At 43.2% G+C, this 60,948-nt stretch overlaps 1 protein-coding gene and 1 pseudogene across 2 annotated transcripts; one reads left to right on the top strand and one right to left on the bottom strand.

The window, feature by feature from the left end:
* Positions 1-32,022: 32,022 nt before the first annotated feature.
* LOC112911359 (succinate dehydrogenase assembly factor 1, mitochondrial-like) lies at positions 32,023-32,383 on the bottom strand (annotated as a pseudogene).
* A 1,077-nt stretch (positions 32,384-33,460) lies between these two features.
* CD40LG (CD40 ligand) lies at positions 33,461-57,227 on the top strand. Of its 2 annotated transcripts, XM_072743354.1 has the most exons (7): positions 33,461-33,624; positions 35,154-35,356; positions 42,834-42,884; positions 45,046-45,177; positions 48,604-48,658; positions 50,555-50,617; positions 53,483-57,227. In XM_072743354.1, exons 3-7 carry the CDS (start codon positions 42,834-42,836, stop codon positions 53,857-53,859), a joined length of 678 nt encoding a protein of 225 aa, XP_072599455.1. In that variant the 5' UTR covers positions 33,461-33,624; positions 35,154-35,356; the 3' UTR covers positions 53,860-57,227. The 2 variants fall into 2 exon arrangements, with proteins under 2 accessions (XP_072599455.1, XP_025843636.1); XM_025987851.2 differs by lacking the exons at positions 33,461-33,624; positions 35,154-35,356 and having other exon boundaries at positions 42,592-42,884; positions 53,483-54,656.
* Positions 57,228-60,948: the final 3,721 nt, after the last annotated feature.

A 60,948-nucleotide genomic window follows, 5' to 3' on the forward strand; every position in this document is an offset into this window, starting at 1 on the left:
CTAAAAGTCACATCTCTCAAAAACCTCAAAATGGCAGAACTTCAGAAATCCTTTCTCATACTAGTGAGAAATTGTTCAAGTGAAGGAAAAATATTAGACACTCTACCTTCCGATGAATTTTGCCTCCTCGGGAGATGAGTCATGACATACATGGAGGCGCAAATCCCAACAAAGGTAGTCAAGTGTGGTGGTGAGATTCCATCCCAGAGTGTCAGCCATCCTCTGCTAGTTTTAAGATTAAAAGCATAAGGGGTAGATGTGTGGGTGATAGCATTAGAGTTTTCCAAGGAATTGTTACAGTGAACAGAGCAATTGTTTATGCTTGTGGGAGGTGTTGCATTTAGATGTGGGACAGGTGGCGGCCAGGAGGGCAGAATTTCTTTTGGAAAGTGGAAAATGGCCCAACTCGTTTGACCAACAAGTGATTTTCCATGTCACAGCTGCACTTGTAGCGCTTCAGGATATTATCTCCAAGTATTTTTAAAGGTAAGCAGAGCAGTGCCATGTTTCCAAGACTAACAGCAGAAAGGAAATATAGGGGAAAGAGCAGTGCAGACGGGGTACGTCATGTAGGACAGAACCAACTGTGAGGCAAACTTTCCCATGCCTGACCTTCAGAAAGGCAAGTTTATATTACTTAGCTCTAAGTTTAGAAGTTCGATGCCCCCGTTAGAAATTTTTATTTATTTAATTTATTTTTTATTTATTTATTCATGAGAGACACAGAGAGAGGCAGAGACACAGGCAAAGGGAGAAGCAGGCTCCCCGTGGGGGGCCCGATGTGGGACTCGATTCCAAGACCCCGGGATCATGACTTGAGCCGAAGTCAGATGCTCAACTGCTGAGCCACCTAGGTGCCCAGAAGTTTTTAAATGAAAAAAAAAAGTTTTAAAATGTATCTATTAAATATCTTTAAAATTAGAGCCTATTGCCAGCACACCAACCTGGGCTCACAGAGAGCTCATGGAAATAGCAAAGAGCAAAACTTGGATTCTACAATTAGTTGGTGCTAAACAAAGCAAAACAAAACAAAAAATCCCAAAAAATCCTACAACAACAACACCAAGATGAGATTCATATGCTTATTTAGCCTTTATCACGGTATTTTAAAATACAGAAACTAAATTACTTTAATCTACACTGAAAAGTACAACATGGAATAAGGTAAAGCAATTCATATTTATGTTTTTGCATAAAATATGATAAATATCATAAAACATGTAAAAATGAGAACCATGAGGTACTCTTTTTAAAAAACTTCCCCACGACATACACTTTATAATGAGGAATGAAGGTTCCTGATCTCCATGTCAGGTGTAGAATTAAGTTTCTTCCTTCCTTCCTTCCTTCCTTCCTTCCTTCCTTCCTTCCTTCCTTCCTTCCTTCTTTCTTTCTTTCTTCCTTTCTTTCTTTCTTCTTGCTTTCTTGTTTTCTACTTTCTTTTGTATTAAATTTATTTCTTAACTAGATGTTGCTTACCTAGTGAGATGAAAATCCTCTTTTACAAAGGTCAGTGTTGCAGAAGGAAGAACACACACGGCGCAGTTGGCAGCATTGGAAGACCCTTAGAATAGACTACTCTAAAACTCATTAATTATTTGATATTCTACAGCTGTTTTCCTCCAATTTTTAGAAATGGAACAGGGCTAGGCCATCCTCACTTTGAAGTATTCTGGCTTCTTGCTTGCTTGTTGCAGACACAGTTTGAAGACATAAATCTCTGTTTCTGCTGTCAAACTTCTTCCTTTCTGTCACAAGCTCATGAGAAATCAGTGGCCAAAATATACACATTGAATAGACAAGATATGATAAATAATAATATCATAAATCTGTGGAACTAGAGAGACAACCACTGCCCATTTCTTCACCTCTTCATTACCGAGATGGTGTTAGCACAGAATTAGTAAATCCTCACCCAGCCCTCCTTTGCAGAGATTGCAGGAGGTAGCGTTGCCCTAGAAGTTGACCTAGCCTCCAAAATAAAGCAAGAAATTTTCCACTTCAAAGCTTCTGCCAACTTTTGGGGTAGGTGGCTCTGTGGCCCATTTACTTCTTTGCCTCTGGAGCACAGTCTGAAAGCAGGAGAAACAAAACCCTGGCACTTGCTTTGCGTAACAATATAACTTGGCAGGGCCAGCCTGGCAGGTTTTTTTTTTTAAATTTATTTTTAAATTTTTTATTGGTGTTCAATTTGCCAACATATAGAATAACACCCAGTGCTCATCCCATCAAGTGCCCCCCTCAGTGCCCGTCACCCAGTCACCCCCACCCCCTGCCCACCTCCCTTTCTACCACCCCATTTTCGTTTCCCAGAGTTAGGAGTCTCTCATGTTCTGTCTCCCTTTCTGATATTTCCCACTCATTTTTTCTCCTTTCCCCTGTATTCCCTTTCACTATTTTTTATGTTCCCCAAATGAATGAGACCATATAATGTTTGTTTGTGACCCTTTGGAAATTGTTTCCATTTCTCACTTTGAGTTGGACTGGACCATCCTTAATAATTAATGGGCCCAATAGGAGACATGTTGATCCCAGAGGATCAGATCATCTGATATATATAAGGGTATATATAGGCTCTCGAGTAAGTCAGCCTATGTTCGCATTTACCATGTAACCTCTCTGAGCCTCAAATACATCATCTGTCAAATGTTGATAAAAATAGTCTCTCCATGGGCAGACACTAAGCTTGCTGAGTGGGTGGATCATGCTGCTCTTGATCTCAGGGTTGTAAGTTCAAGCCCCACTTTGACTGGAGAGATTACTTAAAAATAAGATCTTCAATAGGGTACCTGGGTGACTCAGTAGGTCAAGCTGACTCCTGATCTCAGCTCAGGTTTTTTTTCTTTTTTTTTTTAAAAAGATTTATTCATTTATTTATTCATGAGAGATACAGAGAGTGAGAGACAGAGGCACAGACAGAGGGAGAAGCAGGCTCCACACAGGGAGCCCGATGTGGGACTCGATCCTGGGACCCCAGGACCACATCCCGAGTTGAAGGCAGATGCCCAACTGCTGAGCCACCCAGGCGTCCCTCAGCTCAGGTCTTGATTTCAGAGTTATGAGTTCTAGCCCCACATTGGGCTCTACACTGGGGGTGGAGCCTAGTTTAAAAGGATTAAAAATTAAATCTTAAAAAACAATAGTCCCTCCATGATGGAGTCATAAGGATTAAATTGTCATATGTCATTGAATCTAAGACATCATCGATTGTAGGATAGACCATTATTTTATGGACCACTCAAAAGGAAAAGACAGGTTACCCTTTAAACTGTATACACCTTGAACACCTTGATTTTGAGACACCCTGGTTTCAGAAATGTTAAAATATGAAATGTGCACATTTCCTGATCAATGAAATACAGTAGTTAATATTGATAAGGCACTTGCAGCAATGCCTGCATATAGTGAGTGCTTAACTTTTGCTATTTGGGAGTGACATTTCCCAAAAGCAAAGTAGTCATTCCCAGCTTGAATATGGAAGCCTTATTGAGAAGAGAAGTGCACAACCTACAACAAGAAAGAGTAAGGCTAGGAACTCAATGTGTTCACAAAGGACTCTTGTGTGGGAGTTATGTTATGTTGTTGCACAACACCAAGGCAAAAGCCACATTTAATGTATGGTTCACAATTCACTGTCCCTTGGTGAAATTCTCTCCAGTTACCCTTACCCCCAACCCTCCACTAAAGTCCCACAGAACTCTGTGTGGTGGAGTTTTGAGAGGACTACAAGGGGAGAAGAGCCGATTTCATGTTCAGCTTGGAGCTGATGGCCAGACAGAGGAGCAGCAGCACCCCAGGAAGGGCCATTGTCCAGGATCTCTGCATGGTGACAAGTTTGGGGGTGAGCCGTGGCCTATATGGAAGAATTGCTGAGTGGCTTGGAGGGATCCACCTCCACAAAAGTGGCTCCCCAATGAATGTTTAACTGAGAAGTAAATGTGAGGCTGTAAAGCTTTCTTTCCCAAGATTTTAGAAAAAGAGAGACCTATTGGGTGGCAGAAGTGGCTAAGGCTTAGGTCACATTGATGATGATATTGTATGTAAGAAAATCCATGTAATCCATGCCAGCAGTCATTGAATTGAATCGGTATCTTTACTGTATTTTTTCACTTTTAAAAAGCACATTTTCCACGTTTGATTATTTCTGAAATCAGGATGTATAATTATGATGATGGTGATGAGGATGAATATGATAATAATATAATAACAGTTAATGCTTATATACAACTCAATGTGCGCCAGGTGTTCTTCTAAGTACCTTATCTGCATGAACTTATTTATGACCCTGTGAGTTAGCTACGTTATCATCCCCTCTTTGACAGTTGAGGAGACTGAAACATAAAAAGGAGAGGTACATTTTCCAAGGTGTCACACGCGTGCATCTATTAAGAGGCAGAGGTGTGCAGAGCCGTTACCCTAACCATGACATTGGCATCCAATTTACCAAAATAGTGGCACTTGTGTTCTTTACCAAGGCTATCTCCAAACCAATGGTGCCTGCCTCTTAGACACCCGGTATCTTAGAATTGAGGAAATCCAAGTGGTGGTTAAACAGTCCCTAGAGTTCAATTTCAGTCCCATATTCATGTACTGGGCCCTGTGAGGGACAGGATAGGGCAGTGGCAAAATGCATAGGCAGTGGCCTCTCACTACATGACTTGTTGAGTCCCAGCTGTACCACTTACAAGCTGGGTGAACTCAGGAGAGGTTTTTAAAAAATATTTTATTTATTTATTCATGAGAGAGAGAGAGAGAGAGAGAGAGGCAAAGGCACAGGCAGAGGGAGAAGCAGACTCCATGCAGGAAGCCTGATGTGGGACTCGATCCCAGGTCTCCAGGATCAGGCCCTGGGATGAAGGCGGTGCTAAACCGCTGAGCTACCCGCGCTGCCCAGGAGAGTTTTTAAATTCTTCTGATCCTCCGGTTCCTATGAAATGAGGATGATCACAACATTTTCTCTTTCTTATTTTTTATTTTTAAAAATATCTTATTTATTTATTTGACAGAGGGAGAGCACAAGTAGGCAGAGCAGCAGGCAGAGGGAGAGGGAAAAGCAGACTCCCTGCTGAGCAGGGAGCCTGATGCTGACGCGGGGCTTGATCCCAAGACACCAAGATCATGACTGGAGGGGGAAATGAAGAGTTGGACACTTAATCGACTGAGCCACCCAGGCACCCCGGTTATAACATTTTCTACCTCACAGAGCTGCTGTGGCAATAAAAGGAGATGATGCATGTGAACTTCCTTGAACACAGCAAGTGCTCAATAAATGGAGACCATTTTCATCTCTCATTTGACTTCCTGGAGTGCTCAGATGAAGGGCCTTCCCCTCCAGTGTTCAGTGAAGGGGGTGGTTCTTATGCAGTGAACACTAGCATCTTTAAATAGTCGGCTCAAGCTTTCTAGACTCTTCTCAGTGCTTCAGAGCACACAGTAGTATAAAGGGCTCATTACAAGGCTGCCATGTGCCTGGGGAACCACCACTACCACAAGCCAGGCACGACTGTCCCACAGGAGAACGTGTAACATTTGCTCATTTAAACTGGAAAACAATGCCTCTAGGTTTTTGCTTCATGTCATTCAACATTTTTGAGTATTTCAAACTTGACCTAGGTTTGCAAGAAGCTCCTAAAGATATTGTCAGGACAGCAAACATTCTAGCAAACAAAAATCAGACACTGCCATCATGAAGCAATGAATGGTCACATGCCAAGTAATAAACTGGAAATTAATGATTCAAGTGCTGAAGTGATACCTAATTGATGAGTGGAGAGGATGTTGGGTGTGAGTCTGTGGTAATCAGACAAATCCCCTTTTCTAACTATAAGCTTCTGCCGCCTTATTCTCCCAGTGGAAAAGAAGTCAAGTTTTTAATCCTCCCCTAGGTAAAAACCCTTTTAATGGGTTATTAGCATGGAATCAGTGAATTTTAAGAAGGGGTTTGAGAAGAAAAGTGGTTGAGAAGGGAGAGAAAACTGCCAGATCACCTGAGGGTGGGAGAATCCTGTTTATCGTCTTTTCTAGGAGACACCTTGAAATTGACCCGTGGATCATGGTCAGTGAGTACAAGTTTGGCACTTAGCTTCCTGAGACCATTTTGTCCCATTCCTCTGGGAATGTACATGTATCTTTGGTTTGAAGATTTCAGATTTTCCTCCTCAGAATGTGTCCTGAGGGGCAAGACACAAACCACAACCAACCATCATAGCGAACTCATGGTCCTCTCATTATAAACACACTGCTTGGGCCAGCTAACCAGGTACAACTAAGCCAACCAAGTCTTCAGTACAACTGCTCTCCCCAAGGGCCCCCAACAGGATTTCTTGCTGTATATAGTAACCAAACTCTGGTCTCTTATCTGAGTATTCAGCCAAATTTTGCCTTGGCTTAGTGTCTGAAAATGAAATCAGTCATTTCTGAAAGTAGAATATCTGCCAGGGCCATCTCTGGGCATGGGGCCCCCCAACTCATAGTTTCCAGATAATGCTATGGTGCTCATTTGGGCTTCAGAAGTTCACAGCCCTGATTCTCTGAGGAAGGAGCAAGTATGAAAAACACTTGGAGGGAAATGTGTGGGTGTGTAACAAATAATTATAAGCCAGCTGGTAAACATTTGGTGAACTATTCTAAGTGGATTGAATCTTGAGGAGCTAAGTCACCACCTCTGATCTTTTCTGGAAGTAGTTGGGGAGGAGATAGTACATGGAATGAGCAGCAGAGACAGAGTTTACACAAACACACAGAACAGCCAGGAACACTGGGAGAGCTGGGTACCACTTGTTGCAGATAGTGGAAGAAACAGGAATAGCATAACAATCAAGAGACAAGCAGAGGAAGTGGGCTGCCTAGACTTAGATCCTGCCATGCCATTCCACAGCTGGGCAAGTTCATTAATCTCCTCAGGCCTCAGTCTCCTAATCTGTAAAAAGGATATAATAACAGGACAACCTCATGGCGTTACTGCAAGAGTGAGTGTTATTACATAGAAAATTATAGGGGCATCTGGATGGCTTAATCGGTTAAGCGGCCGACTCCTGATTTCAACTCAGGTCATGATCTCAGTGTCCTGGGATCAAGCCCCAAGGTCTCCATACTTAGCAGGGAATCTGCTCAAGGATTCTCCCTGTTCCCCTCCACCTACTCATGCTCTTGCATGCTCACTCTCTCTCTCTCTCTAAAATAAATCTTTTTTTAAAAAGAAAATTATAATAACACAACTAAGCACCTGCTAAATACAATATATCATTGTTTCTAAAAAAGAAAATTATAACAGTACAGCTAAGCATGTGGTAAGTGCTATATATTATTGTTTCTGAGTTCTAAATGTTTCTAGAATGTTCTACTGACCTCAGTTGCTATGCCAGTTTAGTGAGCGGCCATTAAGGGCAATTCATGGGTAGGTGCGAGGAGAGCTGCTATGAGGAAGACTTCCAAATTCAGGCTGTTGATTACCACTCACAAAATCTAACTTTTCTACACATTTGGGGGACAGGGGAAAGTGGGAGTGTTTCCACATGGAAATGAAAGATTAAAATTTCTTATTTCGGGAAAAGCCAAAACAAACAACATGGAGATTCAATTGGGGCCGTCCCCACCTACTTCCTAGGCAGCTTCATGGGAAGTTGGCATTGGTTCTTTGAGCAGTGTGGGGTCATCTGGGTCTGGTTCTGTCACACACCTACTCTTTTCTATTCCACCATGTAACAAAGAACCAAGTCACCGTTCTTTGGTTACCAATCACTTTGATGAGTGCAACTCTTCATTTCCTAGTAACCGTTTCCTTCCTCATTACTAAGCCCTACCAACCGAAGGCCCCTGAGCCCTTCCACTCTGACTCAGAACAAGAAGCCTGCATGGCAAGCCCGACGCCATGAATCAGAGCTTTTCCAGTGTTTGTTGATAGGAAGGGAAGAATGCAGGTATGGCAACAGTGATCACAAGATCTACAGCTTTGGAAACCTCTCAAACCAATTTATAGTCACTCGTCATCTAAAGATTTTTCCTGAGGGGTAAAGCACCTTGATGAGAAGGCGGAAATGATGACACAGAAACTGCAAAGGGCTCCCCCTCTACCCTGCCTCATCCTATGCTCTGCTCCATTCCACAGCCCACAGGGCTTCCTTGCTCAGGATGGGGAGGAAAGGGTTTGACACCAAATTCACATCAAGGTGTTAGCAGTCGTGAGTGTGACCCCTTTAGTAGGATCTACAATTTGAAGGGAATCCCAGGTAGGTTCTGAAATCTCTAGCAGAGGACACCCAAGCCCTGGGACTTCTAGTACCCAAGCCCCCAAATAACATGAGCTGGTTTGGATGAGACTTTTCTCAAGTATCCCAATTAAACCATTTCTCCCATCTTGGTCAATCTCTAACCAATTAACCCCTTTGGTTTTCTTCATAACCATTATCACCATCTGAAAACATCCTGTTAATTGATCTATTTATTTGATTATTGTCTATCTACCCTCTTAAGAACATACTATACATTAGGACAGGGACTTCGTCTAGTTCGTTCACCCCTATATCCTTTAGGACCCAGAACAGGGTCTACCATATAATAGGTGCTCAATAAATGAAGTGAAGTGAATGAAGGAATAATGAACTGAAGTGATTTTTTAAGCAAGTTTTCCTAAAAGTAAATTGTTCATCTCCACATAGCCTTTGACAATTCAGACTCCATAAATTTTTTTATGGAACAAATAAGACTGTCCTTTCTGTACATTAAATAGCATAGGGCTGTGGTGGTATTAAGAAGCTATTTTAGGGATCCTTGGGTGGCGCAGCGGTTTAGCACTTGCCTTTGGCGCAGGGCGCGATCCTGGAGACCCGGGATCAAATCCCATGTCGGGCTCCCGGTGCATGGAGCCTGCTTCTCCCTCTGCCTATGTCTCTGCCTCTCTCTCTCTCTCTCTCTCTCTCTCTCTCTGTGTGTGACTATCATAAATAAATAAAAATTTTTAAAAAGAAGCTATTTTATCACTCAAAGGACTTTTGGCAGGAAGTAAGCTGGAATTTGGGCTTTCAGGGGCCAGAATGCTCTCCTGGATATGTACACATCAGCTTGGGGCCAGATGGGAGTACTTCACTTCTAACATAATTGAAATGCTGAAGAGGAGTTTGAAAGATGAAGAGAGCAGGTCTCCACATGACAACCCCATAGCTCTGAAGGTTCAAAGGTTTCTACTTTGTTAGATGTACATCTTCTAATGACTCCCCGCTCTCCATGGCATTTGCCTACGATAACCCTCACAACACTGAGGGGGTTTGGGACAGCGTCCCCCCTCCCCCGGACCGAATGTGCCACTCTGGCATGTGGATTATTTTGAGCCAATGGCAATCGAGACCCTGCGGGCTCAAGAGAAACTTTTGCCCTTCCCTTAACTACATAGAAGAATCTAAATTGGAAGGTCTTTCCAGAATAAGGGTTATTAGCAGAGATCCATTTTATCTGAGTGACCCATCTGGATGGCAGAGCAAACATCTAATTATCTGCTCTTCTTATCACCCTGTGAAGTATTTTCCTTTCCTCTGAAGTCCCAGACCCCTATCCTCTTCTCTTTAGTTCAGGATGACATATAGACCTCAGTTTGCTTGACTGTTTTTGGAATTTACATGTCTGTGTGGATTCCCTGTAGGTATAGTATTAAATTAGATTTTCTCCTGTCAACCTGTCTCAAGTCTGTGGCTTCTTAGTCCAACTAGAAGGACCCTTAAAGGGGCTAAGACTTTTTGCTCCCCGACGACAATAGTAAGGCGTGTAGGTGGCAGGTATTATTAGGCCTATGTGCAGATGGAGAGAGTGAGACATAGCCAAGGTAGGTGAGGTGAGCTAACGAGGTGGCCTACTGTGTATTCCATTCAAGTTGCCACTCACTGAGTGCCTACTTTGTATGGGCACAACTCTCAAGCTGTATCAACAAATAGCCCATGTTATTTTTCTCATTCAGATAGGCCTGGGTGTGCTTCGCTCAGGACTGGGAAAGGCTTCTCTGATAGCCTGGAGGTTGCACTTGAGCACACAGCCACAAATAAACAGAGTTGGGAAGGCCAGAGCCCCTGTGATGACACCCAGGGCTGAAGAGTGGTGGGTTTCCTGTACAGAATCAAAGGGACCCTCTGATTGGTTTGTGATCACAAGGCTCATTCTGGGGCCAGGCACTGCGCCTCCCTTGTGTTATCTCACTGGGTTCTCATAACCTTTGAGGTAGGAAGTCTCTTTAACCTCCTTTTACAGATGACGAAACTAAAGGTCACTGACTTGCCCAAGGTCACAAACCTAATAAGAGGCAGAGCCACTTAAATGTGAATCACCTGGGTCTACCTCATTCTGGAGGGAACCTTAAGGCATTTGTTTCCAGCTGAAGACATACCCACCAGCATACTATAGCATCTGGGGAGAGCACTGGGGATCTGTCGTCTTACACAGAGTTAAAAGCTCATTCAGCCAGAGAGAACCCCACACAATCACCACTGGTATCAACAGCGCAACCACTCAGTAAGTGTGCAATGAATGTGTGAATAATGTTGGTAATGAAGCCTTTAATCTTTCAGAATGGGTGACCACATGTTTAGAATCTTCTGTTGGGAAGTAATATTTTAGAATGATCTCTATCCAACAACACTGTAATTTGTAAGTTCCCACACATAAAGGGTGGGCCTTCAGTTATATGGAAAATGAGCTTCTCTAGAAGAGTGGCTCTCTACCCCCACCGTGCCCTGTCAATTCTGGACAGCTGGGCTTGCTTACCTCCACTGTCCTCCCTTCGTAGGCAGGGATGAGGCAGTAGTCAGTTGCAGGGATTCGTGAGCATAGGGTTTGAAGTCAGACTGCTGGGGGTTGTAATATTGGCTCTACCCCTTGTTAGCACTATAATCTTAGGCACATTCCTTCATCTTTGTGGCATCTTTGTTTCCTCACCTGTCACATAGATTAAATGAGTTATTCTTCATAAACCACTTAACACAGAACCTATCATGTAGTAAACACTGTATAAGTTATCACGCGGCTTCCAGTACGAAATGACCCTGTGATGACAAACTGGCTCATAGATAGGCCACCCAATAGGCAAAGTAAAAGCAGCAGGATGAAGAGCAAGCTTGGAAGGTAAAACTTCCGGCACCAACTATTTCTCTTTCCTCTTTCCATCGTTTGTTGGTGAGCTCCAGTGTAGTCAGATTGTGGCCCACCGAAAGCCACACTCTGTGACCACCAAAACTCAGAAGTGCCCACCTCTGTCTTCTAGCAACTCGGCTGGGTGACTCAGCACTCACTTTAATTCCCCCTTAGTGCTTAAGTCCCAGATGAGCCCAAACCACAGCAGCGGGTGACATCGGCAGTTTGTGACATTGGCAGTGTGTATCAGGCAGCTCCTCTCACTCCTTCCTTCAGAGTCTCCCTTCTCCAATCTCACAGGCACTCAGGGCCCTCAGTAGGAGCCTGGTTGGGCAGGGCTCCTGGCAGAGACATTACTTAGACTATGGGCCTTCCCCGTCTGGGATTCTGATGGAGCAAAACCTACCTCTCCAGTAGCTAGCTGGATTCAAAACGCCTAAGCCTTCATTCACAAAACAAATCAACTCTGCCTATAATAGTTTCCCAATCTTTATTAGTGATTTGCAGGACTGATCCAAGATTGTTTTGTTTTGTTCTCAGGATCTCCTCCCTCCTCTTGCCAGGCCACCCTTGAGAACTATGATCTCTCTTTTTTTTTTCAAAGTTAGCCATACTAGACCACATCTTCGGAGCATCTGAATAGGTCTATAACATCCCCACTTATGTTCGCAGTGGGGAAGTGTTGGATGCCTTTATATTTTTTAAAAAAATTTCTGAGATAATCTGTTAACTATTTTTCTCTTAAAGTTAAGAGATTTGGGAAAGGGGTGCCTGGCTGGCTTAGTAGGTGAAGCATGCGACTCTTGATCTTGGGGTTGTGAGTTCAAGCCCCACACTGGTTAAGAGATGACTTTAAAATCTTTAAAAAAAGAGATATTGGGGAAATTCATATGTATAGAAAGCTCCAAAAGATTAAAGGCATGGTTGTCATTTTTTTTTATTCAGTAAAGCACATTTTATCAGTAAAATATAAAATCAATTCATGCATGTGGAGCATTTTCATGAAAAATTCATCTGTCCTTATGAAATGCTGCATTTTGTGCAAGTAGTAGTGTATGGTGCATGATTTTAGTATTGAGTTGATGGCATTGCTTCCCCAATATCTGACTTCTCTTACTCAACAAACACATTCCCCTTCACTAGGCACCCATAGGTTTCTGTTTACCCTTCTGCTCTTCTTTTTTTTTTAAGATTTTATTTATTTATTCATGAGAGACAGAGAGAGAAACAGGTTCCATGCAGGAAGCCCAATGTAGGACTCGATCCCGGGACTCCAGGATCACACCCTGGACTGAAGGCGGTGCTAAACCACTGAGCCACCGGGGCTGCCCACCCTTCTGCTCTTCTCCACTCCCTCCTCCCTACCTATCCCACCTCCACCATCAGTTGCTCAACCCTATTTATTGTAGAAACAAAGACAACATGCTATGAGTTGAATTGTGTCCTTCAAAATTCAAGTGTTGAAATCCTAACCCCCAGTGCCTCAGAATATGACTATATTTGGACATAGGATCTTTAAAGAAGTGATTATGGTCAAATAAGGTCATAAGGGTGGGTCCTAATTCAATATGGCTGGTGTCCTTGTCAGACGAGGAGATTAGGACACAGATGCACATGGAGGGAAGACCATGTGGAGACACAGAAAGAAGATCTACAAGCCAAGAAGAGAAGCCTCAGAAGAAACAAATCCTTGGACTTCTAGCCTCCAGAACTCTTAGACATTAAATTTCTAGTGTTTAAGCCACCTGGTATGTGGTCTTTTGTTCCATCCGTCTTAGCAAACTAATACACTACATGTATGGGCAATTAATATTATCCTTCTTGGATAGGTAAGGAGATCAAGCACCCTAAAATTTTTAAAAATTTTAACTTTCTTATTTTATTTTTATTTATTTTTTACATTTTTACAAATTTAAATTCAATTTGCCAACATATAGTATGACACCCAGCACCCAAATTTTTAATAACCTATATATGCCAAGGGGCCAGGAATCCTAGGGCAAATCCTCAACAGTACAGATATATTCCAGAACTCAGGGTCACACATGTGAAATAGTTGTCTGGCTTAACCAATAGTGACTATAGATCTCAGCACTTTGTCCTTACGGTCTGGCATTCTGGCATGAGGAAAGTCTGTGTCTTGGTTCTCTCTGTTTATGGAGAACAACAAAGCTAAGGGGGCCAGATCCACTTTCTGGATGCCCCTCTCCTAAGATCACAGCCCACATAATCTGAGGCCTATAGTGAAGAAGTATCAGCCCTAACTTGAAACAATAGGCCTGACTGCCTTGGCCACTGGCATAAACTCAGGTGATGAGCACGGAAGAAGGAAAAAGAACTTGCTCTAGAACCATAGCAGAAAGAGAGAGTTACCAGATTGAGAGACCTGTCTTCTTAATCTTATTCTCAAGACCTTGAATAAATTACTTAACCTCTCAGGGCCTCTTTGCTCATATATGTAAAATGAATGAGTTGTATCCTTTTCCTGCTAAGGCAGAGGTTCTCAGGGTGGGATCAACATGAACCAGTTGTAGCACAATCAACTGGGGCATTTGTTTCCAGTAAAATCCTGGGCCCTATCCCAGACCCACTGATTCAGAATCTCCTATTTGGGGGCTTTGGAATCTGCATCTTAACAAACTGTGTTGCTCCAAAGTCTCTATCTTTTTAAAGATTTATTCATTTATTTGGGGGTGGTGCAGAAGGAGAGAATCTTCAAGCAGACTCCCCACTGAGCATGGAGCCTGGCATTGGGCTCAGTCCCATAAGTCATGAGATCACAACCTGAGCCGAAACTAAGAGTCAGTCGCTTAACTGAGCCACTCGGGTGCCCCCAAGGTCTCTTTAAACTCAATATCTCACGAGTCTATGACCTATTATCCACTCTGCCTAGCCCCTTTATCTGCTTAGAACTAAGGATCATTTTCTTGCTTGGACCCCTTGCTACTCTTAGCTGCTGGTTTGATCCTTAGTGCAGCTGATGAGGTCCTCAAGGGCTTTTAGCTATAAAAGCCATATTTGTACTTTTAAGCAAGGAGAAAAGCAAAAATAAAGAATTGGTGGGAAATAAGTTCGAAACTACTAGCTTAACATAAACTTTTGATATTGTCTGGCTTTCAATTCTCCAGAACTTGTTTGTCCCTCATGGACACAAATAATCAGTAGGTAACCTCACTAAAAATTTCCTTGAACTGGTTCCTTTGACCAAAAACAAAACAAAACAAAACAAAAAAACTTTGACCAAAAAAAAAAAAAAAAAAGAACACCCCCCCACACACACACACAATGGAGAGAAGGGTTCACTAATCATTTAAGTTCTACCAAACATCGCATAATTGTTTTGCATATCAGTATTTTGGCCTTTCCTGCTAAAGATCTTTCCTTGGGTTTGCAAACAGGAGTTTGAGAAGAGTCCTGGTACTGACTGAGCTTTCTTAGTAATGTCACAAAATTTCCAACCACAAAGTCAACCTCCATTTGAGTCAGAATGATTAGAGGAACACTAATGGCTATGGACAAAAGTAGTAAAATATTTTATTGAGGAAGCCAGATAGGTAATTGAAATGGGAAAATGTCTTTTTACAATAGTGGGGTACAATCTACCACCTTTTAGCAGGGAAATCTTAAAGAGGGAAAAATATGAATATTTAAGACTCTCACAGGCTGTAGGGAATGGCATTGAAGGATGACTTCCTGGGCCCTTCTGTAGCTTCTGTTTTCACAATCTTTCTATAACTCAATGTTTTTTTATGATTTTATTTATTTATTCATAGACACACACACACACACACACACACACACACACACACACAGAGGCACAGGCAGAGGGAGAAGCAAGCTCCATGCAGGGAGCCCGACGTGGGACTCGATCCAGGGTCCCCAGGATCAAACCCCGGGCTGCAGGCGGCGCTAAACTGCTGCGCCACCGGGGCTGCCCTCTATAACTCCATGTTTAAACCTTCATTTCCAGATGATCTTGCATGGTCTACATGCCCCAGTGTACTGGGTCGGTGCCTCAGGAAAAGGCTTATTTCAACTAGTCCCAGATACTATTAATAGTATCAATAGTAAGTTCACAACACACATGACCTTGGGCTCAGTATAAACACATACCACAGAAAAGTTAGAAAAGTCGTTTTTAGCAAAGCTGAGTGTTGGCTAAAGGAGTGATACCCTGTGTAGAAGTCAGAATAAGTAATGCCACCAAATGTTCAAATGGCTCTTTTCAGTTGAGAATATACTGGTGATGGTAGCTTTGTTATTTCTTGACCATCAGCAGCCAATGATGAAGATTTTCTTGTATCAAGATCAAACTTTTTCTTTCATAGAATCCAGGATAATAAAGAGGGTCTATGCTTATAAAAGAAGCTCACAGTGCAAATGATTTGGAATGATGATGCTTGTGCAAATCAACAAAGACAAGTTACAAATTGCAAACATTTCCAAACATTTACCAGGCTCTAAGTGAAATTAGGGTTCGAAGTTTTCAGCAATATGACAAAATGCAGTAACCCTTCTCAGGACTACAGAGTCTGGGTAACACTTCCATCAGCTGAGCCACTTAGAGTCAAAAAGATTCCACTGCTCTCATTAAGGTTTCATTTGATGCCCTCCAAGATGCTAGAATCTTCTCACTAGGTTACCACGGAGGTAAGGTGTAAACCCACCAGGGTAAACTCTCCATCAAACCAACCAACCAGATTAAAAGGGTGTGGGAGAGGCCTCCACATACACAGCCTCCACATCAAGGCCACTGAAACATCTCTTTCTTTAGCTAGGAGTAGGTGATATAGGTGCCAATACAGAATCCGAGTCTGAGGGCTGTAAACCTGAGCATTGCAAATGGCTCATCCAATTGCTCTCATATATACTCCATTGTTCATAGAGGGCTATCTGTTGAGACCATCCTGAGCTTGATGGTACTTATGCTTGGGGGCTGCAAACTAAGAGTATTTGGAGAAATAACTGCCTTTACCAGATGGAATAAAAGCTCTTTGACAGTAGCAGCCATGTCTCCAATCTCTTAATCCTGTGCCTTTTGCAAGTAAGTAGGAGAAAAACCATAATCTCACAGCGATGCGATGTTATAAAAAAAGAAAGCATTGTTATGTTGGCTTTTAAAACAGTGGTTAGGGGCACTTGGGTGGCTCAGTTGGTTAGGCATCCAGCTCTTGGTTTCAGTTCAGGTCATAAACTCAGGGTCATGAGTTCAGGGTCGTAGGATTGAGCCCTGCATCCCACTCTGCACTCTGCAGGAAGTCTGCTTGAGATTGTCTGTCTGTCTCTCTCTCTCCCTCTCTCCCTCTCTCCCTCTCTGCCCCTCCTTCCTCTAAAATAAATAAATAGATCTCTAAAAAAATAGAATGGTGGTTATTAGAATGTGGAACAACATCAGAGGCTCGGTAGAAAAGGCTAAGACAACTGTGTGAGGTGATGGGTGTGGTAAATTAACTCGACGGAGGCACCCTTCCACCATGTGTATGTACATCAAATCGTCAAAATGCACACTTTCAATATCTTATGATTTTATTTGTCAATTATACCTCAATAAGGCTGAAGAAAAGCTATGTGAAGAAAGCACCATGTAGTCATTATATAGATTCCATAATCACAATTATGAAAAATTTTATGTGAAGGAAAGACTGGAAGGAAGTATGATAACAACAGTTATGCTAGGAAGGTAGGCTTATGAGTATTTTTGTTCCTTTTCTCTCTTTTGAGAAATATCATGAAATAGTACTTTTTCAGCATTTTATTTAAAAGAGGGGCTTCTGTATAGTTATTATAAAGTTAAGTTTCCAAGTTGAAAGCATGAGTTGATTTTTTTCCCCCTTGCTTAACGCCATCTTCCAGAAACTGAGATTCTCAATGAGGTGAGTTCTTCATCCTAAAGAGGTTGCCCAGGAGAGGGGCTCAGCTAGGCTCTTGGCTTCAGTGAGTAGGCCCAGAGAAACCCTGAGTCCTCCCAGAAATAAGAGCCAGCAGCCTCATTCCCGTCTGTCCTTTTAAATCAAGGCCATGGTGCAACCTATTCTTCTGTGTGCCTGCCAGCATGGTTTCAGAAAGCTGAGTCTCAAGGAGGATAAAGAGCAGCTAGAAGCCCCTGATTTTGGCTCATCATGGCTGGGCCGGAAATAGGGAAAGGGAAATGGAGCATGTTGGGTAAAAGATGGTGTCTCCTCTTCCTGGGAAGGAAGATGACCTTTGTGGCCAAGTTTGCCATTTAGAACTTTCCCTGTCACCACAGATCATCAAGTGAATCACCAGCTTCACCAAAATCTTTATCTTTTTGGAAAGGCTGCTTACTACCTTCACACACACACACACACAAAATCTCAAAACCACATTTGAATCGATCCTGCAATTTTTTTCTTTTTGGAAAATGTGGAGAGTTAAGGGTCAGCCATACATGCTTAATACCTAGTGTTTGTTGAGGAGACAAAAAACAGGTGCCAGTGCTTGGTGCGATATAATTAAGTGCCATGTGAATGGAAGAGCACTCCGAGTCTATCAGAACAACGTCCTAAGTGCTCTGCCACCCTCTGGGCTCCAGAGCTGTTTTCATTTATTAAGATTTGGTATTTAATAGTTATGGAACGTGCTTCTGAGAGCCAGTGTTAAAATCATCTTATTCGTTTACAAAATCAGTTCCTAATAGGGACAAATTTGGAAACAAGCAGAAAAATGCTCACCCCATCCAGTGTTCAGGGAAAAGTGAGTATGAAGTTGTATGCCCAGTTGAATCCACTGATGCAAAAGCTATGTATATTTATTTTTTTATTGAGAGACAGTGCATGCAAACCAGTGAGCCTAGAAGGAAATACTCCAACATGTTATCAGTGGTTATCTTTGGGTTGTGGGTGCTTTTTGCTTCCTTCTTTATATTTTTCTGCATTTTAAAGTTTCCCACAATGAGCACTTATCAGTTTTCTCATCAGAAAACCAGAGCTCCATCAGGCACTGGTGGGTGAAGCATTCTAAAATGAAGGGCCTTATGTGAAAATAATAAAATGGGTTTAAGAACAATTTTAAAGAAATTTCTGGCTAATTGAAAAAGAATTCTTCACAGAAATTCTCTTTGAGGTAAATATTTTACTGCTGAGATCTAGTGGGGCAGCCACACACCTCTCCTCCAAATCTTGCCCTAATATTTCAGTACCTTGACCAATCACCAAGGGCCTGAGCAAGCAGGATCTGGGGACATACGGCATAGCCAGCATTGCACTGGGTGTGTTGGGCAGCAGAGATCTCTCCTCTCTGTTGAGAGTGAGCTCAGTCCCCATTAGCTATGGGAGGAATTTGGATTTTATCTGACCATGCCTCCTCCAGCATTTTCTACTATAGGGAGAGCTATCGTAACAGCAAATTAAAAAGCACAAACACAGGAATCAGATTTGGATTTTCTTCTGTTCGGTACTGCTTATTAGCTTGGCCAAGTAAATTGACCCTTCTCAGCTTCACTTCTACCTCATGAGTTGCTGTTGGGAGCCTCAGTGAGATAAAGTATATGAAATCCTTGACATGGACTGGGCATATCATAAGTACCCCAACTATGCTAGTCTCACCCTGTTTCCTTCCCATTGACACTCCCAAGTTCTAAAGTACTGCAATACCTTGCCAGGTGTCAAACAGGAAAGAATAACAGAAACAGCAATACAAGGCATTGGTGGGGAAAAGGGGGATGGTAATGTGAGATGCAGTCCAAATACTTGATACCATTCTTAGCCATCCATAAGAAGCACAGACTCTCTTTATATAAGGAAGGGCCAACTTGGGTGGTAGATTATTTAGTTATCATAGGAGCTTAGATAAAAAAGAGGAATTCTACAGGGCTTCCTGGAGGAGGTACAGCTGGGGTTGAGTCTTGGAGAGACGAGTGTGGGGAGGTGTAAAAGGAGAGGAAGAGGGATCCCTGGGTGGCGCAGCGGTTTGGCGCCTGCCTTTGGCCCAGGGCGCGATCCTGGAGACCCCGGATCGAGTCCCACATCGGGCTCCCGGTGCATGGGGCCTGCTTCTTCCTCCGCCTGTGTCTCTGCCTCTCTCTCTCTGTGACTATCATAAATAAATAAAAAAAAAATAAAAATAAAAGGAGAGGAAGATAATGCATGGGGTGAACGAAGTGAAGGCATAAAGGAGGATGGGCTGTTGGCCTAAACTCATACCTTGCTTACAGCAGTAGTTTGTGGGTAGAATATAAAAATAGTAGAGTCCCTCAGGGAACATTTTGTAATCCAATCCCCTCATTTTACATCTAAAAAAACCCTGAGACTCAAATGGGGAAGGCCACACAGTCACACAGCTGGCCAACAGCACAGCCAGGACTAGAACCTTGGTCTTCTGCCCTGCCCAGACACAAGGTACAAGATAGGGATAGCCTTGGGGGCAGGGATTCTGCCTTTGTCAAAATTGAGTGGGGATCAGAGCAGGGAATGGGGCATGACTGCAAAAGAGGATGTTCTAGAATTGGGTAGTGGCAATGGTTGTAGAACTCTGTGAATATACTAAAAAAAAACATTGAGTTCTATGCTATTTTAAAATTTTATTTATTTTAAAGATTTTATTTATTTATTCATTAGAAACACACAGAGAGAGGCAGAGACACAGGCAGAGAGAGAAGCAGGCTCCCTGTGGGGAGCCCAATGCTGGACTCTATCCCAGGAACCCGGGATCACATCCTGAACTGAAGGCAGATATTCAACTGCTGAGCCACTCAGATATCCATCTATGCTATTTTTTAAAGATTTTTTTGTAAATTTTTATTTTTTATTTAAGAGAGAAAGATTGGGAGGAGGGGCAGAGGGAGAGGGAGAGAGAATCCTCAAGCAGACTCCTCCCTGAGTGTGGAGCCCAACACGGGGCTCAATCCCAGGACCCTGAGATCATAACCTGAGCCAAAATCAAGAGTTGGCTGCCCAATTGACCAAGCCACCCAGGTGCCCCTGAACTGCACACCTTAAATGGGGGCATTATATGGTATGGGATTTATATCTTGATAAAGGTGTTATAAAAAGTATTGAAGTGGGGGACCTGGGTGGCTGATTTTGGTTCAGGTCATGATCTCAGAGTCCCGGGATTGAGCACCATGTCAGGCTCTGCACTCCGCCTGGAGTCTGCTTGAGATTCTCTGCCTCTCCCTCTGTCCCTCCCCACCACCTTTCCCTCTCTCTTAAACAAACAAACAAACAAACAAATAAAATCTTTTTAAAAAGTACTGAAGCCCCTGAGCCCATCCTGGGTCCTGGCCCAGAACAGGGCCCAGTTGCCAGGAGAGGAATGGGGCAAGTGAATAGCAGGGCAATAGAATGCTGTACAGTAAATACCATTTATCAACTGCAAAACTTCAAACACACCAAGCAAAAACACCTGGGTGCCTTTGAGGTGAGGTCTAATTCATTCTCTGAAGTGCTTCGGTTTGGCCTTAGATGCCATCTCTCCCCCTCCTTCCCTCCCTCAGAATGCCCTTGATCTCTTCATAAACAGTTGAGATAAGATGGTGCCCCTGTGTTAGGAGTGCCAGGTGTTAAGTTCTGTGTGCTGGCCAAGAGCTAGCTGGGTGTGTGGAGACCCTGTGGTTGAGGAACTGCTCAGGTCAGCAGAGGCCCCAGGTAGCACCCCCATTGCCTTTGATACCAGGACGAGCACCAAAGAGGGGTTCAGCTTTGATGCCTACCTGGTTTATACACTCTACAGTTTTCCAAAAGCTTTTGTGAAGTTGTAAAGGGTACCTCAACTTCTTGAACACGGTAGCAAGGCTTTCTATGAATCAAAACACATACATATACAACTATTTTCCCTTAGTTGTCTTGCATTCTTCTTTGATTCATTTGTTCATTCATTCTACAAAACAGAAATCGCCCCTGCCCTTGTGGACTTTATGATCTAGTGGGAGAGAGAGTGATCAAATCATCACTGTGGTAGGCAGAATTCTAAGACAGTCCTGGAGATTCCTACACCCTGTGTTACATGCTTTGTATAACCCCCTCCACTGGCATATGGGCAGGACCTAGGAGTATGATGGGTGATTACTCCTGTGATTATGTTATGTTGTATGGCAAAGGTGAAGGGATTCTGCAGATGTAATTAGGGTCTCAAATCAGTTGGCTTTGAGTTACTCGAAAGGGAGATTCTTCTGGTGGAGCTGGTTTAATCAGCAAGAGAAATTGTCAGATGACAATTGGGACAAACATTACAGAAGGGGAATGTAGGGCACTAAGAAGATCTACAATGGGGGTTACTCAACTACATATATTTATATTTAACTCTCTATATATTTATTTAACTCTCTCTATATAAAACAATAGCTAACTCTCCACATAGTATATTGCTGTTCTTGTTTAGGACTTGCAATAGCCCTAGGAGCCGAGACTATAGTCCCCGTTTTGAAGATGATGAGATGAAGACACAAAGAATTTACTAACTTGTCTGATGCCGCGTGCTTGGAAAAGGGTGGAATTGGGAAGCTAGGTGGCGTCCTTCTAGTGCTGAGGGTCAGTCCAAGCCAATAAGGCCAGGAAAAGCCTTCCCTGAGTGGGGAGGTGGGCGGAGCTTCGGGGGAGACAAGAAAGAGGAGCTTAGTTCATCTTGCATCTTTTCCCCTCTTGCGTTTCTACGGTACCACCCAGTCCTGATTCTCTTTCAACCCCCTCCTTGTTTTTTTTTCTTCTTTGACCTAAATTTGAGATTCTCCTAAGGTTTGGTTACTTCCTCTCTGCCCTCTTTTTAATGTCCTCTTCCTTTCTGCAAACACACTTACTCTAATGAATGGTCTTTTAGGATCTTATGGAGTCAGGTGGTCAATTTTGAGTAATGAATCAAAACTAATTTCAAAATCAAATAGCATATATGACAATTTGTGTAAAGATAGTAAACGCACCTGGAACTTGGAGAGGAATGACGGCTGCACCAGCTTGCAATTCTAGCTACCCAGGAGGATCGCTTGAGAAAGCTGCTCAGGTGGAGAATTTAAAGTTCCCACCAGGGCTGCGAACCATTGGCTTAATACCAGTAAAGCCAATCAGTACAACCTTCCTTTAAGGGGGTCTAGGAGTTAGCATGGAGGGGCAGATACGAAGAGTGTTACTTTGTTGTCAAGGCCATGCAGGAGCAAACACAAGCTAGAGCAGCAGTGAAAGCATCCTACATCCACTGGTGCAGATGAAAAACACCCAGACAACAGAAAAATGAGAGTATATCACTTTCCTTAGTGCATGTCACACGGCGTTAATGACTGTTACAAACAAGAGAAAAAAAGGCCATAAGAGGGTGGGAGGAATTGGTGTTGAGTGATCGGACTTTCTATATCTTGTTGAATCTTCATGGCATTAGAAACATATATTATTATCCCTGTTTAAAATATTTGGAAACTGACAATCCCTGGGTGGCTCAGGGAATCCCTGGGTGGCTCAGTGGTTTAGCGCCTGCTTCGGCCCAGGGCGTGATCCTGGAGATCTGGGATCGAGTCCCACGCCAGGCTCGCTGCATGGAGCCTGCTTCTCCCTCTGCCTGTGTCTCTGCCTCTCTATCTCTCTCATGAATAAATAAATAAATAAAATCTTTAAAAAATATTTGGAAACTGAGGCACAAACAGGATGGATATGGCCAAGGTTGTAGAGATAATAGGACTGAAAGATACATGTACCTTATGAATGTCAATACTCTTTTTCTAAAATCATTCTCAGGGATTGATGGTGAATTTTTTGCTTTTCCACCATGGATTACAATAGTGTTTTTCCTTTGTTCTGTTATTAAAATAAATTTGATTAATAGATTTTCCACTATGAAACCATTCTTGCATGACTTGAATGGGTCCCTCTTGGTGAAGGTATATTGACACACTGTTCGATTTCCTTTACTAATATTTTACTTGACATAGTTTCAATAAATATTTATGTGTGAGACTGATGATAGGCAGTTTAATTTTTTATGCTTTTTTTTCAGGTTTTAAAATTTTATTTTATTGTTGTAAGAACACCTGTGATTCAGCCTCTTAACAAATTTTATTATTATTTTTTAAGATTTTATTTATTTATTCATGAGCAACACACAGAGAGAGAGAGGCAGAGACACAGGCAGAGGGAGAAGCAGTCTCCATGTAGGGATCCCAATGTGGGACTCGATTCCGGGACTCCAGGACTCCAGGATCATGCCCTGAGCTGAAGGCAGGCACCAAACCGCTGAGGCACCCAGGGATCCCCACCTCTTAACAAATTTTTAACTGTACAATACATTATTATGAATATAGGCACAATGCTGTACAGTAGATCTCTTGAGTTTACTCATCTCAACCTGAAAATTTATGCCCGTTGATTAGTAACTCCCCATTTCCTCCAACCCAGCCCCTGGCAAACACCATTGCAGTCTTTGATTCTATGAATTATTATTTTTTTTATTTTTTAAAGGTTTTATTTTTATTAGAGATAGAGAGAGGGGGGGGGCACAAAAGAGAGCAAGAGATGCAGGCTCCTCGCTGAGCAGGGAGTCTGATATGGGGCTCAATCCCAGGACTCTGGGATCATGACCTGAGCCGAAGGCAAACACTTAACTGACTGGGCCATGCAGGTACTCTCATTATTTTTTTTAAAGATTTATTTATTTATTTATTTATTTATTTATTTTTAATTTTTATTTATTTATGATAGTCACACAGAGAGAGACACAGGCAGAGACACAGGCAGAGGGAGAAGCAGGTTCCATGCACCGGGAGCCCGACGTGGGATTCAATCCCGGATCTCCAGGATCGCACCCTGGGCCAAAGGCAGGCGCTAAACCGCTGCGCCACCCAGGGATCCCTATTTATTTATTTTTTTAGAGAGTGAGAGAGAAAGAGAGAGAGTGGGTGAGGTGGGGTGAGGTCCTCCCAAAGGACAAAGAGAAAGGAAGTCTTCAGCAGTAAGCAGTGCAGAGCCCGAAGCTGGGCTCAACCTCACCACCCTGAGATCATGACCTGAGCTGAAACCAAGAATCAGATGCTTAACTGACTGTGCCACCTGGGCGCCTCTGAATTGGACTATGTTAGGTGCCTTATATAAATGGAATCATGCTGTGTTTGTGTGTCTTTCTCCGACCGACTTATTTCATTTAGCATAATTTCCTCAGCCATCCTTCTTTTTTAAGACTGAAGAATATATTCTACTGTATGTATATACTACATTTTCTTTATCCTATCATCTGTCATCAGATATTTAACTTGTTCCCATATCTTGGCTATTGCTGCAAAGAACATTGAAGTGCTAATATTTCTCCAAGATACTGATTTAAATTATTTTGCATAAATACCCAGAAGTGGGATTGCTGGATACAAAGTGGTCCTATTTTTAATTTTTTGAGGAATTTCCATACTGTGTTCCATAGTGCTGCACCATTTTGCATCAACATGTGGAAGGGTTCCAATCTCTATGTTCTCATCAACACTTGTCACCTTTTTTAAAAATAGTAGCAATCATGACAGGTGTGAGGTGATGTCTCATTGTGGTTTTGATTTGCATTTCCCTGATGATGAGCGACATTGAGTATTTTTTTATATGCCTGTTAGCCATTTATATGTCTTCTTTGGAGAAGTGTCTATTTGAGTTCTTAGCCTATTTTTAAATTGGGTTGTTAGGTTTTTTTTTTAAATCTATGAGTTGTAAAAGTTCCTTATACATTTCAGAGACTAACCCCTTGTCAGATATATGGTTTGTAAATATTTTCCCCCTTTCTGAGGTTGCCTTTTCACTCTGTTTGATTGTTTCCTTTGCTGTGCAGCTTTTTAGTTTGATGTCATCTCGCTTAGTTTTGGCTTTGTTGCTTGTGCTTTTGGCGTCAAATCTATGAAGTCCTTACCAAGATCAATACCATGATGTGTTTCTCTGCCCCCCATGTGTTCTTCTAGGAGTTTTGTGGTTTGGGGTCTTATGTTTAAGCCTTAAATTCATTTTAAGTTGATTTTTATGTATGGTGTAAGATAAGGGTCCAATTTCATTCTTTTGCAGGTAGATATCCAGTTTTCCTAACATCATTTGTTAAAGAGACTATCCCTTGGGATCCCTGGGTAGCGCAGCGGTTTGGCGCCTGCCTTTGGCCCAGGGCGCGATCCTGGAGACCCGGGATCGAATCCCACATCAGGGTCCCGGTGCATGGAGCCTGCTTCTCCCTCCACCTGTGTCTCTGCCTCTCTCTCTCTCTCTGTGACTATCATAAAAAAAAAAAATTAAAGAGACTATCCCTTTCCTATTGTGAATTCTTGGCATCCTTGTTAAATATCAGTTGACAGTATAAATGTGGATTCACTTCTGGGATCTCTATTCACTTCCAGTGGTCTATATGACTGACTTCAGGCCAGTGTCTTGCTGTTTTGATTACTGTAGCTTTGTAATATATTTTCAAATCAGGAAGTATGAGGCTTTCAGCTTTGTTCTTCTTTCTCAAGATTGTTTTGGCTATTCAGGGTCTTTCATTGTTCTACATGATATTTAGGATTTTTTTCTATTTCTGTAAATAATTCCATCGTAATTTTGTTAGAGTAGCATTAAATCTGTAAATTGCTTTGGGTAGTATAGACATTTTCACATTATTAAGTCTTTCAATCCTTGTACATGCAATGTTGTCTTTTTATTTGTTTGTATCTGCTTAATTTTTTAAATCAATGTTTTGTAGTTTTCAGTAGACAAGTCTTATACCTCCTTACTTAAATTTATTCCTCAGCATTTTATTCTTTTTGGTACTATTTATAAATGGAATCATTTTCCTGATTTCCTTTTCAGAGAGTTCGTTGTTAGTATATAGAAATGCAACTGATTTTTGCGTATTGATTTTGTGTCCTATAACTTTACTGTATTTACTTATTAGTTCTAACAGTTTTTATTTTTATTTATTTATTTATTTATTTATTTATTTATTTATTATAAATTTATTTTTTATTGGTGTTCAATTTGCCAACCTATAGAATAACACCCAGGGCTCATCCCGTCAAGTGCCCACCTCAGTGCCCGTCACCCAGTCACCCCCACTCCCCACCCACCTCCCCTTCCACCACCCCTAGTTCATTTCCCAGAGTTAGGAGTCTCTCATGTTCTGTCTCCCTTTCTGATATTTCCCTCTCATTTTTTCTCCTCTCCCCTTTATTCCCTTTCAGTATTTTTTATATTCCCCAAATGAATGAGACCATATAATGTTTGTCCTTCTCCGATTGACTTATTTCACTCAGCATAATACCCTCTAGTTCCATCCACATCGAAGCAAATGGTGGGTATTTGTCATTTCTAATAGCTGAGGAATATTCCATTGTATACATAAACCACATCTTCTTTATCCATTCATCTTTCGATGGACACTGAGGCTTCTTCCACAGTTTGGCTATTGTGGACATTGCTGCTATAAACATCAGGGTGCAAGTGTCCCGGTGTCTAACAGTTTTTAAAAAGGAATCTTCAAAAAATAAAATGAAAGGAATCTTTAGGGTTTTCTATATATAAGATCATGTCATCTGCAAACAGAGATAATTTTATTTCTTTTCTGATTTAGATGCTTTTATTTCTTTTCCTTGCCTGATCACTCCAGCTAGAACATCCAGTTCTATGGTAAATAGAAGTGGCAAGAGTGGGCATTGCTGCCTTGTTCCTTTTTTTTTTTTTTAAAGAGTTTATTTATTCATGAGAGACACAGAGAAGGAGAGAGGTGGGAGGAGAGAGAGAGAGAGAGAGAGAGAGAGAGAGAGAGAGAGAGGCAGAGGGAGAAGCACGCTGCATGCAGGGAGCCTGACATGGGAGTTGATCCTGAGTCTCCAGGATTAGGCCCTGGGCTGAAGGCGGCGGTAAACCGCTGAGCCACCCGGGCTATCCTGCTGCCTAGTTCCTGATCTTAGAGGAAAGGCTTTCAGCTTTCCACTGTTGAGTATGATGGTAACTGTGGGCTTGTTGTATTTGGTCTTTATTATGTTGAGGTGCTTTCCTTCTATTCCTAGTTTGTTTAGAGTTTTTATCATGAAAAGGTGTTGAATTTTGTCAAATGCTTTTTCTGCATGCATTGAGATGATCATGTGATTTTTATCTTTTATTCTATTCACGTGGAATATCATGTTGGTTGATTGTGCATATTCAACCATCCTTGTAGCCTAGGGATGAATTTCACTTGCTTGTGGTATTTGAGCTTTTTAATGAGTTGTTGAATTTGCTAGTATTTTGTTGAGGATTTTTGCTTCTATAATCATTAGGGATATTGACCTATAGTTTGTTTGTGGTATCGGGTATCATTGTGCTGGCATCATAGAATGAGTTTGGAAGTGTTTCCTTCTCTTCAATTTTTTTGGAAAAGTTGGAGAATGAATGGTATTGATTCTTCTTTAATGTTTGGTAGAATTTACCTGTAAAGCCATCTGGTTCTGGGCTTTTCTGTCTTAGGAGATTTGTGATTATTGATTCAATCTCCTAACTCATATTGGTCTGTTGAGATTTTCTATTTTTTCATAACTTATTCTTAGTAGGTTGTAGGTTTCTAAGAATTTATCCATTTCTTTTGATTTATCCAATTTGTTGGTTTGTAATTCTTTGTATTAGACTCTTTTGATCCCTTTTATTTCCTTGGCATCAGTTGTAATGTCCCTTCTTTCATTTCTGGTTTTACTTATTTGAGTCTTCTCTCTCTTTTTAGTTGTTTTAACTAAGCATTCATCAATTTTGTTTATCTTTTTTAAAAACTAACTTAGTTTTGTTGATTTTTTTCTATTGATTTTCTATTTCATGTATTTCTTCTCCGATCTTTGTTATTTCCTCTTTTCTGCTAACATTTGCAGGCAACTTTTAAGCTAACAATGTTCTGGACTTCCTGAGGCTGACATTAATTTTTCTTCTCTGTTTCCTCTACTTCCTTTTCCCCATCTATTGAATCAAATCTCCTGTGCTAGAGGAGGCGGCTAAAGAAGAGCCACAGAACTAGGTGAGGGGGTGGGGAGAGAGTGGAAAACTATCAGAAACCTTCACTGGGAATTAGATTTTTCCTGCCTCCCCCCCTCCTACCCAAAAAGGTGTACATTTCTTCCGGGCCATGGTTTGAGCCTGCCATTCTAGAATGTTCCATAATGCAATTATTACTTTCCTGCAGAGGTCATGAAATGTAGATTTTTGGCTTTCCGGTCTTGCTCAAAGATCGTCTTCATTTCAGTGAAATACCAGTCCAGAAGCTACTTTGAAACGTGTCATATGCTGTCCCCAGCCTCGGTTTAGGAATAACTTGTGCAAAAGCCACAATTGCTCTTCTTTACAAAACCTCTACTGTGGTTTTCGCACATCGCTGCTACCTTGAGCACAGTCTTTCCTCTTTCTTACAGGAGTAAGAGAAAGTATTAGTACTAAGTCAGCTCTGTTCATATTTCCGGTTTCAGAGGAGCTAACTCTGAAGATGCAGTAATTTTCATTGTTCACCAACTTTGTGAAGGATACTCCCCAAACCCACCCCACTGAAAGAAATTCTGTTGAGTCCTAAAGCTGCAAATGAACATTGTGCTTTTCAGATGGGAGTAGATTTTGAGATAGGTCTTTGTTAAGAATTATGAAAATTAGAACGTTGGTAATTGATATAGTGCATTAATTCCTGGACTTTCCCACATGAGTGATATTCTGGGTTGGCATTTTGTATCTAGAGGCTCCTAATGCTGTAAACCCCAGAATGCCCAGGCAGAAGAATGCAGTGTTGGAAAAGAAGGAAAACCCTCTCACAACTCCCCTCCCATAGTGCTCAAAGACCTGGAAGGCCTCCTTTTCCAGAATACATGTGGCTCCACCTGGACACAGAAATGTGTGATCTCTCAAAACCTGCAGCTCAAAGCTGCACCTTCTCCTTGTCTAGAAAATTAGTCAGGAATGATCCTTAATTAAGATAGAAGTGTGAGCTTTCTTTTTTAAGGCAATTTCCTTTCCTACAATTAATTGGCTCATAATCCTCTTTTAGCTTCCCTTTCCTGTCCTGGAGTGTGTGAAAGAGGCCAGGAAAGAGAAGAATTGTGAAATCCTACAGGGTCCCCAGAACTCTGCTCCTGACCCCAGTGGTTGGAGGCCCCTGACCCTCCCTCCCCTTCTCCAATTTCTTGGCTGGCTTCCCAGCTTCCAGAGACCCTATTCTTGGCATTGAAACTAGCCACATTACCCCTCCTCCAAAACCCTCCCCAGGCAGAGCAGCGAGTAGCTTTAAAGCTTCCTGGGAATTTGCCCTTGAAAAGAAAACATGGGTACAAAGCCTGCCTTTGGGGAGCACCCCCCACTCCCGCAGGCCCTGGTGGGAATGATGGGAAGGTGTCACCTGTGTGGAGGATGAGGGGGATATCCTTAGAAGGCAGGAGAACTGGAGGTTGGGCTAGGGGTACAGTACAGCCAGGGATGGAGATGTCTTCTGCCTGTTCTGCCCAACTTCCTTTTTCCTATTTGTTTCAACAAATTTTCCTTTTTGACTTACTTTTGGAGAATTTCTGCATTTCTTTTGTTCTGTTCCTGAACTGAGACCCTTCTGTAACCATTTGGCTTCCATTTTCTCCCTCTGCCTCTGTTTCTTGAGGTGCTCCTTATGACAGGACCAAATGAATCATTCTGCAACTGAGAAGCCCACCCATCCTCAGAGCCTGCCCTCCCGTGGGCTCTGGGTGATGCTATTTTTGGGCAACAGGCTCTTTTTATTCTTTATCTATCTGTATGTCTGTCTATATACCTATCTATTTTAAAGGTTTTATTTTTAAGTAATCTCTAAAAATAGAGATTGGGCTTAAAGCCACAACCCTGAGATCAAGAGTTAACACACTCCACTGACTGAGCCAGCCAGGTGCCCCAAGGAGCTCTTTTTAGACTCACCTTGAATCATACCACATAAGTGCCTCCTTGTAATGATATGAGAGGTCATCCCTAGAAGTGAGCTGTTCTTTGCCTGGGGGTGGGGGGTGGGAGTGGAGGAGCAGGCTATGGAAGGACAGAGAATGAGAAGAAAGTGGGATCCCTCCAGCAACACTGCTGTCTTTGGCAGAGCACAGCAGCTTGGCTAGAACAAAACTGTTCCTAGCAGCAGAAAATGCTTCTAGAGAGGAACTTGCATTTGTCATATTCATTCAAGGAGAATGTGCTGATCACCTCCTATACGCCAAGCACCATTCTAAGTGCTGGAGAGATAAGTGCTTGGGGAACATGACAGACAAAAAGCGCTGTCCTTATGGATCTTACATTCTAGAAACTGCTACTGGACCAGGTGTCAGGACCATGAGCGCTAGTCACAGCCCCATGAGTTATTAGCTATGAGACCTGGCACAAGTTCTTTAACAACTCCCTGAACCTGAGAATTCTTATCAGAGGGGTATGAGGTTGAATGGGTTGGTGTATGATCTTTGAAGAGTATCAAATACCATGTAAATATACGGCTTTATTTTTGTCTACCCTTACCCCTGCCAAGGCTTATAGGGAGTAGTTCCTAACTGCAGACCTATAAGAAATGAAGGTACCCTGGGAATATTTCACTTAGAAAGATTCTGTGAGTACATGAGAGTACTAGCAATCAAAGATAGGTAGGTGGATAAATAGATGACAGGTAGCCAGAGACACATAATTTTTACACAGGTAATACATATTCACTGTGGGAAACTTAGAAAAGATAGACAATTTAAAGCAAGCAGATCATAACTTTCCAGAATTTATCACTCATAGATGAGTCTTGTAGTACCTTCCAGGATTGTCGCTCTATGCATGTGTAGATCAGTGTAGAGCATAATCAGAAGGGCACACAGCTCTTATGCTTGAGAGTATGTCCTCTGTTGATGAACATCTTTCTCTTCATGTTATGACCAGCACAGCATTTCACAAGATGGGGCCAACTTTTTCCATACAAGTGTTGTGTTCAGTTCCAATGCCTTCCATAACCCTACAGCAAGCTTGCACACTCCACACATAAGCTACCACAAATTAGATAGCTTAAAATAATGGAAATTTATTCTCTCACAGTCCCACAGGCCAGGATTCAAGATGAAGGTGTCAGCAGGGCCATGCACCCTCTGAAGACTCTAAGGAAGAATCCTTTCTTGCCTCTTTCGGCCTCTGGTGGTTGCCAATAATCCTTGTTGTTACTTGGCTTGTGGTAGTAATCACTTCAATCTCTACCTGTCACGTTGGCATCTTCTTTTGTTGTGTGTTGGTGACCAAATTTTCCTCTTCTTAAAAGGACACCAAACATTGGCTAAGGCCCATCCTAATTCAGTATGGCCTCATCTGAATTTATTTATTTATTTATTTATTTATTTATTTATTTATTTATTTTTGAGATCACATCCCCGATTTTATTCCTTTTGTTCAGTAGTCCTGGGAGAAGGGTGGAGGAGTCAGGGTTCCCCCCTTAGAACCATCAAGTATAGGTCTTGAGGGGTCTTTAGTTGATCAGAAGGGCTAAGATACCCCAGCCCCTTCCTCCCAAGTCCTAGTCTGCCTCAATTAATGGGAAGAAAGTTTTCCAAAGGGGGATTCAGGGCTTCTAACCATCCATCAGGGTATCTTCTCAAAGTTCTTGGCAAAAAGTCTGCTCTTTTCAGAGTTAAATACAAGAGAGGGGAGCCCAGGGTCAGGAGAAGGGCATCTCCTTTCTGTCCCATGGGGGGCGTCCTGGCTCCCCATGCTTTAGGGTAAGTAGCTCTCAGCTTGACACAGTTCAGCCAGCCAGCAACCAAGCCGCCCCAAACCCTCATGGGGAGAATTCGACCCGTTATCATGGATGAGGGAAGGTCAGGTACCTCTCAGCATCCATCATTGGGGTCTCTAGGACCTCATGTCCCGAGGAGGGCTCTCCAATTCACCCAATCTATCGAGCTGGTCTTTTCAAGACATCTCCCCTTCCATCAAGTAGGTTCCCTGGTCTCCCCACGCAGTCAGGAGGGCCCCTGCTTCCCCTGTGCTACCGGGTGAACTCCTTGGCCTATCACCGCCCATTGGGAGGGGTCTCTGGTGACCCCATGCTGTCAAGGGGGTTCCTCGGACCACCACCATCATCAGGCTGGGCTCCTGAGGCCCCCGCGCCGCTGGACTCCTTGGTTGACCCCTGCAGGCGCACGAAGGCACCCATGGCCTTGGTGTGACCTGAGCGTAGCAGCTGCAGCTGGCGCCGCCCATGGCAGTACAGGTACTCGATACGCAGCACGTCGGAGCGTGGCAATGAGGCGTGCTGCCGGAACCCGGCCCGCGCTCGCGACTTAGCACCTGGTTTCCTGCGCTCAACGGGCAGCAAGCAGCCCGCGGTACAAGCTCAAAACTTGCCTCTGCAGCCTGCTGGCCCGGCTCATGGTAGTGGCTGGGCCGCGGGCGCTCGCAGGCAATGGCCCGCGAACAGTCAGCCTCATCTGATTTTAACTAATATCTGCAAGGATTCTATTTCCAAATAAGGTCACATCCACAGATTCCAGGTAAACAAGAACTTTAGGGGGATGCAATTCAACCCAGCACAAGTGTCAACCCCATTGTTTATTTGAACATGCTTCAGATGTGGTTGGTTCTTCCATGTTGGGAAGGCAGTGTCTAGGCATCCACGACCCTGTCACAATACAGGGGGCCAGGGCTTTCTGCTCCTCCGAGTCAGAAAACCTCTTGATGTCAAAATCCTCAATTGTGGGGGTGGCACCTGGCTAGCTCAGTCGGTAGAGCATGCGACTCGACCTCAGGGCTGTGAGTTCAAGCCCCATATTGGGCATAGATATTACTTTTTAAAAATCTTTGATTGGACTGGATACTGGATGAGATGTAGATGTGCTCTGGTGGGAGCTATTCTAAGTCTACACTTAGCCAGATGGCACCATTCACTGGGGGACATTGTGAAGGAGAAAAGTTCTCAACTCTATTTGCAGGTGAGCACTTGAGCCACAACAGCTTTCAAAGGTGTGGTAATCATTTCCAACTATTAACCTGTGGGCAAAAATTGACATGGGTGTAGAGAATGGAAGGGAACATACAGCTAATTTCTAATTAGTACTCATAGGCATTTTGGGGACACTCTCAACTTACTTTTACACCATGGAAGCTATGGAAACATTCTATCTTTGCCATGATATTTGTACTGCACTGTTCCTTCTAAGCCAGTAAATATACTTCTGTACCAAAATGTATCAAACTACTAATCCTAAACCCTTTGATACAACCCTTCCACTCCTTACCTTACCCCCACTGTGGTCCCTGACATCTTATCATTTAATTGAATCTCTTCACCTCCTTTTGTACCCCCACTCTGACAGAAAAAAAAAATGCTTCCTGCCCCTGGCATTTCCTTAATTGTATGCAGACATGGTTGGATGTTCATTGCTAGGCTGCTGAGTCAGAAGCCTGGACGGGCCAGCTGCAGTCTTAATGAACTGACTCAGGAAGGAAGTACTAACAGAGATGGTGCACTGTGCACTCAGTGGGTGGGAGCCGATGCCGGCTAGAAGATCTGAGCCTTGCGAGGAGCAGTCTGATTCCCCAGGAAAGAGCATTGGCTGGAAGTTTGGTGGCCTGGGCTAGTCTCTACCACTAACTTGCTACAGACATGACTTTGGTAAGTCATCCCCTTTCCCCGAGCCTCAATTTCCCCACTTATGAAAACAGGGGGCTGGCCCCAGGAAACCCCGTGGGAGAACTAGAGATCCTCTGAGTAAGGTCTCTGCTAAGAAGACAGTCTCCTGTGAGGTTATGGAGGAACTGGTTTAGGAGCAGAAGTGCTATTCCCGAAACAGTCCCAGGAGTGAAACACAGGAAGGATAGAGAGACAAGACTGCTCAATCCTAGGGTCAGAACTAAAGAGGGCAGTCTGAACAATTATAGTTAGAAGTTGGGGAGAGACAGAGTGAAAGAGATAGGAAGGAACTCTGAACTTGAAGTCAAGAAGGATTGGTTAAGGGTAGATAAGAAGGGCCCAAGGAAAGGCTGTGTGTTGGGGTCTTGGTGCATAAGAGCTAGGGGCCAGGCTACCAGAGTTCTGGTGCTCTAGGGGAGGTGCAGAAGGCAGGTTAAGACTGGAACGAGGGAGGTTGAAAATGGGCTACAACCACACAGATGTTCACTCATATCAATCTGATTTCTGAAGGAAAATGGTGCCAATAATAATAATACCTCCCTGTAGAGCACCTGATCCCTGAGATGCTTAGTCTGGAACAAAGGGGATTTTTGTACTATAAAGACTCAGTATTCTGTGTTCCACCTTAAGAGCCCATTGGAAGAAGTTGGGTGCTGTGCAGAGCCCAGAGCAAGGCTTTGGTCCCAAACATGCAGCCTCAAGAGGAGAAAGCATCTCACTCTCTGGGTCTTTGCATGTGCTATTTCCTGTACCTGGAGTGCATTCTTCTCTCACCCAGACAATTATCTCAGGGCTCTAACCTTCCCTCCTCCAGGAGCCCTCTCAGACCCTCTCATACTCCACTCTCACTCTACCTCCATGCTCTGCCAACCCTGTCTACTTGCCCTACTGTGACACTTTCCTGTCTCCTTAACTAGCAGTCCTTTATTCTTCATTTTGGTTCCTCAGACCTATCAGAGAGACTAGTGCTTGCTAAGCGCTGGGCAAATATTTGCTACATAGATGTTGACTAGATGCTGTTAGCCACAAGGCATCTCAAGCCATCCTGCCATAGAAGGCATCAATGGGAAAACCTTTGGGAATTATACAGAAAGATGCTGTGGGATTCGTGTCTTTCTGCTAGACACACAGCAGGAGGTGTTAGGACACACATAAAAGGGGTCCAGCAGCATCTAAGAACCCAGTTGTTTGTGACCAGAAATTTATCCTAGAGCTTTCCTCAAAGTAGTATGTTCCAGCTGCTTGGGGTTTGGGGAGCACAGCAGTGAGTGAGGGGACAGAATTCTGCATCCGGAAAACAACTTTGGAGTTTTTAATCTTTAGAGCCGGAAATAGAGGAATCACTCACCCAGTCTCCCTCATATACTAAGCTGCTGACTGCCTCAAGGATGAACTTCCCTCCCCTGGTCTCTTTCCAGGTTTGGCTACACAGGTAGAGAGAACACTGATGAACATTTCCCCTCTCAGGCATGGAGCAGACTGCCTTACATAATTTTCTCATTGATTCTCAGGACAACCCAATGCAGCAGGAACTATTCTTATCTCTACTTTATAGACAAGGCAACTATGGCACAAAAAATGGTTAAATAGTTCACCTAAGATCCCACAGCAAGTAGAATAGTCTGGAATGTCGGCTACCAAATTCTGGCTATTTCCACCACCCTAATCTGCCTCTCAGAAGGTTTGTTACACCCAAAGACTCTTCCCTGGTCAGGTAAGTGGCATTATAATTTTCAAGCAATTGTTTTAAATGATCGTGTTCTATATTTTTGAAAAATGGTAGCAACAAAGAGCACATATTGGTAGCAAATGAATATATGCAAAGATGTTCAACATCATTAACCATTAGGGAAATACAGATCAAAATTATAATGAGGTTATATTATAAATCTATTAGAATGGCTGAGATAAACAATACAGATGATACCAAGAGCTAGTGAGGATAAGTAGCAACTGGAACTCCCAGTCAGAATGATCTTTGGTGATAGAAGGCAGAATAGTGGTTACCTTTGTGAGTAGAGATGACTGGGAGAAGACAAGAGGGGGGCTTCAGAGGCACTGTGATTGTCTCCATCTGGGTGATGATTACAATGGATATGTTTTCTTTATGAATATTCATTAAGCTTATGATTTGTGCATCTTTCTTTTTGTAAGCGTTTGTCAATAAAAGTTTATTAAATAATAAATCATGATAAAAGTAAAATATATTCACTGTTAAAAAATAGTGCAAAAAGTAGAGAGGGTATAGAGCAAAAAGCAAAACTTGCCTCCCCATCCCCCAGTTCTACTTCCCAGTGGTAATCAGTGTTAATCTAAGCATATAGATAAATACAGCTCTATTTTTCTTACACTAATGGGGAATGGAGGCCAAATGCCCAAAAGTCAGAAACAATGAGTGTATATTTGCCAACAAAATTCACTTTGGGCATCTAGGATGGAGGAAGGCAGCTGGTAGTAACAGAGATTGAGGATTCTGGTCACACAAAACTAGCAAAACTGATACCTAAAACCAGGCCAACATTCCAAAAATCTTTGTCCTCGATGTCATTCGTTTATGCTGAAGATGATTATCCCCAACCCCCTCCTACCTTACTCCTCCGTGTTAGAATCAATACAGTCAACTAGAAGATTACTACAGAATGAAAAGTTTTGGAAGATTCTGGACTAGAAAAGCCAAGGACAGTAGATGGACACTGAATGTGGGATTTGTCAGTGGAGTGCTAGAAGCCAGGATTCAAAGTTATGACGAGTATCTCTTCTTCTAGGGAGCCTTCCCTGATACTCTTTCTATCCCAGCCACCTGCTGCATAGGTACTCCTCCTTACTGTTCCCACAGCAGTCTGTATTCATCTCTACTGGGGCATTTGTCACATTGTTTTATGTTTGTTTGCTTGTATATTAGTTGTTTGCTCTGAACTGGGAGCTCCTGGCAAGGAAGGGACTATTGTCTTTATCTTTGTATCCCCAGCATCCAGCTCAGCACCCAGGCCACAGTAGGCACTCAGTGAATGTTGATCTGAGCAAATGAACTGATTGAGAGAAATGTCTCCTGTAATTGCTTCTTACCAATCTAGCTAACAAGGGCAGTATTGTGGATGGAGGCACCAGAGAGCATCTCATATTTGGCTTTTTGCTGCAGATCTACGTGGAGAATCATTCATGGGGCCAAAAAAATTCTCAAGGCTGGATAGAAATTTTGCATTGGAAGCTTTAAAATGCAATATCTGGCTTTGAAGAGGGTGTATAACACAAATAATTTATTATGCATTGATAATGGAGATTTTCATTGTCTGTTGACTAATAGAAAATAAACAATAACTTTTAAATTATCTTCCTTTGAGTGTGATGTGCTTGTTTAGGTTAACATGTTTATTGTTCAATGTTTTTAAAAAATGTGATTTTTTTGCCTTCCAAATCTCACAGAAATGTCTGAAAAGAAACTTTAAAAAATGAATCAGTACAGGGTTTTATGTTGCAGCATTGTTTATTACTTTTTTAAAAGATTTATTTATTTGTTTGAGAGACAGAGAGAGAGAGTCTGTGTGTGCAAGTTGAGGGAGGGGCAGGGGGGAGAACTTCAAGCAGACTTCCCACTGAGCTTGGACCCTGACTGGGAGCTCAACCTCCTGACCCATGAGATCATGACCTGAGTGGAAACCAAGAGTCAGGTTCTCAACTGACTGAGCCATCCAGGCACCCCTGTGGCAGCATTGTTCAATATCATAGGACTGGAGACAACCTAAATGTTTATCAATAGGGAACTAGTTAAATAAATTGTGGTATGTCATTATACAATGGAATATTATGCAATTGTAAAAAAAAGAATAAAGAAGCACTTTGCTGACATGGGATAATCTCCAAAATATATTGTTAAATGAAAAAACAAAGTTTCAGAATAGAGTATTAAATACTACTGTGTGTAAATAAAGGTGAAAGAGAATATCTATGTACTTGCTTGAATGCATAGAGAAGCAACTCTGGAAGATATGTGAGAAACTAACAACATTGGTTGACAATGGAGAACTGGGAGAAAGAGGTGGAAAGATGACTTTACACTGCACAGTATTTTATATCACTTACCTTTTAAAAAAGATTTTATTTATTTGTTCATGAGAGACACAGAGAGAGAGGCAGAGACATAAGCAGAGGGAGAAGCAGGCTCCCTGTGGGGAGCCTAACCTGGGACTCGATCCCAGGACCCCAGGATCATAACCTGAGCCAAAGGCAGATGCTCAACCACTGAGCCACCCAGGTACCCCATCATTTACCTTTTTAACCACGTGAATGTATTATTTGGCCAAGAATAAACGTAAAAAGAGTGAAATCACAACAACTATGGGAAACAGAAAAAGGTAACATCAGTGTGAAATAAATTTTGAGTGATACCCTCAAGTAAGGAAGACAATGAATTTGGACTAGAAGAGAAATCCAAGTAGAAAGCATTGCAATTCAGGTACTCAAGAGGTAAGAGTGGGTTTTCCCAAGGGGACACCAATCTCAGAGACAATGAATGCAGAGATCAGGGGTAGGCTGAGAGGGAATCATTATGATAACTTATTGAAGAGCTGCAGTAAAGCAGCTGGGACAGGTGGGCTCTCTTCTCCCCCCTCCCAAGAGCCCTTTGTCAGCAGCATAAGGCCTTGGCCCTCAGGCTAAGTTGCCAGAGTAGGGCTCTAGGAGAGTGCTAAGACCTCTGCAAAAGACAGAAAAAAGAAAACAAAAGGAAAACCAGCTCAGTTGAGAGTGAAACCTTCTCAAGGTCTTCACCCCCAGAGAAAAGCCCTCCTTGCTTTATCAGTTGTGGGGGTCCCTGGCCTTCCTGCCTCTCCACCCACATAACCTAAAGGGAAGCCTGCCTGTTGACAGGCTCTACCCACTGAAACAGAACCCGCAGTCAGCCCTCCCATTCCGGAGAAGTGTTTGTGGGGGGAAACAGATCAGTGCAATTGCAGAGGAAATCCATGCTATCTACCCATAAAAACGCACATAGTTTTTCATTCATAAATATGACCAGACAATAAAGGGTCATCAGATATTTGAGGAAAACTATCAACATGAAAGAAAAGGACCAACATAAACAAATGGAACTGACCCCAGAGGAGACAAAGATAATTAGAGGAATAGAAGCAAACTCAAAACAAATATATTCTCATTTGTATCACCAGAGAGCCCGGCCAGTGCCATTGTATCAGATTAGAATGTTGTATAGCTCTCCTTTCCATCCTCTTAAAATTTACTAAATTGGCCGAGATTTATTAATTCCTTACAAAGTGTCAGGAAGCAAGGATTCTGAGGTATTTTTTTTTTGATTGTCCCTTTCCTCTACAAGCTAATGGTAGGAAAATCAAACAAGTCAATTATGAGATAATGTGGCAAATGCTAGGGTAGATGAAGTACAGAAGATGGATTCATGTGGAATAAGCCTCCCACCTTGTCTGCTGGGAGGGGATGTTTCAGAGGGGGATCTCTTCATCAACCTTAATGGCTAAGGGTGGAGGGAGTCAGCATGTTCATGGGGAACAGTCTGACTAAGCACAGTACATTTAGGAATAAACCTAGCTTGATATGGCTGATGCTCAGGGTTGAGTGGGAGCAAGTTACAAGAGATGAAGACAGAAAGGTGGGCAAGGGGCAGATCACGTTCTGTGCTAAGAATTGAGATGCTGTGCTCTAGGCTAGGGTTTTCCAGACATGTTCAGGGAAAAGAGTCTGTGAGGCCGTTTGTAGAACAAACAAAATGCTGATATATTTAACTCTTTCGTATGTACTGGAAATAATTTTCCTAGCAGAAACTATGACTGTGTTCTAGGTTATCAATATAAAATCACAACCACAAGCATAGTCACACCAAAAACAAACTGTTGAAGTATGATCCATTGGTTTTTGAACTTTTCCCTTCATACTTATTTGCTGCAATTCAGTCACTGGCTAGCAGGAAAGTGGTAGTAAAAAAGGATAACAGAGATTTAAGAAAATTTTGCATAAGAAAAACTGAAAAATGAAACAATTCAATGCATTAACTTTATTCTTTCTGTGAACTAAGAGAAAGATGGTCAATATTTGACTTTGGCTACAGGCACTTTTGTGCACTCCATAGACCCATAGATTTCTTGGAAACTAAGGTTAAGAATCACTTTTGGATGCATTAAGCAGCTGAGGATTTTTAAAGGGGACCCAACACCAGGGCCAAGGCCACTCCTTCTTGGAGGAGAGACAGGTACGGGACATCCCAACACAAAGGATGTTTGATCAAGAATCAGAAATCAGAAAATAGAGCTCAAGTTTGGAAGTTGGAAAGGTAGCCAATTGTTGTAGAGGACCAGGCACAAGAAGGATGGAAGAAAGAGGAGGCTTCAAGGATTGAAGTGCAAGTGGGCTCTTCTGGAGTTAATCCCATTCATGTTGAACACACCAGGGCACTCCATCATTCTGTTTGCCTGAATCTGATGCAGAATCTAGGGAGGTCAAGTCAGATTAGATAATACGGTCACTTATAAGATTTAGAATTAACATTCTTCCAGCAGTATGAAGGATGGATAGGGTAGGGCAGCAAGGTAAGCAAGGAGATAAATTAGAAGAGTACAAATCAGTAATCTAGGAGAGAGGGGACATGGGCCTGCTCTGATGTTGGCAGAAAAAAAGTGGTGGCAGTCAAGAAGCTTTGGGGAAGAAGAAGCCACTGGAATTGGGGAGGAATCTGGGCAAGAGAGAGGGAGGAATCATGGACAGCTCCCTGGTCTCTGACCTGGGCAATTAGGTGTATATAGTAGCACTATATCCTGAGATAGGAAGCACCCTGAGGGAGAACCGGTCTGGGTTGGAAGTGGAGTTAAGTATAGGACATGCAAATAGGAGGTGGCTTTGGGAGAACCAAGTGGAAATGTTCAGAGGTAGCTATACTTACAAAACTAAATCTCAAGGTTATAGTTATAGATTTTGGATTTATCACAATGAAGGTGATAGTGAAAACCATGACAGTGGATGGGAATCACCCAAGGAAAACGTGTAGAATGAGGATCGGGGAGAGGGGAGGGGCAGGGGAAGAGAAAAGAGGAGGGGAGGATGAGGATGAGGAATACCAAAGTTTTAAGGGAAACAGAGGAAAAAGGGAATCACACAAAGAAGTATTCTGAGAGGCCAGGGGGACAAGCTTTCAGAAGGGTGACAACAGAATCATAGGTTAATGGACGGATAGAAAGGTCATTAAAAATGAACCATAAAAAGTATTCAGCCAAAACTATTGTGCTAATAATGGTGGTAACAGTTCCGGGGGAATACTGGGGCAGAAGTCATATTGCAGAAGGCTGAAGCTGGGGAAGTGGGAGGCAGGGAGATTGGACAGCAACTCTTTCTGGAAGGCAGTCATGTGAGCAAATCCTGACATTGCTCGCATCTCTATGGCAGTGCCTTGAGCGTCCTCCCTCTCGGCATTTGGCCAAGCTGATCTTGGCAGGGCCCTTGCGCGTCTGGCATTCTGTAAGTGTATGAAACAGGGGCTTTGGAGAAGTCCTAAAGCCCATTCTGGCTCTCATGATTATTTTCCTTCAGTTCAACTCCGGTTACTTGTCTAGGAACCGAAGCCTCTGACCTGACTGATGAAAGTTTATCACGTGCGTGGAAGCCACCTACTTGGCAGATGTAGTGAAAAGCTACAGAGCTCTGAGCCCAGGACAGGATGCTGGCGCGTGGGAGGGGAAGAGAGCAGGTGCTAACAATACAGATAGTGTGCCTACCAGAGCACTTTGTTACATTTCCTATTTGTCTCTCAAAACAATTTTATAGGAATCACCAAAGTGATCTTATCATGGTTTCTAGACCAGGTTGGGATGTGGGGTAGGGATTTCCACAGTTGCTTTTGTTTCAAAGACAATCTGATAAAATGATACAAAGCCATTGAGAAATGCATAATCCACATACCTCAGTGATTCAATTCATTGTCAGAACTTTAGGTGTTTTTGATGTTGTTATTGTTCTTTTGTTTTTTACTAGTATGTAAGGAGGTGGTGATTATTTGGAAAACTCATTATCTTCAGCTAAACAAATTCCCCCAAATTCAGAATGAGTTGTCTGTCTGTCACTTAACACGTCTCAAAGATCTTTCGTACACATTTTTATTTGATCTTTGCAGCAGCCTATAAGATAGGCAAGGCAGGTGCAACTGCCCCCTTTGGATATGGGGAAACCAAGACCCAGAGAGGTAAAGTGATTCACCTGAGGTCCATAGTGATTTGTTGGTAGAGCAAGGACTAGAATTCAGGTCTCTTAACGGGAGCATATGTTTTCTATTCTGATCCATTACATCAGCATCAGCAATTATCTGATAGACTGGAACAGTGTAGACAAGCAATTGGGCTAAGTCAAGTGAAGATTCCAACTTTAACCTCCTGATCCCAGAGTTTTGGACCAATTTCCTTTAAGACCCCACTCCTCTCGGCCTTTGAGAAATTTCTTTTTCTTGAATTACCTTTTCCAACTAAAGTAAAAAAAAAAAAATAACTGTCAGCACTCCTTTTTGCTTCATGCCATGTAGACTTGAAAAGCTGCTGGGATTTCGTTGGATTTTCAGATTAAAGAAGTGTTGAGAAGCCATTAGCCAGGGGTATATCAGTCATCAAATCAATCCAAACTTTTGTTGACATGTTTCTTTCCCCATATGCCAGGTTCCCGGTTTGTATTAGTAAGATTGAAATTGAAATAAGTCTGTTGCTAGTGGACGAATTTGTCACTTTCCTTGAAACTGGTGAACCCAGAAAGCTAGCGATAGGAAAATACTGCCATTGTCTGTTAAGTCTATGACATTTCAAGGCAAGAATGAATGTATGGAAGAAGAAACTTGTTTCTTCTTTACTAACAAAAGGGAAAGCCTGGAAGTGAATGATATGGGTATAATTAAAAAAAAAAAAAAAACCTTTACGTAACTTTTTTTGCTGGGAGAGAAGACTACGAAGCACATTTTCCAGGAAGTGTGGGCTGCAACGATTGTGCGCTCTTAACTAATCCTGAGTAAGGTGGCCACTTTGACAGTGTTTTCATGCTGCCTCTGCCACCTTCTCGGTCTGAAGATATCATTTCAACTCTAACACAGCATGATCGAAACATATAGCCAAACTGCTCCCCGATCTGTGGCCACTGGACCACCCGTCAGTATGAAAATTTTTATGTATTTGCTTACTGTTTTTCTCATCACCCAGATGATTGGGTCGGCACTCTTTGCTGTATATCTTCACAGAAGATTGGACAAGGTAAGACGAACCAAGAGCCCTTATTAATGAAAGTTGGGGTCTTCATTGATTTGCAGGTTGACTGGTTTTAGTTCTACCCAGATGATGGACGATGGTAGGAACCCAAATGGCTAAAAAGGTCTTGTGGCATTATGTTTGCCATCTAGTTGGTAAGATGTCCTATTCTTGTCTCTGGTCGAGAGCTTGGGCTCTGGAGTCAGACTGCCTAGGTTCAAATCTTGACCCTGGCCCCTATCAGCTCTGCGATCCTGGGCAAGTTATTTTATATTTCTGTGCCTCAGTTTCCACATTTGAGAAACGGGGAAGGTAATAGTACCCACCTGGTAGATGACATTAATTTAGCCTTGTAGCAAGCTTAGAACAGAGCCCGGCACAAAGTAAATACTAGAGAAGGAGAATATGACTTTGATCTGAAGCTTTATAGTGTTTTAGATTAGCACAGATGCAGATAAGTCTGGAATTTGCCATCTTAGAGTAAAAGGGGCATTCTCTCTATAATTATTTGCTAAAGTTTTGCTTAAAAATTTGTTTTTTTCTGATGGAGACAACCTTTTTTTTTTAATTGCTAACTAGAGAAGGAGAGTATGACTTTGATCTGAAACTTCATAGCATTTTAGATTAGCACAGACATGGATAAATAAGTCTGGAATTTGCTGTCTTAGAGTAAAAGGGGGCATTCTCCCTATAATTCTTCAAACACTGATTTTAGTTGCAAGCTGCTCAGTTGCCTTCTGAGATGTTTTACATTCTTAAGTGGTGGGACCTAGGGGAACAAAACAGTAGAGTAGCTTATTCAGTACTTTTGCATTCTTAGGAAAAAGTAACTGTTCGGATTTGTCCTATTTCAATGCCTTAACCCACTTCCACTGAGGGGCATCATTGGCTGTACTGACAGAACCCCAAGCACAGATGAAAAGGAGAAATTTGATGAATTATCTGGCTGTTCCCCTAAGTCTGGATGTGGGAATTGTGGATGTACAGCATCTGGAGACCACATTTTCTCAGGGATGTTTGAATGCCCTCTATTGAGATCCCATCCTAGAATGAAGGCCAGGAAGTTTTTCATCAGGATAAGGAGAGACAGTGATGGTTGAGGCAACTCACTGGGTAACTCACATTTTAGTTGAGTAAAGAGAGGGGTTCTGGACCTGGTTGTTTCTTTGTGTTTGGCCTGGTGGGCTCTGTCAATCAAATGCCTGGACCCAAGCCTGGCCTCTATGGGGGAAGGCACTGACCAAATTTACCAAAGCATTGAGGTGTGCTCTTTTATTTTTTTAAAAGATTTTATTTATTTCTTCATAAGAGAGAGAGCAGAGACATAGGCAGAGGGAGAAGAAGGCTCCCTGTGGGGAGCCCAATTCGGGACTCCATCCCAGATCCTGGGGATCTCGACCCGAGCCAAAGGCAGATACTCAACTGCTGAGCCACCCATGTGCCCCTGAGCCACCCATGTGCCCCATTCTTGATAACAATGGAAGCCGCGGGCTAATTGGATCTTGTTTTGAATCTAAAAATTGAATTTTAAAACAAGAAAGTGGCACGGAATCAGTTGATTATACAAGTGAATTCCATACATTTAATTATTCTAAGACATTGGCAACTAAAATATCTTGTTCACTCTGGGAAAGAAAGATGATTTCCTTAAAAATGCAAATGTTTTCCACAAATACTAAAGTTAAAAAGAGAGTGATGTAATTAGAAACTCAAGTTAATTGACACACATTGCAAATTCACTTCTTTTTATAAAGCACTGCAGCACAAAGTAAGATGAGGTGGGCAAACGAGCTCAGCAGAAAATGATTTGATACACTGGGTTCACAATGACCGATCATTACTAGAGCAATGAGGAATATGATCATTCTAGAATATTGCTGCTATAATACATGGACAAAATGTACACTGTGTAATGGAATTTTATTAGAATAGCTGTGATTTCTACCTAGAGTTTCGGGTAATGTGACGTTATAGTTGCTGGCTTTTGTCGATTTTTTAACAGCTAATACCAAATAACAGTAATCTGGTATAATGACTTTTATTCCCCATTTATATCTGCAAAACCCTCCTCCTATTACTGATGCTGTGGAAGTGATTGTAGAGGCAGACATCATTAGCCACATTCTCCAGAATTATGTTTCTCATGTCCCTGTTATTTCTCAAATAGATAGAAGATGAAAGGAATCTTTATGAAGATTTTGTGTTCATGAAAACGTTACAGAAATGCAACAAAGGGGAGGGGTCCTTGTCCTTACTGAACTGTGAGGAAATTAAAAGCCGGTTTGAAGCCTTTCTCAAGGTAAGGAGCTCAGCTGTTAATTAAAGGGTCATTGAAAACTTTTACTGCTTTTGCTAGGTCGGGAAATGGCAACCTGAAAGTGTAGAAGTTGTATAGACATACATACATATGTGCGTACATATGAAAGTGAGATCTCTTCCTTTAATTGTGAGGAGAGGTTGTGGGGGGTTGGGGGAGTGGACTTTCTCGGTACCACTCAGACCAGACCCCACATGAAGCCAGTCCACTCTAGGGTCTGTTAAGACCAGAGGTGGACAGAGGACCCAGTGCAGTCACTGCTGTCGCTGGGGCCTGTCATAGGTACTGACAACAAGAAGTCTTAGAATGTTTACTGAGGATGCCCTTACCACATGAATTCCATCATCACAGACAGGGAGTCTAGAAGCTTTCTCCTGAAGCAGAACATCAAAAAGTCTTCCTGTTTGTTTCCCCTCTCAGATGCTGAGTAGAATCCCCTCGGCCCTCAGCTCACTTTGGGGTCCCGAAGAGAAGGCAGCTCTGTGCCAAGCTGGTGGGGGGGGGGGGGGTAGAAGCAGGTATCTGGATAAACCAAGGGCAGTCAGTTCTTGCATATAAATAATGTATGATATTTAACCCAGGAGTAAAGGGCTTAAGATCTTTTTTTCTGAGCCTATTCCTGCATCATCTCCAGGAATCAGAATGCAGCCCCAATCTATGGCTGCCTTTTGCGTTCTTTAAGCTAATCTAGGTTTTTAGATGAAGACTCCCTCTTTATTGGCTAGACTTAGAAATGGTTTGAGTTTCTCTGGTTCTCTGAGGATTCTGGCTGGTACTATAGGGTGTTGGGAGGTGTTGCAAATTTAAATGTGAAGACAGCCACTTTCAGAACAGCAGTTCATAATCCAGATATTTATTGGATATTTAATAGGCTTGGCTGTGCGACCTTGGGCAAATGGCTTCACCTCCCTTGGCCTGTTTTGTCATCTACAAATGAGAGGGCTGAGATGACCCACTCTGACATTCTGTAATTATGTGACCAGCCTTGCGTTCCCTCCAAGGCAGTGAGAGCACCTTTGCTCTTTCCCCTCCTCTCCCTTTCTTTCCGAGAGTTTTACAGTTCAACGGCCCATTTCTAATGGTTTTATTTCAGGGCAGACATGTAGAATTTCCCAAATCAGCGACCCAGGGTAGGAGCAAGGAAAACAGCTCCAAAGTTTCCTATTCTAGAAAGGCAGACCTTCTCAGGCATGTGAAGCAGGGCTCCTCATGAATGGCAGAGGAAGCCCCTGGCCTCTACTGCCACAGGGGCGGGATCCTAGTTGGTGCCATGTGGCCCTATGACATACATGGTAGTTAGACAAAATGTCTTCTGGCCACCCAGTCCTCTCCCAAACACTGATTCCCTTTCCAATGCCATTCTCCCAAATTTCTCATTCTAAACAATATTTTGGACTTAAAAAAAAAATCAAACTGGCCACCTACAGAGTAACCCCAAATTGGATGTTAATATTCCTAGTGAGTGTTAGCAGGCTTTCTTTCTTGGCTTCGCGGTCTGACTGGTCCAGGGCAACCAAAGGTTGGAATTTGGGGGTTCCAAATCATAGGACTTGAAGGGGTCTTAGAAGTCACCAGATCCAATGATCAACCCAGAACTTCCCAAAATCCCTACCAAGTGGTTACCAAGCTCTGTTTGGACTGCTCTGGTGAGGAGTAACTCATTAGCTCCAGAGGCAGGTAACACCAAGCTGTCACTTGGAGGGGAAGATGGACTTATGCTTGGGTAACTTCAGGCAGCGTCTTAAATAGTGTAATTTCATAGTAAAACATACTACTCTCCCTACCCCGCTAGACTGGTCAGTTCCAGGGTTGTCTGCCCACCAAGGCCTGAGCGGTCTTTGATGGGGGGGGGGGGTGTCAAAGCATTTCCTTTCCAAGGTCAATGTCTACCTGTCCATACCTTTCACATAGACTTCCCAGTAAGAGAGAAATAACTAATCTGAGATTTTCTGAAAGTAAACTTTAAGAAGTCTTCTAGTCAAGGTGGAGAGTGAAGCAAGGGGGAGAAAAAAGCCTCTGGGGAGTGTGGCTGAGGGAAAGTTCACAGAAAGGCAAGGCTGGGTGCATAAAAGACTTTGCTGACTTCACGTTTTCATCTTGGCCAAGCCCTGACACCAGCGCAAACCACGTAGCCTAAAAGTATCTCAACCTTGATCATCACACTCCATTTTTTAAAAGACACTAAATACTCATTTGTTTACTGGCTGTCTCACAAACATTTTCCTGTCCCTGCACTTTCTCAGTGCCACACTTTAGCTCAAGTGGAAAGTTGAAGCCCTGTGGCCCCTGTGAGCATTTTGAGGCACAGGCTCCTCGTTAGGGCTCCGTGACTTACATCTTCCCATCTGGCAATTGAGCTGAGCCTACAACAGGACGCTCAACAGTCCCAACACTGATTCCTCCTGGGGAAGGATGAAAGGGAAGGCCCTGTAGAAAATTGAGTCCAGTAATGGAAAGGTGCCCAAGACTGATTATCAGATGTGAAAATGCTCCTGTGCTCTGCCCTCGTACTTAGAGCCCAGAGTGATGGTGTGAGCTAAGCCAGCCTCTGCATGTGATCTCAGAGTTTCTGCTCTTGGCTTCAGCCTCAGACTCCTTGGTTGACCTCATGCCAGCCAGTTAAGCCATCAAGGCCTTGTATTCAGTATCTTTAAAATGGCAGCTGTACCCATGATTCCCTTCCTACTTGTGTTGATGGCCATGCCTGTAAATTTCTTTGAGCACCTCTAGCCTTCCCCCATTGCTAAGTGAAAAGAAACCACTTAAAAAGTGTTGCATTTGCCTTTGAACACCAGCATCATTGGGAGATAACCTGTGTTTCCTATATGCTGATATTCTATACATACAGGCCACATAAGGCGATCAGCATTGAGAGAATCTCCTCATCCCACTGACAGTAAAACATGTCTGAGGGTCTTTTCATAGTCTGGAATTTCTTCCCAAGGTCAAACTCACTCTTACCATTTCCTAAGAGATTTCAGACCAGTTTTATTTTAATAGATACATGCCATGCTTTATGTTTAGTAATATTCTATATGCTGGTAACCAGGGTAGAAACATCTCCTCATTCAACATTATTTGTCAATACCTGTCAAAGGCAAGGAGGCCGGGGTCACAGGAAGGGTCAACATCACAGGCCCTGGTCTGGAGAGAGCACTGCAGTGGAAATAATAGGGCCCAGGTTCTGCTTCCAGGTTCACCCCTGGGCTTTCTGGGTTGTCAGCTCATCTGTCAGAGCCACAGGCTCCCAATTGCTATGATGGAATTAATAACAGGATCTAAGTCCATGTGATAATCCCCACCAGGAACAGGCGATAGAGTCATGACAGATGCCAAATGAATGATGCCTCTAAAACCCCACACCAGGTTTCCTGTCAAAATGACCTTTTGCAATGATTCTTATTTTAGGAGATAATGCTAAACAACGAAATGAAGAAAGAAGAAAACATTGCAATGCAAAAAGGTAGGTTGCTATTTATCAATTTTTTTTGAATACTTAAAACCTAAAGGGAAGCTTTAGGCTGATTACACTGAACAAACAAGCTGTTGAATTAGGGAACTTTTAGCCTTGGGAATAAAACAGGACCACAATGGCTAAATCGACACCTTCTCTAATGTCTGTGATTTGGAAGGGCCTTGTATGTACACATTTACGAGACAGGCTGTGTTCCTTTAATGCTGACAATACCAACTATGAAGAAATGCCACTATTTTCAGTATCTTCCTCAAAGCGACCCCAAAGCCTGGTGCCGCCTACAGAGGATAAGATGACAAGAAAGTCATCACTGGCATTCATCTCTCAATGATAATTGTTTTTTGTGGGGAACCATGACCAGTTGAGTGTCTGCAATCAAGGAATGATTCTGTGTGACAACGTTCTATTCTCTGCCCTGTTCTTAATGTCAGAACATCTCGAACATCTCAGGGTTTGAAGGGATCTTGACTGGAAGGCAGGGTTCTCCAATGCAGCGCCACCCACAGAGCACGAATCTCCTTAACAGCACTGACCATCTGGCCTCTGGTCTAACATGCCTAGGCACCTTCTAGCTCATTATTCATCCTGGTCCATCTTGGAATGGCTCTAATAATTATAAAAAGATTACTATACTACTCAGAGGGAAGTCTTTTCTCCTCTGGAGTTGAAATTTGTTCCTTTAATCTCCACTCATTGGACCCAGTCCTGCTCTTTGGGGTCATACTAAGCAAAGTAGAATGCTTCTACACAGCAGCTGTCCAGATGTTGAAAGCAGCAATCATGGCCCTTTCTCTAGGCTAAACCTCCCCGTGTCTTCCACTGTTCCTCCCATGACTCCTTCCAAGGCTTTTCTTCTCCCTGTTCCTCTTAGAATTTAGCACCCCAAACACAAGAATAATGCCGGGAGTGAGCCAAACAGCTGAGCATGGGAGAGATGGGGCATTGGGAAATCGGTATTATTCATAATGCCAGTGAAAAAATGATGCTGTGGCTTGTGCAAATTAATACACACAAAGAAATATATGCATACAGAGATACAGATAGTATTTTCTGAGGCAAAGAGAGTACTCAGAGCTTGCTTTAACTATTGCTCTGGATGCCATGGGTCATCTGATCTCCATGAAGTTTGTGTCTTCAGAATGATTTTAAAATGTGTTGAGTGGTACCGTGTTGTCTGTGACTTACAGTGAAATTTGAGGAAATGGGTGCATGTAGATGTTGCCCAGCAGTCTTCAGGAAAAGGATCAACTGAACAAAACTGGTTATTCTGGTCATGCAATTTGATTCAATATTTATAGGACACCTACAAGTGTCTGACACCAGGCTCATTCCTGGAGAAAAAAAAAAAAAAAAGAAACTTGCACACAGTCTCCTCACATGGGATATGAACACATCTAATTAAAGAGCAAGATTTTTACATGAGAAGCAACTTGAGCTAGGTACAATAGTTTGGCCAGTTGCTTGATGATGTCAGACACAATTGGCACCATGCCAGCTAGGTATGCAAATGCCACATTGGGGCCCAGTGAGGTTCCCAATGGATGGGAGCTATTTCTAACAGCAAGATTCAAAATATGTTTCACGAACACCAGAGTTTTAGCCTGCGTCAATCCGGTAAAGGGGCGTCAAGTACTGAGCAACCATTAGAAGAATGGGATCAGTGAAAATAGTTAATTCGGTGTTCAGATTCTAGAAGCCAGCTTTTCCCTGTGATAGGGATTTCAGGCCGCTGTGCTCTTCCTTTTGCATAGCCTACTTAAGCCCAGTCTCTATTACACTGATTTAGGAAGTGCAAGAAAGGCAAGCCACAGAACCGGACCAAATAGTTCTGTGGGAAGTTTTGTATTGCTTTGGCCTGACAGTTGGCTTTTGGTTTCATTTCAGGTGATCAGGATCCTCGAATTGCAGCCCATGTCATAAGTGAGGCCAGTAGTAACCCAGCGTCCGGTAAGTCCAAAACATCTGGGTCAGTCACCCAGGTGGGAAAGCTGGGATGTGGAAGCAGTGAAGCCTAATGATTAGGCTCCTCTCTTCCTCTGGGGCCCAATTTACCAATCCACCCATACCTCTCTCCTATGCTCTCCTTTGTCTTCAAAGTGAGCTCAGGAGCACAGATGGGACTTGAAGGGACAAAAGGAGGTGGGAAGCAATCCTGATGTTCTCATTATGTTCTTGTTCAATGGCCGATTCTAAATGATGAATTACTGGATGGAGGGACCATTAGTCTGAGAACATAGACGAGATGGCAGGTAGTGACCTCCTGGCTAGGAGCATCCCTCACGCTAACCCCTCTTCGCTGTGTGTAAATGGGCCTCAGGGGGTACTTCCTCCCATCTGTCAATCCCTGTATGATTAACCCCAGCCTCACAGGGACCAACCTCAGGGAAATTAAAGGTAAAATCATTCTGCAAAGATCAATAGGTGCCAGGACGTTAGATTTTCCAATGAAGTAACAATAGACGACATACTATAATCTTTTCAACTCTGAATGAGTTTATTTCCATATACATTCTGCCATCATTCTAGCTCTTAGATATTTTTTTCCCAAACCTATACCTTCAGAGAGCTGGTGCCTGAGAATGTGTTGCATTTGATAAATGGATGGAAACATGCCTGTGAGCATGAAACCCCCTTGAGATATAAATGCAGTCTGAGGGCATCAGAGCAGTCTTGGAAAAATTTAGCACAGGGCTCCAGAAAGAAGTTCTAAACAGTGTGTCTGTATGAGAGCAAGACACACAACAAGAGAGAGATAGAGACAGGCAAAGAGAGAGAAGAGGAGATACCACCTCATCTCTGAGGTGGCATGGGCTTCTCAGTGAGTGTAACACATAAATGGTTATCATGGATCATGATACAGAAGGAAGAGCACTGGAGAGGAAGTTTTTTTTTTTTTTTTTTTAAGATTTTATGTATTTAATCCTGAGAGACACACAGAGAGAGGCAGAGATACAGGCAGAGGGAGAGGCAGGCTCCCTGTGGGGGGGGCCAATGCGGGATTCAATCCCAGGACCCCCGGATCACGACCTGAGCCGAAGACAGACACTCAACCATTGAGCCATTCAGGTGTCCCTGGATAGGAAGTTTTTGAAACGAGATTCCAGAACGGTGACTACCACTTGCTAGGTGATCTTGGGCAAGTCCATTTACTGCTGTTTCCTGCCTCACTGACTTCACAGGGTGACTTTCAGTGTTAAATCAGCTAATGTGGAAGAAGGTTTTACTGTCATGTGCTAGATAAATGTAAGGTGCCAATACTTAGCTTCCTTTACTGTAGTCTAGATGTCAGAAGAGTAGCATAAAGCGCTTCATTAATTCCAGTTATTCCTATCATATATAATAACCCTGCTGGGTAGCCATTCTCAGAAAATACTGTATGGGAGAATATCACAGCTGTATTGGCATGTCCAGGGTGGCCATCCACATGACACTTGCACACCTGGATTGCATAACAGCGACAGAGACACCACCTAGAAGAGTAGCTTCCCACTGGTCTTTGCCACCTGTACAGAAATCCTTGCCCTTGGATATATTTCACAGCACTCAGATTCTACCAAAGGGCCCAGGATCGATATTGGTCCCAGCATATTTCCTAGTCTACCTCACAGGAGGTCTGCAGGTGTGAGGACAGCAACATTCCTCACTGCACGCCAGTCCCAAACCCCCTGCCCCTGCCCGGGCACACTGCCACAGGCTTGACCTGCACCCCACAGCAAAAGATTAGGACAGATCATCTTAGTGGACTAAAAGAGAGAGAAACTGCTCTTGGCTTCTCAAAAGGCCTGAAAGTGAAAGCATCATAAGGAAGTATCGTTTCTGGAGTGGCCAGGAGGGCCAAGAAATGTCAGACATCTCAGGATGCCTTTCCTATTACTAAAGGAGGAGTCTTAACAGCTTGAATCTGATACCTTGATAGATGGCCAAGTAGGAATTTAAAAAGAGGGCTCCATGAAGCTCAGGATCCATACTTTGACTTCTCCCCAGCCCCCACGCCCAGCAGTCTACCTCGCTGTGGGAGCTGAGATTTGAAATCGGGCGCACACCCTACTTTGAACCCACTCAACATCTCCGCCGAGAAAATGGCACACCGTTGGTGGGTACTCAGGTTTAGCCACAAGAACACAGGTACTTTCAAGTTGGTGGCGCCCACTACAATGGAAGATCAAAACACTGTGAAATGACAGGTTCATTTTCATACTTCCTTGCCTAATTTTAGTCCTTGCTGTGGGAGGCCAGCTGGGTTTGTGACAGCATGAGCAGGTAGGAAGAGATGGGGTCTTTCGGCAGCGGAGGCTGAGCTAGATGAACTGGCAACTCTTCCACTCTGGAATTCAAGGAAGGCAAGACAGCAGTGTTCACATCAGCAAGGGTTTTGTCAGAATGCTTGGCGGTGCATAGTGTAGGATGTGGCACTTTGAAATCACTCATACTTGAAGTTCGAGAGCCAATTGGCTTTAAAGGCTCCAAAGGAGGAAGGAAACTCACTGTGCCTGGCGGCTGTGTTTAACCTTCAAAATGAGTCTGTAAGACGCTGTAATAATACTATCCCCGTGTTACAGACGAGGGTAGCAGACGGGGGTAAACAGCCCAGGGAGATTAAGTGACTGAAGTCTGGATTGGAACCCAGCTCTCACCGACTGCGCAGCCCCTACTGATTTGCCAGACAGAGGGGTGGAGGGGCCCTTGAGAATGCCTGGCACCCCAAACTTTCCTGTGTACGTGAAGCCAGTATCCACCATTAAGGCCTGTGTCGTGCTGGGATGGGAGCCATGCACGCTTCACCTCACCACGCATTTCCCCCTCTCCTTGCAGTTCTGCGGTGGGCGCCAAAAGGGTACTACACCATAAGCAGCAACCTGGTGAGCCTCGAGAATGGGAAACAGTTGGCCGTGAAAAGACAAGGACTCTATTACGTCTACGCCCAAGTCACCTTCTGCTCCAATCGGGAAGCTTCGAGTCAAGCTCCGTTCGTCGCCAGCCTATGCCTCCATTCCCCGAGTGGAACGGAGAGAGTCTTACTCCGCGCCGCGAGCTCCCGCGGCTCGTCCAAACCTTGCGGCCAACAGTCCATCCACTTGGGAGGAGTTTTTGAATTGCATCCAGGTGCTTCGGTGTTCGTCAACGTGACTGATCCGAGCCAAGTGAGCCACGGGACCGGCTTCACGTCTTTTGGCTTACTCAAACTCTGAGCGCTGGCACCTCACAGGCTGCGGCTGAGCTCCTGTTGGTGGTCTTCGTAATACGGCCGAGCAGTTAAGACCACCACCCCTGTTGAACTGCCTATTTATAACCCTAGGATCCTCCTCGTGGAGAACTATTTATTATACACCCCCAGGCGTGGAGGGCTGCAAGAAGGGAATGACAGGGCGGGGGCAGCCCCAACAGGCCCCGGTCCGTAAGAGTTGATATTCTGGAAGCAGCCGCCCCACTGATGCAGGCATCCAGAGAGTCCCATGAAAAAGACGAGACTATTATGCGCAGATTGAATCCTGAGTAAACGGCAGATAATTAGTCCAGTTTCGTTTTGTTTCTTTGCATGCAGTGTCTTTCACTGGAGAATGTACTCGATTTCCCCGCGAAGATGCTGAAGGGCAACAGGGAGCCTCAGCTCACAGTCAGTTACGGTTGACCCGGGGTCCCCGGGGCCCCGATGGAGGGGACAGGCTCCAGAAAGTCTGATGGCGCGGAGAACTGGAAAACCCTGCCCCCACCAGCCACCCTGACACTCATTCTCTCCCTCCTCCGCCCCCCCCCCCCACCCCACACACACAGTCAGGCTGTTGCTAATCGGTTATCTTATTTCAACCCTGTCGTGTCTCCACCAGTGTAGGCGGGAGGAGAGAGCAGAGGCTGCCCACTCCTCCTCCTGAAATGACTGTATTTAAAGGAAATCTCTCCTACCTACCTGCAGTCTCCATTGTTTCCAGAGTGAACTTGTGATTATCTTGTTATTTATTTTTTGAATAATAAAGCGCCCTTAACATTATTGTTGTTATCTAGCACCTAAAGCCCCCGGGGCAGATTGAGGGGGGATGGAGGAGGAGGGATTGTTCGGAGGGATTCTTCCCAACTTTTGTGATGTGTTCCTAAACTTGGTTCTCAAGCTCCTTGCACCACCAAGTATCTTGGTGACAGCACCCTCCCTAACAGCCTGTGTTAGGATTTGATGGATGACGTGAAGCTCCTTGGGGAAGAGCAATCTGAGTCTTTCTTTCCTGCTCTGGAAAGGCTGCAGGGGATTAAATAGCGCCTCTTCCTTCTTGATTCATCGCAGCTAGGTGGGGCTGGAGGGAGGGCCTTCAATGAGAAGCACCTGCTTCCCTTTTTAGTAGCTGTCTGGGTGGTTCTACCTCGGGGGTGAGAAGAAATGGAGCTGGGACGAACTGGGGAGAAGTATTGGTCCTCTGTTCTTCCACCAAAACCAGCAGACCTATTCTTGGTCACCTCCAATAGAGGGACCAGGAAACGGAAGAAACTCAGAATGGCTGGTTCGTCTATACTGGTAGAGTGTTGCTTAAGGCAAACACCATAGGTTCAAGCAGAAATATATTACTGTAGAAATAGGAAGGGGGGAATGCGGGCACGGGGAGGAGTCTGCTCTGCCCACTGGCCCTGCCCTTCCTGTGGACCACACAGCCCCTTCTGGGCTGAGAGACTTTGAAGATGTTTCAGCATGAACTTCCAACACAGGGCTGAAATCGTGCTGCTTGAACTCACCTGGCTGCATACTGTCTTCAATGAGAGAACTTTGGTCTGGGCAGAGGGGACATTTGTTGATTCAGGGACTCACAGATATGTCTACACTGCTGTCTTGTCCTCCGGAGAAGGATCCTTCCACGGCCTTGTCCTCTGCACAGGACGTTTGAAGGAAGCGGGGCAGCAGCCATGGCCGCAAGGAGACAGTGTCACGGCATCCTCATAGGTAGGGGGCTCCCCAAGGAAGGTCAGGACCCCAGGTCCACCTGAGAAGAGGGCCTGACCCAGTCCAGAGAGAAGAGAATCCACAGGTCATAACTTCCCCTCCCTCGCAGTAGCTGAGGGCCCACTCTGAGGGACAGCCGTACTTGCCCAGCTTGCCCGGGTGAGATGTGGGGGCAGCAGTGGCCAAGCGGCATCAGCCCTTTAAGGGTTCCTGCAAAGGGAATCCACATCCAGCCTGGACAAAACTTTTATAGTCTTCATATACTTGCACCCTCTAATCTAAACATTGCCCCTGCACTTGGCCCTACCTTCTTCTTTGGTTATCATATCTCCCAATTATGTCTGCCTCTGGCAACCAAGTTGCTAACAATATCTTCTATCAGAAGGAATGCTAGAGATACAAAAACTCCATTTTCTAGTGTATTTCTTCTGCTCTCATGCTTCCTACTGCTCACTAAAAGACACTCCTATAGGTCCCGTACAGAACTTTCCCCTGAGCATCAGCCTCACCTAGCCAACTGCCTTCAACCAATCAGACTACTTCCTCATGAAGTCCCCTCGTCCTTCCTGAGAACTCCAGTCCCATCCTTCACCCTCTTCTCTTCCAGTCCTACATGCCCACAGCGGGCTGTCTCCCCTGCCCCACCAGCCCCTGGGTTCAACCACCACCTTCATGCCAAACTTTAGTCCTGACCTGCTCCCTGGAGTTTGTCCCCAGCTGCCTGCCTCTCCTGACGCTGAGCTCAGGCCATCAAACCCAATGCAAAGAAATGGAACTCTTGATCATTCCCCCTCTACTTTCAGTATTTCCCATTCCAGTGAATGGCAGCCTCATCTACCCTGCTTCCCAAGCCTGGCTTGACTTCTCACTGTCCTCACTCCTGTGTCCAACTGTACCAGCATAAACACATCACCCCTATTCCTTAAATAGTCCTTAAATGAATCTACTTCTTTCTATCTCTACTGGTGCTATCCTAGTCCACACTACCGTCATCTCTCTCCCTCTCATTCATTCTCCACGCAAAGCCAAAGTGAATTCTAAAATAAGTCTGATTTCTCCACTCCCCTGCTTCATCATCTCCTGCCAACATCCCTCTCAATGGCTTACGTTCCAACCCTCAGTTCTGCTAAGCAAGGCTACACATGCTCTCCTGCCTTGAGACCTGGGCATGTTGTTTGATCTTCTTGGAACATCCATTCCCTTCCCTTACTGTGCTGTGAGCTTTTTGAGGACCAAGATTTTGTCCCATTCACCTGCTCATGGTGCCTCCAGTGCCTGCTACAGGACCTGCCATAGAATTGGCCCTTGATTTATTGCATGAATAAAATAGCAAATGAGTAAATGCCCCTGCTTGTAACTTGGTTAACTAGTTCATGAAATAATTGTGTGTTGATTAAAGCATAAATTTGCTATGCTGTAAAAATATTTTATATCAACATGTATATGATAAAACTGTACTCAGGGAGTAGAGAATGGGAATTATACTGTAGATAAAAATAAATAATCTCTTTTCCTGGGATGCCTGGTCGGCTCTGTCAGTGGAGTGTGTGACACTTGAGCTCGAGGTCATGAGTTCGAGCTCCACATTGCGTGTGGAGATAACTTCAAAATAAAATCTTTAAAAATTAAATCATCTATTTTCATCGTATGGTTCATAATAGTTTGCAAAATAGTAAGTGAAGTTGCCCCAAACTTCATTTGAACACTTTCAAAGTTGTTCTAATCAGTGATGGGAACTTGAGTGTATTTCTGATCTACCTATAATATTTTGATCATAAATTATCTAAGTTCATCCCATTTTTATAAACATGTTACTTTTACATTCCATCTAAGGGTTAGGGGAAATGAATGCTTGAAATGACCAATAATTCTGATTTCCAGATAAAGAGAAAATGAAGAAAGTACAAAATATTACTCTGTTACTTGGTAGGAAGCAAATGTCTGAAAAAGGCAAACAGTGTGCCCTAGTAAGCTGTCGCTATAGGGCACCCCAGTTAAAGGAAAACAACATATAGACTCCCAGGCTCCAGGAGGAGGTTTCCCACTGCCCACTACTGGAGTTACGCTGAATTATCTTTCCCATTTCCCTGCTAATGTAACCCCACTTAAAGTCCAATGATTTTTTTTGTCACAAACTCTACGATCTGTTCTACTTCTCTGCTGTAAACCTCTTTGAAGTCCAACATGCAACCTTGAACTCAGATTTGATTCACAATTCTTGTTACAAGGTTTTTTTAATCCATTCACCCACCCATCCAACACTGATTGACGTTATACATCCTGTGCTAAACATGAAATAAATGTGATCCCATGCCTGCCCTCAAGTAGCTTACAACCTTCTACATAACAGGTGTACAAACATTTAAGGCCTGGAGTTAATGCTGCAGCAGGAGTTAGGGACCAGTGTTACAGGTGATACATGCAAAGGACTTACAACTTAGACACGCAGGGGAAAGTAGGAGTCAGGAAAGGCTTTCTGGGAGTGGTGGCACAGACTGAGTCTTAAAGGGTGTTTCGGGGAGGGAAGGAGCCCCGGAGGAAGAGAGCAGAACACGCAGAAGCACAGCAGGGGCCAGGTGTCTGCTCACAGAGGGCCTCATGTGGGTAACAGTCTTGGTGTACGGCCGCAGAGCTCATGTGGAAGCCCAGTTTAGGAAGAGGCCCAGTGCTCATTTGGCAGAAACTTCCCTCTGGCATGCTTTCCAAAGTGGCCGGCTCCGTAGCATCCTGTGTGGCTCAGGTGGCCTGAGGGGCATGTTGCAAGAAGGTGGCCAGGAGGCTGGTCACAGAGCAGACCGTGCAGGCTACAAGGACACAAAAAACTTTGACCCCCAGTTGGCCTCTGCTATAGACACTAAGGCAAATTTTCAGTTTTCCCATTCAAATTATTTGGAACGTTTGCTTGTTCAACAAATATTTATTGAGTAGGTACTGTGGGCTTGACCCTATACCAGGCCCTGAATTTACACAGATTAAAGGAATCAATCTCTCCTCTTCAAGTACTTAACATTTAGTGTGGGAGAAGACCCCAGTAGATGAAGTGCAGTGCAAATGGCAGGAAAAAGGCTGTTGGGAGTCTGGATTCCCCAAAGAGGCAAGATGTGAGCTCACTTTTTTTTTTTAAGAAATTATTTCAAAGTTACAGAGAAGTTGAAAAATAATAGTATAAATAACAGTGTATCTTTTTTTGGAACCACGTGAGGTTGTATGCATCATGGTCTCACCCCTAAATATGTATTTGCTGATAATAAAGATGTTCTTCTTTACAACCACAGCATAGGTGAGCCCCAAATAACACAGGTTTGGATTTTTTTTCAATAAATAAAGTACTATAAATGCTCTTCCTTAAGATTTTCTTAAAAATGTTTTCTTTTCTTTGGCTTACTTTATTGTAAGAATACAGCATATAATGCATAGAACATACAAAATATATGTTGACTGTATGTTATCAGTAAGGCTTCCAGTCAACAGTAGGCCATTAGTTTAGTGTGGGGGAGGTCAAAACTTTACGTGGATTTTTGACTGTGTGTGTGGGGGGGTCGGCACTCTTACCCTTAGATTATTCAAAGGCCAACTGTACATTTATCAACTTCCATAAATTTAACATTGATACTGATTTGCCATTTGTCTTCTAATTCAGTTAAGTTATACTATAATATCTTTGCTATCACTTTGCCCTTCCAGTACAGGAACCAGTCTGGGGTCAGGTATTAAACTCAGCTGTCATGTCTCTTTAGTTGCTTTTAATCTGGAACATTGCCACAGCCTTTCTTTGTATTTAATGACTTTGACATTTTTGCCTAAAATACTGTCTCTCCCCTTTAAAAAGAAAAAAAAAGAATGTCCCTTTTCTGAATTTGTCTGAAGTTTCCTCAGGGTTAAATCCCAGTTATGCTTTCCTAGATGGCAAACCACATTCGTGATGTTGTGTTCTCAGTGGATCCCATCTGGAAGCACATGCTGGCCATCTGTCTCTCGTCACTGATGTGAATTTTGATCACTCAGTGAAGGAAGATGTCGTCCAGTCTCTGTACTCCATAGTTACCATTTTCCCCTTTGTAACTAAGTGAGCAGTCTTAGGGGAAACACTTCAAGACGACGCAAGTATCTTGTTAACATTTCCCCCTTTATTTAGCATCTGATAGTCATTTTTGCCTGAATCAGTCTATAGTACGATGCTTGCAAAATGATTTTTTCCAACTCTGGCCTTCCTTCCACATTTACCATCAACATTCAATGTGGTCCTGTGAGCAAGAGCTTTTCCCTTTCTGCCCACTTACTTATCAGTATGGACTCATAGATTCCTACGTTGTTCACTGTTTTCAAACTCATCACTGTCCTTATTTTGGTGCTCAAACTTACCCTTTTTTGGCTAGTAGGAGCCTCTTTGGGTTAGCCCCTGTGTCCTTGAAATGGTATCTATCAGGTTCCTTTTTTAGCATTATTTTCCTTTCTGGGACAAGAAGATGTTCCGGCCTCATCTTGTACCTTCCCTGCTTCAGCTATAGAATCAGCCATTTTGCCAAGGAGCTCTGGTTCCTTTCAGCACAGAGTTTAAGTGTTTAGAAACCAAGTTCTGGGTACTAATTGTATTTCTTGCTATGAGGGTGTCACTGCTCCTAGGAAGTGTAAATATATATACATATATATTATATATATACACATATATATATGGAGTATAACATATTATACTTCATATTATATGTATATATGGAGTATAACATATATAAATATATACTAATAACTATAAATATATTTATACACACAAAAGCTATCAGAGTTAGCAAATAAAAATTCTGGATACCCAGTTATATTTGAATTTCAGGTAAACATTGAAAAACTTAGTAGAAATATATCCCATGCAATATATGAGACATGATCTGTACCAAAACATTATTTGTTGCACAGCTGAAATTCAATTTTTAAAAGTAAGCTCTATACTCAACATGGGGTTTGAACTTAAGACCCCAAGATCAAGAGTTGCTTGCTCTACCGACTAAGCCAGCCAGGTGCCCCAGCTGAAATTCAAACTTAACTGAGCATCTTGTATTTTATCTGGCAGTCCTAATACATACAAAGATATAAAGTACATACATATAAATGTACACATACACATGCAGAGACACACATATATATATACGTGTTTTAGAGATCATGAGTTCACATAGATATGTAAGCTGATTCTAAATGGAAAGGAAAGAATTTGCTTGATGGACAGGAATGGGAAAAGGATAGGTGTATTCGGCAGGGCAAAAGGCATATTATAGGACTTAAGAGAAATTCATGGAAATTAAATTTTACTGTGTGGTGAGGAGTAGCAAGAGACTAATTTTTTTTTTTTGAGACTAATTTTTTA

This window comes from Vulpes vulpes, chromosome X (genome assembly GCF_048418805.1).
Source record: "Vulpes vulpes isolate BD-2025 chromosome X, VulVul3, whole genome shotgun sequence".
NCBI lineage: Eukaryota > Metazoa > Chordata > Mammalia > Carnivora > Canidae > Vulpes > Vulpes vulpes.

Coding starts and splice junctions, on each gene's coding strand:
- CD40LG (XM_025987851.2), top strand. CDS start 42,729: ATGATCGAAACATATAGCCAAACTGCTCCCCGATCTGTGGCCACTGGA. Junction 45,178..48,603: donor GGTTTGAAGCCTTTCTCAAG/GTAAGGAGCTCA, acceptor TTCTTATTTTAG/GAGATAATGCTAAACAACGA. Junction 48,659..50,554: donor AAACATTGCAATGCAAAAAG/GTAGGTTGCTAT, acceptor GTTTCATTTCAG/GTGATCAGGATCCTCGAATT.